The sequence below is a fragment of the Mobula hypostoma genome, chromosome X1 (genome assembly GCF_963921235.1).
Source record: "Mobula hypostoma chromosome X1, sMobHyp1.1, whole genome shotgun sequence".
In the NCBI taxonomy this organism is placed as follows: domain Eukaryota; kingdom Metazoa; phylum Chordata; class Chondrichthyes; order Myliobatiformes; family Myliobatidae; genus Mobula; species Mobula hypostoma.
Window position 1 is genome coordinate 67,316,578 of NC_086128.1, and position 72,089 is coordinate 67,388,666.

General features: G+C 48.4%; 1 protein-coding gene across 1 annotated transcript; it reads right to left on the reverse strand.

Annotated features, from left to right (window-relative positions):
- Positions 1 to 23,631: 23,631 nt before the first annotated feature.
- On the reverse strand, positions 23,632 to 40,541 carry LOC134340231 (keratin, type I cytoskeletal 19-like). Its single transcript, XM_063037225.1, has 8 exons — positions 40,128 to 40,541; positions 38,545 to 38,627; positions 35,616 to 35,772; positions 35,351 to 35,512; positions 32,251 to 32,376; positions 29,071 to 29,285; positions 27,620 to 27,687; positions 23,632 to 23,847 (listed from the first exon to the last, which is right to left on the reverse strand). Exons 1-8 carry the CDS (start codon positions 40,503 to 40,505, stop codon positions 23,753 to 23,755), a joined length of 1,284 nt encoding a protein of 427 aa, XP_062893295.1. The 5' UTR covers positions 40,506 to 40,541; the 3' UTR covers positions 23,632 to 23,752.
- Positions 40,542 to 72,089: the final 31,548 nt, after the last annotated feature.

Genomic DNA, 72,089 nt, shown 5'->3' on the forward strand with positions numbered 1-72,089 from the left:
TATCAACTTGCGCGACAACTTTGAGGGATGTATAGATGTGGACCAGCAGATCCCTCTGTTCCTCCACACTGCTCAGAATCCCACCATTAATCCCGGACTCTGCCTTCTAGTTCGACCTTCCAAAGTGAATCAGCTCACGCTTCCCCGGGCTAAACTCCATCTGCCCCTTCTCAGCCCTGTTCTGCATCCCGTCAATGTCCCCCTTGTCACCTGTGACTTGTGAAAACCTTCCTCGCTCTCCACAACACCAGCAGCCTTCGTGTCGTTACAAACTTCTGAACATATACGATGGATGTCGGGGCTTTGGAGAGGATGCAGAGGAGGTTCACCAGGATGCTGCCTGGGTTAGAGAGCGTGGCCTATCATAATCATGTTCTATGGGCAAACTTGAGTTGTTTTCTCTGGAGTGCCGGATGCCAGGGAGAGATCTGATGGAGATTTGTAAGATTATGAGAGGCCTAGATAGAGTGGACAGAGAGTATCTGTTTCCAAGGTAAAAATATCTAATACCGGAAGGCACTCATTGAAGGTGAGAGGGGCTAGCTTCAAGGGGGTTGTGAGGGGTAAGTGTTTTACTCAGAGAGCTGTGGATGCCTGGAAAATGTTGCCTGGTCTGGTGGTCGAGGCAAATACTGGGAGACCGCTTTGCTGAACACCTACGCTCTGCCCGCCAGAGGAAGCAGGATCTGCCAGTGGCCACACATTTTAATTCCACGTCCCATTCCCATTCTGATATGTCTATCCACGGCCTCCTCTACTGTAAAGATGAAGCCACACTCAGGTTGGAGGAACAACACCTTATATTCCGTCTGGGTAGCCTCCAACCTGATGGCATGAACATCGACTTCTCTAACTTCTGCTAATGCCCCACCTCCCCCTCGTACCCCATCCGTTATTTATTTATATACACACATTCTTTTTCTCTCTCTCCTTTTTCTCCCTCTGTCCATCTCACTATACCCCTCGCCTATCCTTTGGGTTTCCTCCCCTCCCCCTTTTCTTTCTCCCTGGGCCTCCCGTCCTATGATCCTCTCATATCCCTTTTGCCAATCACATGTCCAGCTCTTGGCTCTATCCCTCCCCCTCCTGTCTTCTCCTATCATTTTGGATCTCCCCCTCCCCCTCCAACTTTCAAATCTCTTACTCACTCTTCCTTCAGTTAGTCCTGACGAAGGGTCTCGGCCCGAAACGTCGACTGTACCTCTTCCTAGAGATGCTGCCTGGCCTGCTGCGTTCACCAGCAACTTTGATGTGAGAGGCTTTTAAGAGGAGTTTGGATAGACACATGGATGTGAGGGAGATGGAGGGATATGGACATGGTGTAGGTAGGAAGGATTAGTTTTTTGTTGTTTTTTTAATTAGCTGGTTCAACACAACACCGTGTTCCTGTGCAGCACTCTGTTCTTTGTTCAGCGTTCCTCTCCCTGGTCCAAGTCACTTACAAAACCCACAAGGAGACAGAAATTTCTGCCACGCGGATCATCCGGCAACGCGTGGTTCACGGCGAGTGAAAAGGTGGGGTCCACGCTGTCTGTAGCTGCACGTAAGGTGCGACCTATAACAAAGGCTGACTCCTCTCGCTGCCGGGGCGGCATTTCCTGGCCGAGACGCGGTTTTCTCACGCTGCGGGTGGCCAACCCCAATCCGGTGACAGTGTCGCCACCTCCGAGCAGTGGGAACCTCAGCGACTGAGAATTAAAAAGCAGGAAGGAAAGAAAGATTCCTGGCAGGGTGGTGGGACGGTGGGGCGGCGGGGGGGGGGTGGATTTTGGTGCCCTCAGAGTTACCACACAAATTGATAAGGTGGCTTTCCATAGTCGGATGGACTATTGCGTGTGCTCTTGCAGTTTGGTAGAACGAATAAAGGCGTAGACTATTTTCTACACGGTGAGGGGGTCCAGGGAGGGAATTCAAAGCTCGGAAGTGCAAAGGGGGGCTTCGGAGTCCCTGAAGTTTAACTCGCGGGTCGAGCCAGTGGTGGGGAAGGACAATGCACAAAACGCCGGAGGGACCCAGCAGGGCGGGGGTTTCCCCTTCTTCGGAAAATCGAGCTCGACACGACAGCTCCCGGGTAACGTAGGCTGGGGCAAGGGTGCAGAACGTGGGGGAGAGAGGGGGTCTGGTTGGAAGGCAGAAGCCCGGGCTAGTGGCAGGTGTTTCTGTGGTGTCCACGGTTTGGCAGGAGGCTGCCTGGTTTAGAGGGCATGGGCTATCCCTAGCGGTTGGACAAACTTGTTTTGTTTTTAAATCTCTGGAGCGCCGGAGGCTGATAGAGGTTTATAAGAGAGAGAGAGAGAGAGAGAGAGAGAGAGAGAGAGAGAGAGAGAGAGAGAGAGAGAGTGTGAGTGAGAGAGAGAGAGGGGGAGAGAGAGAGAGAGAGAGAGAGAGTGTGTGTGAGTGAGTGAGTGAGAGAGAGTGTGTGTGTGAGTGAGAGAGAGAGTGTGAGAGAGAGAGAGACAGTGAAAGAGAGTGTGTGAGAGTGAGAGTGTGTGTGTGTGAGAGAGAGTGTGTGTGTGAGTGAGACAGAGAGAGAGAGTGTGAGAGAGAGAGAGAGTGAAAGAGAGAGAGTGTGAGTGAGAGAGTGAGTGAGAGAGAGAGAGTGAGAGAGAGAGATAGTGTGAGAGAGTGTGTGTGTGTGAGTGAGACAGAGAGAGAGAGTGTGAGAGAGAGAGAGAGTGAAAGAGAGTGTGTGTGAGTGAGAGAGAGAGAGTGAAAGAGAGAGAGAGTGTGTGAGAGAGAGAGAGAGAGTGAGTGAGAGAGAGAGAGAGTGTGTGTGTGAGAGAGAGTGTGTGAGTGAGAGAGAGAGAGTGAGAGAGAGAGATAGAGTGAGAGAGAGTGTGTGAGAGTGAGATAGAGTGAGAGAGAGTGTGTGTGAGTGAGAGAGAGAGAGAGAGAGAGAGAATGTGTGTAAGAGAGTGTGTGTGTGTGAGTGAGTGAGAGAGAGAGAGAGACAGAGAGAGAGAGAGAGAGAGAGAGAACAGTTTCCCCAGGGTTGAAATGTCTAATACTAGAGGACGTGCATTGACGGTGAGAGGGGGGTGGATGCCTGGAATGGTGGAAGGGGCAAATACATTAGAGGCTTTTTAAAAAACAAGAGTTTGCATCGGCACATGGATGTGAGGGAGATGGACATGGTGTAGGGAGGAGGGATCAGTGTTTGTGTGTGTGTGTGTGTGTGTGTGTGTGTTTTAGCTGGTTCAGCACAACATTGTACGCCGAGTGGCCGTGTCCCGGTGCCGCGCTCCGCTGTGTTTCTGCGCTGTGGGAGTGCCGCCGCGGGTCGGGATAAAGAGACGGTGACTCAGAGCGGACAAAGAGCCTCTATCAGTCAGCTCTGCCCATCACAGGAATGTGGACCTTTATCAGTAAAATCTCTCCCACCGCACAAACAGGTTCTGGTTTTCATCCGCACCCACCCCCGCCCCCGCTCAAAACCGCGGTGTGTGTCGTTTTTTTTAAATCAGGGGCGCTGGTGCCCCTTCGGAGCCTAGAGTCACGGAATCGTACATTACAGCGCCGAAACAGACCCTTCGGCCCGTCTAGTCCGTGGCGTTTCCTCGGCGGTACCACCGCCCCCCCCCCCCCAGAGCCGGGAGTAACCGAGGCGCGGGTGAACTTCGCGGGAGCCGGGGGCTCGCACGTTTGCAGGAGGGCGATGCGTCGATTTCAGTGAATTTTATCAATGTTCCAGTCCCCATCCCCCAGCCCCACAGGTCGGCCTATGTTCTCCTCCACTGACACGGGGAGGCCGCCCTCAGATTTGAGGGGCAACACCTCACATTCCGTCTGGGGAGCCTCCAGCCTTTTAGCGTGACATCGAGTTCCCCAACGTCTGGTCATTTCTCCCCACAATTCCCCACTCCGGCCTCTTACCTCTTCCCCTCACCTGCCTATCACCTTCCCCTGGTGTCCCTCCTCCTTCCCTTTCTCCCCTGGTCCACTCTCCTCTCCTATCAGATTCCTTCTTCTCCAGCCCTTTGTCTTTTCCATCTAGCACCTCCCCCTGGGTCCCCTCATCCTTCCCTTTCTCCCCTGGTCCACTCTCCTCTCCTATCAGATTCCTTCTTCTCCAGCCCTTTGTCTTTTCCATCTATCACCTCCCCCTGGGTCCCCTCATCCTTCCCTTTCTCCCCTGGTCCACTCTCCTCTCCTATCAGATTCCTTCTTCTCCAGCCCTTTGTCTTTTCCATCTAGCACCTCCCCCTGGGTCCCCTCATCCTTCCCTTTCTCCCCTGGTCCACTCTCCTCTCCTATCAGATTCCTTCTTCTCCAGCCCTTTGTCTTTTCCATCTATCACCTCCCCCTGGGTCCCCTCATCCTTCCCTTTCTCCCCTGGTCCACTCTCCTCTCCTTTCAGATTCCTTCTTCTCCAGCCCTTTTCCACCAATCTCCTCCCAGCTTCTCACTTTCTTCCCCCTGCCCCCGCCATGGTCCCTTCTGGCCCTTCTGGCAATCACCCCCCCCCACCTTGCTATTTACTTCAGGAATTGGGCGTCAATCCCTTCGTTTAATTTCCAATCATTCCCAGGTTCCACCAACTACAAACACCTGCTTTCCACCAGAAACTGCAGTATGAAGACCCTGTGATCACAACAAGGAGCTGCCAGGCGGTGTGAGTAACCTCGTTTCATGGTTCTTAGGACTGTCAGTTCTCAGTCTAGCATCGCTTCTGGATTCTCTCCAAACCCAAGACTATGGGTAAAGACTCTCCTGGATACCGATTCCACGCTCGCTACGGCAATAACGCCTCCCGCCTCTGCCCCCGCGCCCGTGTTCTGCACTTGGGTTCGTCCACCGCCACGCTCGTGTAACAGCCGCCCTCCCTACCCCACTTGGCTTCACCTTTCACCTTCTCGCTTGTCCTCCTTCCCCCCCCCCACTTTCCCCCTCTCTTCCCAGTCCCGAAAAATGGTCTCGGCCCGAAACATAGAACAGCACATCACAGGAACAGACCTCTCAGTCCCCGGTGTTGTAACGATCCAGCTAAAAAGTACATTAAAAAAAACCCAAACACTAGATAGATAGATAAATATACTTTATTGATCCCGAGGGAAATTGGGTTTCGTTACAGCCGCACCAACCAAGAATAGAGCATAAATATAGAAATACGAAAATCACAAAAAATCAAACAACAAAATGCAAACTATGCCAGCTGGAAATAAGTCCAGGACCAGCCTATTGGCTCAGGGTGTCTGACCCTCCACGGGAGGAGCTACAAAGTTCGATGGCCACAGGCAGGAACGACCTCCCGTGACGCCCAGTGTTGCATCTCGGTGGAATATGGCCGGAGTCCAACAGCAAAAAGTTCAATATCCGGTCTACAAACATGTTCACTCCTACCAACAAAATGTCCATATCCCTCCATCTTCCTTACATCCATGTGCCTATCTATACATCTTTGAGAAGCCTCTAATGCACCTGCCTCTCTCACCATACCAGGAGTGTGCTCCAGCTATCCACCACTCTCTGAGTAAAGAACTTACCACTCAAATCCCCCTTGAACCTAACCCCTCTCACCTTCAATGCCCTCCAGTGTTAGACATTTCAACCCTGGGAAACAGCTACTCCCTGTCCACTCTATTCATGCCTCTCATAATCTTGTAAACCTCGATCAGATCTCCCCCCGACCTCCGCCACTGCAGAGAAAACAACCCCAGTTTGTCTCGCCTCTCGTGACAGCACATGCTCTCTAAACCAGGCAGCATCCTGGTGAATCCCTTCTTCCCTCTAAGGCACGAGCGTGCACTCACACGTCTTTTGCTGCAAGCGTACAAGGGAATTTAAACCGCGCACAAAAGGTTGTCACCCTCCACCTCAACGGCATGTTAAGCATGTTTCGTACACAATCACAATTCCTTTTCCAGTTTCTGATGTAGACGGTGTTGACAACGTGGGGTTTGCAGTGATTTGCCTGAAAAGTTTAGAACTGGTTTATTTATACAGTTTTATTGAAGAAATGATTGATTCACCATGTCGAATTTCAAAGAAGTAAAGGATTCGAAGCCTCCTTTAAGTGCTAGTTCACTTAAAGCAGAATGGCCTAATGAAGCAGTAGAAACTGCTACACCGAAAGCTCATGAGGTCAAGAACGCGCAGCTACGAGAAATATTTACGTACAATACAGAAACTGGAGTTACCTGCGTGTATTGTTGCAATGCAAAAGTTGCTGGAGAATTTACAAGTGGGAAGAATTTACTAGTGTGAAGCAGTGGTGTGATATTTGGAAACTTGACTTTTTAAAGCGTCATTTACCAAGCAATCACGTTAGGACAGCGTGCAAAAGCTCTGGTGAGAAAACCCCTCACTACCAGCTACAGGCCTGCTAATGTATGTTTTGTGAGAGTGCAGATGAACGAGAGTGAAAGTGATCAAACCCAGGGGAGATCAAAGTTCTTATTCACGGTGTTTTGCTCGCTGTTAAAATGAATATGAAATTCAGTGCGTACATATTGTTGTCATTGGGCAAAAAAAATTGCACGGTACAAGATTTTAGCACACACTGGTCATCAGAAATTAGAGGGAACATTGTTCTGCACCCTCTCCAAAGCCTCAACATTCTTGCTATAGTGCAGCAACCAGATCTGTGTGCCAAACTCTAGATGCAGCCTAACCAGAGTTCTATAAAGTTACAACATAACACTCTGACTTTTGAACTCAATGTCTCCATTAATAAAAGCAAGTATTCCATAAGCCTTCCTAACCCTTTTTCAACCTGTGTAGCCACTTTCAAAGAGCTATGTACTTGGATCCCAAGATCGCTCTGCTCAGCAATACTGTTTAGGATCCAGCACATTATTCCGCAACTTCCGCCAACTTCAACAGGACCCCACCGCTCAGCACATCTTTTCCGCTCCGCAGGAATCGGTCCCTCCGCGACTCCCTGGTCCACACATCCCTCCCCATGGATCTCCCACCCGGCACTTACACCTGTACCTATACCTCTTCTCTTGCCACCATTCAGGGCCCCAACCAGTCCTTCCAGGTGAGGCAACACTTCACTTGTGAGTCTGTTGGGGTCATCTATTGCATCCGGTGCTCCCGGTGTGGCCTCCTCTACATCGGTGAAACCCCACGCAGACCGGGGGACCGCTTCGTCAAGCACCTCTACTCCGTCCGCCAAAACAGACAGGATCTTCCGGTAGCCACCCACTTCAACTCTGCTTCCCATTCCCATTCAGATATGTCCATACATGGCCTCCTCTACTGCCAGGATGAGGCTAAACTCAGGTTGGAGGAGCAACACCCCATATACCGTCTGGGTAGTCTCCAGCCTCTTGGTATGAACACAGAATTCTCCAACTTCCTGTAATTCCCTCCCCCTCCGTTCCCCTTCCCCAGTTTCACTCTGCCTCCTCCCCCAGCTGCCTATCACCTCCCTCATGGTCCCGCCTCCTTCTACTACCCATTGTGTTTTCCCCTATTCCTTCTTCACCTTTCCTGTCTATCCCCTCCCCCGCCCCTTGATTTTCCCCTTACTGGCTTTTCACCTGGAACCCACCAGCCTTCTCCTTCCCATCCTCCCCCCACCTTCTTTATAGGGCCTCTGCCCCTTCCCTCTACAGTCCTGACGAAGGGTTCCGGCCCAAAACGTCGACTCATCGTTTCCACGGAGGCTGCCCGACCTGCTGAGTTCCTCCAGCGTGTTGTGAGTGTTGCTTTGACCCCAGCATCTGCAGAGTATTTTGTGTTTACTGTTTAGGATCTCGTCCTTAAGAGTGTACTGTTCTCTTGCATTTTCCCTACCAAGGTGCAACGCCTCACATTTATCTGGGTTAAACTCCATCTGCCATTTCTCTGTCCATATCTGCAATTGATTTATCTTGCGCTGTGTTCTTTGCCAGTATTCTACATTATCCATACCTCCACCAATCTTCAGCCGACTGCCAATTTACTAACCCACCCATCTACATTTTCATCCAGATTATTTATGTACATCACAAACGCAGAGTTCCCAGCACAGATCGCTGAAGAACACCAATTGCAGACCTCCAACTCGAGAAATCCCTTCAACCACTATCCTCTGTGTCTGATATGCAAGCCAGTCTGAATCCAAACAGCCAATTCACCGCAGACCCCATGCTTCTGAATCTTCTGGATTAGCCTCCCATGAGGGACTTCGTCAGACACGTTACTAAACTCCATGTAGACAACATCCACTGCTCTGCCCTTGTCAATCTCTCTTGTCATCTTCATCATCATCAGGTGCCACGCCCAGTTTGAGTTTTGACTGCCATGGCCCACACACTGCTGTTTCGGGTCAAGTGGATCAATTCATTGGTGTTCATTTCCAGTTCCCTGGCTGCTGTCTCCATCATTATTTGTCTTTGCCTTCCTCTTGCTTTCTTCCCTTCAATCTTTCCCATAATTACCGTGTATTCTAACTCCTCTTTCCTAATCACATGTCCAATGAAGTTACATTGCCTTTTCATGATCTCACATTATTTCTCTTTTTGTGTTTGCTCTGTTCATGACATCCTCATTAGATATTCGTTTCGTCCATGATATTCTTTGCATCCTCCTCAAAAACCACATATCAGCTGCTTCAATTTATTTCCTCACGTTACGAGATATTGTCCAACATTCTGAGACATATAACATAACTGGATAAACGTAACATTTCAGTACTCTGAGGCGGGTTGTCATGCCGAGTTTAGTGTTGGTCAGTATACTCTTCATTCTCGTAAAGGTGTCTTTTGCCATCCCTATTCTTCTTTTGATGTCCATATCGCACCTGCCATCTGACGTCACCCAGCTTCCTAAGTAGCAAAAGTTCTGTACTTGTTTTATGTCTTCCCCGTTTATTCTCAGCCTGCAGATAGGATTCTCATTCTTTTTGGATATCACCATACATTCTATCTTTTTGCGATTGATAGATAGACCTATTTTTGCACTTCCTTCAACAATTATATCAATTAAGTTTTGTAGTCCTTCCTCCGTACTTGCAATTAACACAGTGTCATCCACATATCTGAAATGATTGATATTTTCACCACTAACTTTGATTCCCAAGATGTCTCTTATTTTTTGTAATATTGTTTCACTGTACATTTTAAACAAATCAGGGGAGGAACACACCCTTGTCTAAAGCCTCTCTTGATTTTTGTAAACTGACTCACTTCTCCATCTATTCTTACAGCAGCAGTTTGTTCCCAGTACAGATTTCTGATTAGGCGGAGGTCTTTCGAATCTAGATCTGGAGATTCCCGTAATATTGTGCTTCACTTTATTAAATGCTTTTGTGTAGTCGATAAAATACAAATCTTTTTGCACTTGAATAGCTCGTTCTGATAGTATCCTTAACATCAATATTGCGTTTCTTGCACCTTTGTCTTTCACAAAACCACATTGTTCTGTAACTATTTTAGCTTGTATCTTACTTTTAGCTTTTTTCAGCAAAATTATTAGAAGTATCTTGGTGATATGACTCATTAAACTTATGGTCCAACGTAAATTATATTCTATTGGTCCAGGTTTCTTAGGAAGAGTGACAAATACTGATACCTTTTCATCTCTTCTGGTATTACTCCAGTCTCATAAATGTCATTGATTAAATCAGTTTTGCAATTCCATAATCTTCAAGGGCGATGATTTGTTCTATTACTATTTCATCAGAACCTGCTGCATTTCCTTTCTTCATCTTATTTATTGCATTACGAACTTCATATTTTAAAATACTCGGACTTTCAATGTTGTCTTCAAACAATTCCTGAATACACTCAGTCCATCTGTTCATAATCTCATCTTTTTCCATGATAATGGTACAGTCCTTTGCTTTCAAACATCCACCTGAAGAATAGAGGAGCTTTTTAACCAGTGATATTCCTGATTTGTTGATGTAACCTTTTTGGATAAGTAATAGGGATTCTTTCTATTTGCTCACATTCCTGGTTTAACCATTCTTCTTTGGCTTTTTGACATAAGCATTCAACTTTTTTATCTAAGGACTTATATTCTATAGGATTTGCTTTCTTCCATCTCCTTTTGATTTCATCTGTCATCCATTTATTCTTTGTGCTTTTTTCTTTTTTAGGAATCACTGACTTTGCTGATTCTACCAAGGCATCCTTTAGAGAGTTAAACTTCATTTCTATATGATTGCTATCATCTTCAACAGATTCTATTTCTAGACTTTCTATTCTTTACTTCAATTGTGAATTTTTGTCTTAAGTTTTCTTCTTTAATTAATTGCGAGTAGTCAAGGGATTGTTCAGCTGTTTGCTTCTTTAGTTTTTTAAGTTTTACTCTCTCGTCACCTTGTCAAAGAAACTCAATCAAGTTAGTAAGACCTGACTTGCCCCGCACAATGCCATGCTGCCTCTCCCTAATTAGCCCATGGGTTTCCAAATGCTCATATTTCCTGTCCCTAAGAATTTTCTCTAGCAATTTCCCTACAACTGACGTGAGACTCACCGGTCTATAGTTCCCAGGATTCTCCCTTGTCCCCTTCTGAAACTGAGGTACAACATCAGCCTCTCACCGGTCACCCGTGGCTAGAGAGGACAGAAAGATACCGGTCAAAGCCCTAGCAATCTCGCCTCCTGCCTCCCTCAATAACCTGGGGTAAAATTCTATCAGGTCCCGGGGACTTATCCACATTAATACTCACTTGGAGGAAGAACACGTCCTTCTCCCTGAACTCCAAATGCCCTAACATATTTATACACTCAGCACCGATCTCCTGATCCTCCATTCCTTTACCCTCGTAACTACTGAAGCAAAGTACTCATTAAGTACCTGTCTGCATCCAAGCAAATGTTCCCCCCCCCCCCTTTAACCTTGAGTGGTCCCACCCTCTCCCTTGTTACCACCTTTGCTATTGATGTTTGTATCAGGCAGCAACTTGGGAGAGTTAACCTTTTTTTTTCCTGGCACGTCCACATCAGACATGCAAAGACAGGTATCAAGTTTAGGAGAATTCACACCACCCGCACGATCCTTTACATCGGCAGCAGAGCAGAAGAAACTGCCAGCTGTGTTTAGATCACAGCAGCGCACATCTTGCGCAACCTCTCATGACCCGAGATGCATCCTGTACAATCAGGAGAGATCTCCAACGCCTCCGCTTTCCAAAGAGGCTGAAGACTTTCCACATCCTCAGTCCCGTCATTCTACAGATGGCCAGTAGGGGGCGTCCTGATGAGCTGAATCACTGCCCGGTTCAGAAACTGTGGAAGACAGGAATTCTCCACAACGGGGAGTCAAAACTGCCCAAGGTATCACCGGCACCAGACTACCCACCCCCAAGGACATAGATACAGAAAGGTACCGGGAAAAGGCCAGTAACATCATGAAGGATCCCACCCACCCTGCTCACGGACTGTTTGCCCCACTCCCATAGGGGAGGAGGTTACGTAACATCCACGCCAGGACCACCAGATTCAAAAACCGTGACTTTCCCCAAGCAGTGAGGCTGACCAACACCCCCACCCACTGACCCACCCCCTCCACACCCCCAATCACCCACTGACCCACCCGTCCACACCCCCAATCACCCACTGACCCACCCCTCTACACACCCAACTATCCACTGACCCACCCCTCCACACCCCCAATCACCCACTGACCCACCCTCCACGCCCACAATCACCCACTGACCCACCCCTCCAGACACTCAACTACCCACTGACCCACCCCTCCACACCCCCAATCACCCATTGACCCACCTCTGCACACCCCCAATCACCCACTGACCCACCCCTCCACACCCCCAATCACCCACCGATCCACCCCTCCACACCCCCAATCACCCACTGACCCACCCCTCCACACACACCACCCAGACCCACCCCTCCACACCCCCAATCACCCACTGACCCACCCCTCCACACCCCCAATCACCCACTGACCCACCCCTCCACACACCCAACTACCCACTGACCCACCCCTCCACACCCCCAATCACCCACTGACCCACCCCTCCACACACCCAACTACCCACTGACCCACCCCTCCACACACACCCAACCACCACTGCTTTATCCTCACACATCAAAGTTGCTGGTGAACGCAGCAGGCCAGGCAGCATCTCTAGGAAGAGGTACAGTCGACGTTTCAGGCCGGGACCCTTCGTCAGGACTAACTGAAGGAAGAGCTAGTAAGAGATTTGAAAGTGGGAGGGGGAAGGGAAGATCCAAAATGATAGGAGAAGACAGGAGGGGGAGGGATAGAGTCAAGAGCTGGACAGGTGATTGGCAAAAGGGATATGAGAGGATCATGGGACAGGAGGCCCAGGGAGAAGGAAAAGGGGGAGGGTGGAAAGCCCAGAGGATGGGCAAGGGGTATAGTCAGAGGGACAGGGGGTGAAAAAGGAGAGAGAAAAAAAGAATGTGTGTATATAAATAAATAAATAACGGATGGGGTACGGGGGGGGGGGGGGGCGGGGTCGGGCATTAGCGGAAGTTTGAGAAGTCAACGTTCATGCCATCAGGTTGGAGGCAAATTTACCAGCAAATTTTATGTGTGCTGCTTGAAATTGCAGCATCTGCAGATTTCCTTGTGACTACTTTATCATGTCCTGTCAGAGTCACCTTATGTACATCCACTCTATCTAGGCCTTTCACCACCTGATGGGTTTCCATTTATACATTCTTCTGAATTCTAATGTATACAGGCCCAGAGCCATCAAACGCTCTTCATATGACAAGCTGTTCAATCCAGGAATTACTTTCGTGAACTTCCTTTGAACCCTCGCAAGTTTCAACACATCCTATCTCAGATAAAGGGCCCAGACCTGCTCACAATACTCCAGGTGAGGTCTCTCCATTGCTAATGAATCCCCAGCATTACATCATTCCTTTTATATTCTAGTCTTCTTGAAGTGAATGCTAACATTATATTTGCCTTCCTCACCACTGGCCCAACCTGTAAATTAACATTGCTTTGTGGATCCAGAACTGGCTTGCCCACAGAAAGCAAAGAGTGGTTGTAGACGTGTCATATTCTGCATGGAGATCGGTCGCCAGTGATGTGCCTCAGGGATCTGTTCTGGAACACCTATTCTTTGTGATTTTTATAAATGATCTGGATGAGGAAGTGGAGGGATGGGTTAGTAAGTTTGCTGATGACACAAAAGTTGGGAGTGTTGTGGATAGTGTGGAGGGCTGTCAGAGGTTACAACGGGACATTCATAGGACGCAAAACTGGGCTGAGAAGTGGCAGGTAGACCTTAACCCAGATAAGTGTGAGGTGGTTCATTTTAGTAGGTATAATATGATGACAGAATATAGTATTAATGGTAAGACTCTTGGCAGTGTGGAGGAACAGAGGGATCTTGGGGTCTGAGTCCATAGGACACTCAAAGCTGCTGTGTAGGTTGACTCTGTGGTTAAGAAAGCATACAGTGCATTGGCCTTCATCGATCGTGGGATTGAGTTTAAGAGCCGGGAGGTAATGTTGCAACTATATAGGACCCTGGTCAGACCCCACTTGGAGTACTGTGCTCAGTTCTGGTCGCCTCACTACAGGAAGGATATGGAAACCATAGAAAGGGTGCAGAGGAGATTTACAAGAATGTTGCTTGGATTAGAGAGCATGCCTTATGAGAATAGGTTGAGTGAACTTGGCTTTTTCTGCTTGGGGTGACGGAGGATAAGAGCTGACCTGATAGAGGTGTATAAGATGATGAGAGGCATTGATCATGTCGATAGACAGAGGTTTTATTTTTTTTCAGGGCTGAAATGGCTAGCACGAGAGGGCACAATTTTGAGGTGCTTGGAAGTAGGTACAGAGGAGATGTCAGGGGTAAGTTGTTTTTTTTTTACGCAGAGAGTGGTGAGTGCGTGGAATGGGCTGCTGGCAGTGGTGGTGGAGGCGGAAACGACAGGGTCTTTTAAGAGACTCCTGGATGGCTACATGAAGCTTAGGAAAATAGAGGGCTATGGGTAAAGCTTAGGTAGTTTTAAGGTTGGGACATGTACGGGATAGCTTTGTGGGCCGAAGGGCCTGTATTGTGCTGTAGGTTTTCTATGTTTGTATGTCAGAGAATTCGGAACAAAGACTCTCAAGTCCCTTTGCATGACAGTTTTTATATTTTCTCTGCATTTAGAAAATAGTCTACCCTTTCATTTCTTCTACCAAATTGCATGACCATACACTTCCTGACATTGTATTCCACTTATTTGCCCATTCTTCCAATATCTAAGTCCTTCTGTAGCCTCTCTACATCCTCAAAATTACCTGCCCCTTCACCCAACTTCATAGTGTCTGCAAGCTTTGCAACAAAGTTACCAATTCCACCATCCAAATCATTGACATATAACGTAAAAAGAATTCGTCCCACCACAGATCCCTGTGGAAAGCCACAACTCAACAACAGGCAACCAGAAAAGACTTCCTTCATTCCCACCCTTTGCCTCCAGCTAATCAGCCAATGCTTTATCCGTTCTAAAATCTTTTCTGTAATACCACGGGCTTGTAGTTTGTTAAGTAGTCTCACGTGTGGCATCTTGTCTGAAAATCCAATTACACAACATTAGCTGATTCTCCTTTGTCTAACCTGCTAGTTGTTTCTTCAAAGAATTCCAACAGGTTTGTCAGGTATGGTTTTCCCTTGAGGAAACCATGCTGACTATGACTTATTTAATCATGTGCTACCAAGTACCCTGAGACCTCATCCTTAATAATCGACTCCAACACCTTCCCAGCCACTGAGGTCAGGCTAACTTTCCTATAATTTACTTTCTTCTTCCTCTCTCCCTTCCAGAAGAGTGGAGTGATATTTGCAGTTTTCCAGTCTTCCAGAACCGTTCCAGAATCTAACGTCTTCACGATCTCTTCAACAACCTCTTTCAGAACCCTGGGGTGTACACCATCTGGTCCAAGTGAGTTATCTACATTCAGAACTTACAGTTTCCAAGAATCTTCTCCCTAGTAATGGTAACTTCAGACACTTCATGTCCCCTGACACCTGGAATTTCCATCATATTGGTAGCGTTTTCCACAGTGAAGGTTGATGAAAATTACTTATTCAGTTCATCCGCCCATTTCCTTGCCCCCATTACCATCTCTCCAGCATCATTTTCCAGCGGTCCAGTATCCACTCTTGCCTCGCTTCTACACTTCATGTATCTGAGAAAACTTTTGGAATCCTCTTTAATATTATTGGCTGGCTTACTTTCGTATTCCATCTTTTCCTTCTGAATTACTTTTTAGTTGCCTTCTGATGGTTTTTAAACAGCTTGCCAATCCTCTAACTTCCCACTAATCTTTGGTCTAATATATGCTCTCTCTGGCTTTTATGTTGGCTTTGACTTCTCTTGTTAGCCACAGTTGTGTCATCTTTCCTTTGGATACTTCTTCCTCTTTGGGATGTATATGTCCTGTGTCTTCTGAGTTGCTTCCAGAAATTCCAGCCATTGCTGCTCTGTCATCATCCCTGCCAGTGTTCTTTCTCAATCAATTTTGGCCAGCTCCTCCCTTTCGCTTCAATAATCCCATTTACTCCACTGTAATACTGATACGTCTGACTTTAGGTTCTTCTTTTCAAACTTCGAGGTGCCACTACTACTATTACTACGTCGACTCAGGCCTAGGGGGCCGGCGTCGGGCACGATGACGGACTCTCCACTTCTCCCTTTCCCTCATCAATGTGTTCAGTTCATCTGCATTAGCTGTGCTGCTCGCTTCTAGTGGCGTGGCCAAGTGGTTAAGGCGTTGGTCTAGTGATCTGAAGGTCGCTAGTTCGAGCCTCAGCTGAGGCAACGTGTTGTGTCCTTGAGCAAGGCACTTAACCACACATTACCCTGTGACGACACTGGTGCCAAGCTGTATGGGTCCTGATGCCCTTCCCTTGGACAACATCGGTGGCGTGGAGAGGGGAGACTTGCAGCATTGGCAACTGCTGGTCTTCCATACAACCTTGCCCAGACCTGCGTCCTGGAAACCTTCCAAGATGCAAATCCATGGTCTCACTAGACTAATGGGTGCCTATATATGTCTTCTAGGAGCGTGTTGACCATAGTCTTGGGAGGGCGCCCAGGGTTCATCCTCCCGTGCTTGGGCTCCCATATGATGACTAGGCTGGCAGGTAGCTCGGGGTGGCGTAGACAGTGCCCCGCTAGTTGCAGTCTTCTCGCCTCGATTTTAGTGGAGATCATCGGTAGGTTGTTATAGAGCTCGATGTTCGTCATGTGCTGTTGCCAACTCACATCGAGAGGCATCCGGAGCATTCATGAATAGCAACCATCCAGAGACTTTCGCATCGTCTCCTAAGAATTTTGCTGACAAGAGCTAAAAGTAAGATACAAGCTGAAATAGGTAACGAACATTGTGGTTTTGTGAAAGACAAAGGTTCAAGAAACGCAATATTGATGTTAAGGATACTATCAGAACGGGCTATTCAAGTGCAAAAAGATTTGTTTGTTTTTGTTTTATCGACTACACAAAAGCATTTGATAAAGTGAAACACAACAAGTTTTTTGAAATATTACACAAATCTCTAGATCTAGATTCGAAAGACCTCCGCCTAATCAGAAATCTGTACTGGGAACAAACTGCCGCTGTAAGAATAGATGGAGAAGTGAGTCAGTTTACAAAAATCAAGACAGACGTTAGACAAGGGTGTGTTTTCTCCCCTGATTTGTTTAATATGTACAGTGAAACAATATTACAAAAGATAAGAGACATCTTGGGAATCAAAGTTGGCGGTGAAAACATCAATAATTTCAGATATGCGGATGACACTGTGTTAATTGCAAGTACAGACAAAGAACTACAAAACTTAATTGATATAATTGTTGAAGAAAGTGCAAAAATGGGTCTATCTATCAATCGCAAAAAGACAGAATGTATGGTGATATCCAAAAAGAAGGAGAATCCTATCTGCAGGCTGAGAATAAACAGGGAAGACATAAAACAAGTACAGAACTTTTGCTACTTAGGAAGCTGGGTGACATCAGATGGCAGGAGCGACATGGACATCAAAAGAAGAACAGGGATGACAAAAGACACCTTTATGAGAATGAAGAGTTGTCATAATAGGGGCGCTGGTGGCGGACCCAAATGCAAGACACAGACACTGAAGAGCTAGGAACAGGACTTGACTGGAGAGCTGGGATAAGAACACAGACTTGGGCTTAGGACATTGGCTAGGCAAGCGGGACCAGGACAAGGAACTGGGAACTAGGAGCCTGGGCTTGCCCTCCGACCTGGAGACTGTTCAAAGACCCAAAACCTTGGTCTTGACTCAGGCTCGGACCCTGGAACTAGGCGAAGACATGACGTGGTCACAGGACTGGACATGGCTTGGGTACTTCAAGACTTGAGTTCTTCGAGACTTGGGTTCCTCAAAGCTAAGACATGATGAGGCTTCAGTTCAGACTCCGAGCCAGTGACTGGACAAGGACCCAGAACTCAGGCTTGGACTCCGGCTCGGACTCAGGAACCAGGTGAAGACATGATGTGGTCTTGGGAGACAGGAACCTCAGAAACTTGGATGAGGACTGGACACTCGAAGCCTTGGTCTCGGTCACAGGAATACGGAGCCTTGGACTTGAGAGACAGGAACATGGAACACAGAGCCGGGCCCTCTCCTTGGGAACAGGACGTAGGGCCGGGACTCATACACAGAATGCTGAACACGATGAGACGGTTCTCAACACAAGATAGCGGCAAACGGCCGGACCTGCGTAGCGAAGGCGTGGACACAGAGACAGTTTCAACTCAACGATAGTTCCTTATCTTGACACAGCAAGGCTCCAGTCTCGCTCCGGTGGTAGAACTTGACAAGGCTGCAGGGTAAGGCTCCAGACACAGGTTGCAGGGCAAGGCTCCAGAAGGAAGGGGAAGGGAAGGGAACAGTCCAGCCTGAGGGTAACAGTAAAGACGGCCCTGCTTACCCAACAGAGGCAAGGACAGGAAGGGACAGATCCAACCTCAGGGTTACAGCAAAGACTGCCTAACTTACCCCACAGAGGCGAGGACAGGATACTGACGAGACAAACCAGCAACCACACTCAAACCCAGGGCCACTTATATTCCCAGCCCCAAGAGGAGCATCAGGTGCCTATGATTAAGCCCAACTGAAACATGGGACAGCTGGAAGACCCGGAGTCCGGAGTCCAGAGTCCATGGACCGGACCATGAACCAGAACACGGACTTAACGGACCGGGCCATGACAAGAGTATACTGACCAACACTAAACTGGGCATGACAACCCGCCTCAGAGTACTAAAAAATGTTACGTTTATCCAGTTATGTTATATGGATCAGAATGTTGGACAATATCTAGTAACACGAGGAAACCAATTGTAGCAGCAGAGATGTGGTTTTTGAGGAGGATGCAAAGAATATCGTGGACGAAAGGAATATCTAACGAGGATGTCATGAACAGAGCAAACACAAAAAGAGAGAGAATGTATGAGATCATGAAAAGACAACGTAACTTCATTGGACATGTGATTAGGAAAGAGGAGTCAGAATGCACGGTAATTATGGGAAATATTGAAGGGAAGAAAGCAAGAGGAAGGCAAAGACAAATGATGATGGAGATAGCAGCCAGGGAACTGGAAATGAATACCAATGAATTGATCCACTTGACCCGAAACAGGAGTGTGGGGGCCATGGCAGTCAAAGCTCAAACTGGGTCCGGCACCTGATGATGATGAAGATGATGATGATGAAGATATACGTTGGCAATTTGCGGAACGGAGAGTGAAATGCGTCGTGGGCGTCAGCGACAGACATATTCCAAGGATTGTGCCCGCGAGGGGGCACGGCATAAGTCTTTTGCATCTGGCTCTCCATTTCGCGAGACTGCCAGCCGGCGGTGGGAGCAGGAAGCTGGGGCAGCCCGCAAGTGTCGCTATACTTCAGGCGCTAACTTTGCATCCCACACCCCTCCCCTCCCTCCCACCTCCCCCAACTCACTAACCTGAACCGGTACGTCTTCGGGATGTGGGGTACATCCCGGAGCACTGGGAGGGAACTCGCGCGGTCACGGGGAGAACGTCCAAACCCCTTACAGAACGAAACACCCCGACCCGCGTTGACTGGAGAGAGGAACATAGAAACATAGAAACATAGAAAATAGGTGCAGGAGTAGGCCATTAGGCCCTTCGAGCCTGCACCGCCATTTATTATGATCATGGCTGATCATCCAACTCAGAACCCAGCCTTCCCTCCATACCCCCTGACCCCTGTAGCCACAAGGGCCATATCTAACTTCCTTTTAAACATAGCTAATGAACTGGCCTCAACAGTTTGCTGTGGCAGAGAATTCCACAGATTCACCACTCTCTGTGTGAAGAAGTTTTTCCTAACCTCGGTCCTAAAAGGCTTCCCCTCTATCCTCAAACTGCGACCCCTCGTTCTAGACCTCCCCAACATCGGGAACAATCTTCCTGCATCTAGCCTGTCCAATCCCTTTAGGATCTTATACGTTTCAATCAGATCCCCCCTCAATCTTCTAAATTCCAACGAGTACAAGCCCAGTTCATCCAGTCTTTCTTCATATGAAAGACCTGCCATCCCAGGAATCAATCTGGTGAACCTTCTTTGTACTCCCTCTATGGCAAAGATGTCTTTCCTCAGATTAGGGGACCAAAACTGCACACAATACTCCAGGTGTGGTCTCACCAAGGCCTTGTACAACTGCAGTAGTACCTCCCTGCTCCTGTACTCGAATCCTCTCGCTATAAATGCCAGCATACGAACGCTACCAGGCCGCCCGTAACTCCAAAGGCTGGAGCGTCAGGCTGTGCTCGGGCAGAACTCCGGATGCACTCCCGGTGCTGGGTTCTAATTACCCCCCGACAGGAAGTTTTCGGAAGGCCCCCCTCCAAGTTTGTGACCCTTCACCTGCGGAACATTGACCCGAAATCTGGGAATGCCCATCGGTAATTCCCTGAAAGTGGCGTCACGGGTCGATAAAAGAGACGTCTTCGCGGAGACCTACGGCCCTTCACTTCGTCCAGGCTGCTGTCCCCACACCCTTCAAATCAGCCGCCGACATCCCTTGTCCCAGAGCACGCGAAACTCTCGGAACCAAACAACTGGCGCCCGGTAGCAAACGCCAGTCACCATGAAGGGCTTTGAACGGGCAGGTAATGGCCAAAAAACTCCTTTCCTGCCGCCCCGTAAAATCATAAGACATAGACAATAGACAATAGACAATAGGTGCAGGAGTAGGCCATTTGGACCTTCGAGCCAGCACCGCCATTCACTGTGATCATGGCTGATCATCCACAATCAGTATCCAGTTCCTGCCTTATCCCCATAACCTTTGATTCCGCTATCTTTAAGAGTTCTATCCATCTCTTTTTTTGAAAACATCCAGAGACTTGGCCTCCACTGCCTTCTGGGGCAGAGCATTCCATATATCCACCACTCTCTGGGTGAAAAAGTTTTTCCTCAACTCCGTTCTAAATGGCCTACCCCTTATTCTTAAACTGTGGCCTCTGGTTCTGGACTCACCCATCAGCGGGAACATGCTTCCTGCCTCCAGCATGTCCAATCCCTTAATAATCTTATATGTTTCAATAAGATCCCCTCTCATCGGAGCAGAATTAGGCCATTTGGCCCATTGAGTCCACTGCTAACTCATGGCTGATCCTTCCCCCCCTCCTAGCCCCTCTCCCCGACCCTCTCCCCTAACCTTTGATACTGTGTCCAATCAAGAATCTATCAACCTCTGCCTTAAATACACCCAACGACAGCCTCCGCAGTGGTAACAAATTCCATAAATTCACCACCCTCCGGCGAAAGAGATTTACCGCACTGGACACTCACCAGTATGCCCACTGACAGGCCCGGCCTGCGGCAGCTGCCGCACCCCCGGCCCTGACACCCCTGGGAAACGAGGGGCCCTGATGGCAGAGCGCTGCGACTGGGTTTCCGTTCGCCACTCAAAGCCGTTGTCCCTCAGACCCTCGGTGAACCAGCTCCTGCCCCTGGGTCTGTACGCAGCCCTGTGCGACTGGGCGTCGGACTTCCTGACCGACTGACCTCAAGGTTAGTCAGGATGTTCGACCGCCCCTCCCCCTCCATCACCCTCAACACGGGTGCCCCCATCCCCCCCCCCGCCCCCCGCCGCCCCCAGGACTGTGCACTGAGCCCATCAAGGGCCATGGCCAGGAAAACGAGCTCTTTCTAAATGTCAGCAAGGCAAAGGAGATGGTTATCGGCTTCAGGAGAACTCGCACCATCCACCCACCCCCACATACACTTCCACGCCTCTACTTTCTGAGGAGTGGCTAAAGAGAGCAGGACTGAACACGAAGGCCTTCACGTCTCTCTGCAAGTGTGCAGTGGCGCGCAACCCAGCTGCATCCCTGCCCGATGTGTTCGGAAACGCACCGCGGCGGGCAGGAATTATCCACGGCGGGGAGTCAAAACGACCCAGCCCATCACCGGCTCCAACCCCCCCCCCCACGGCACTTATCCTGTCACTTATCCTTGTAAGCGGAACATGTGCTACACATACCCTTACACCTTCCTCCCTCACCAACATTCAGGGCCCCGGACAGTCCTTCCAGGTGAGGCGACACTTCACCTGTGAGTCGGCTGGGGTGATATACTGCGTCCGGTGCTCCCGAAGTGTCCTTCTATATATGGGTGAGACCTGACGCAGACTGGGAGACCGTTAACTGAACACCTACGCTCTGTCCGCCAGAGAAAGCAGGATCTCCCAGTGGCCACACATTTTAATTCCACGTCCCATCCCCATTCTGATATGTCTATCCATGGCCTCCTCTACGGTAAAGATGAAGCCACACTCAGGTTGGAGGAACAACACCTTATATTCCGTCTGGGTAGCCTCCAACCTGATGGCATGAACATTGACTTCTCTAACTTCCGCTAATGCCCCACCTCCCCCTCGTACCCCATCCGTTATTTATTTATATACACACATTCTTTCTCTCTCTCTCCTTTTTCTCCCTCTGTCCCTCTGACTATACCCTTTGCCCATCCTCTGAGTTTTCCCCCCATCCCTCTTTTCCTTCTCCCTGGGCCTCCTGTTCCATGATCCTCTCATATCCCTTTTGCCAATCACCTGTCCGGCTCTTGGCTCTATCCCTCCCCCTCCAGTCTTCTCCTATCATTTCGGATCTCCCCCTCCCCCTCCCACTTTCAAATCTCTTACTAGCTCTTCCTTCAGTTAGTCCTGACGAAGGGTGTCGGCCCGAAACGTCGACTGTACCTCTTCCTGGAGATGCTGCCTGGCCTGCTGCGTTCACCAGCAACTTTGATGTGCGTTGATTGACGGCCCAGCGCATTACCGGCTCCAGCTCCCTACCGACCCCCCCCCCCCCACCCCGAACAATCACGGACATATGTACGGAATCATACGGTAACATCACCAAGGATCCCACCCACCCTGCTCACGGGCTGTCGGTCCCACTCCCTTCAGGGAGGAGGCTATGTAGCATCCACGACAGGACCACGATACTCGAAAACAGTGACTCTCCCCAAGCAGTGAGGCTGATCAACACCTCCACGCACTGACCCACCAGTTCACACCCCCAACCACCCACTGACCAACCTCTCCACACCCCGAATCACCCATTGACCCACCCCTCCACAGCCCCAATCACCCACTGACCCACCACTCCATATCCCCAATCACCTACTGACCCACCCCTCCACAGCCCTATCATCCACTGACCCACCCCTCCACACCCCCAATCACCCACTGACCCACCCCTCCACACCCCCAACCACCCACTGACCCACCAGTCCACACCCCCAACCACTCACTGACCAACCTCTCCACACCCCGAATCACCCACTGACCCACCCCTCCACAGCCCCAATCACCCACTGACCCACCACTCCATATTCCCAATCACCTACTGACTCACCCCTCCACACACCCAATCACCCACTGACCCACCCTGCCACACCCCCAACCACCCACTGACCCACCAGTCTACACCCCCAACCACCCACTGACCAACACCTCCACACCCCCAATCACCCACTGACCCACCCGTCCACACCCTCAATCACCCACTGACGCACCCCTCCACGCCCCCAATCACCCACTGACCACCCCTCCACACCCCCATTACCCACTGACCCACCCCTTCACACGCCCAATCACCCACTGACCCACCCCTCTACACCCCCAATCAGCCACTGACCCACCCCTCCACACCCCCGATCACCCACTGACCCACCCCTCCACACCCCCAATCACCCACTGACCCACCCCTCCACACCCCCAATCACCCACTGACCCACCCCTCCACACCCCCAATCACCCACTGACCCACCCCTCCACACACCCAATCACCCACTGACCCACCCCTCCACACTCTCAATCACCCACTGACCCACCCCTCCACACCCCCAATCACCCACTGACCCACCCCTCCACACCCCCAATCACCCACTGACCCACCCATCCACACCCACAATCACCCCCTGACCCACCCCTCCGCACCCCCAATCAACCACTGACCCACCCCTCCACACCCCCAATCACCCACCGACCCACAAACCGAAGAGTGCAGGAGGGTTGTGGTCCCGGAGCAATTCGATGTGATTAATAGTCCATCAGGGACTAGATGGGCTGAAGGGCCTGTTGCTGTGCTCTATCACTCTGTAACCTCACAAGGTCTCAGCTGAGAGACGGGGTCAGGGTCCGTTTGGAAAGTTTTGGAGCACAAAACAGACTCCTCAATATGGCTGGTTGTCAAAGCCTTTATTCGCGTCTCAAAGATACAGAAAGCAGAAAAATCACTTGATATCTGTGTTAAGCCATGCACTGAAGTCTCCCCCTTGCTGTTTTCCAAGGCCCCCCCGCCATCTTGATTAATTTATCGGCTCCATACGAGTAGACACCACTTTCCCGTTCACAACCTCCTCCACCACGGTGAACGTCGTGGTCTGAGTGGAAACAACGGGCTCTGAAATGAAAACCAGTCAGTCAGGGATCTCACAGGACGTTCGCCTGATACAATCACCAATCAGCAGTCACAAGACCATCAGACATAGGAGCAGATTTGGGCCATTCAGCCCATCGTGTCTGCACAGCCATCCCATCATGGCTGATTTACTATCCCTCTCAACCCCGTTCTCCTCCCTTCTCCCTGTAACGCCCCGACTACCGAAGGATCTATCAGCCTCCAGTTTCCTGAAACACTGCACGGTGAATCTGTGGGATTCGTTGCCACAGACGGCTGTGGACGTCAAGTTATCAGGGTGTACTTAAAGCAGAAATAATGCGCCTAATTCTGTTTGACGTACCAAACGATCTTAAATGTACCAAATGACTTAGCCTCTGTAGTTGTCTGTGGCAATGAATTTCACAGACTCACCACCCACTGGGTGAACAAATTACTCCTCTTCCCTGTTCTGAAGATACATCCTTGTATTCTGAGGCTGTGCCCTCTGGTCCTAGACTCCCCCCACTGTAGGAAACTTCCTCTCCACATCCACTCTGTCTGTGCCCTCTGGACCTAGACTCCCCCACTATAGGAAACATCCTCTCCACATCCACTCTGTGTGTGTCCTCCGGTCCTAGACTCCCCCACTATAGGAAACATCCTCTCCACATCCACTCTATCTGTGTCCTCTGGTCCTAGACTCCCCCCACTATAGGAAACATCCTCTCCACATCCACTCTATCTGTGTCCTCTGGTCCTAGACTCCCCCACTATAGGAAACATCCTCTCCACATCCACTCTATCTGTGTCCTCTGGTCCTAGACTCCCCCACTATAGGAAACATCCTCTCCACATCCACTCTATCTGTGTCCTCTGGTCCTAGACTCTCCCACTATAGAAAACACACTCTCCACATCCACTCTATCTGTGTCCTCTGGCCCTAGACTCCCCCACTATAGGAAACATCCTCTCCACATCCACTCTATCCGTGTCCTCTGGTCCTGGACTCCCCCACTATAGGAGATATCCTCTCCACATCCACTCTATCTGTGTCCTCTGGTCCTAGACTCCCCCACTATAGGGAATATTCTCTACACATCCACTCTTTTTGCCTCTGACAACCAAGTCCATCTCCCGGTCTTCACGTGTGGTTAAGCCAGTAAGCCGGCGGAACCGTGTCTACTGACAGGAGAAGGGGCAAAGGTGGGTTACAAGCGCCTTAAAACCAGTCGCTCCGGGCAGATGGGGCTCGTCAGCCGCGGTTTGCAGCTCATCTAGGAGAAGGAAAACTCTGATTTCAAACCTTCTGCTGCCTTGCGGCTGCACCCACTCACGGGGAAGGCTTCGTGAGTAAACCGCGAGGGAAAAATCCGGAGCTGGAGTTCCTACGTTGAGTTCAACGCTGACTGACAACTCCTGGTGCCAAACTGTATCCATCTCTGCCGTTCCCTTGTTGGAGAGGAGCAGTCTGTTACATGGGCAACAGCTTGCTCTCCATATTGTACTGCGTTGACAGCAGGAATACAGCGTTTAGGGTCACGGAGAGCCTTAGACTAGACTCCATCCTCAGCCACGCACACAAAATTCTGGAGGGAGACAGCAAGTCCCGATGGAGGGCTTCAGCCCAGAATCAGGTTTAATATCTCTGTTTAATATGTTGTGAAATTTGTTGTTTTGCAACAGTAGGTTAAAGTAGTACATAATAAATTATCAACACAATATGAAATATATCAATAAAGTTACACTCAATTCGCGAAAAAGGGAGAAATATAGTGAGGTAGTGTACGTGGGTTCATTGTCTATTCTGAAATCAGAGGGAGGTCGAAACGTTGCTTTTTCCCTCCATAGATGCTGCCCGACCTGCTGAGTTCCTCCAGCACTTTGCGCGCTTCCCTCTGGATTTCCGGCATCTGCGGAATCCCCTGTGCTTTCATTCCACCTGCCATGTTCTTGCCCATTCGTCTCACCTCCCTGAAGACTTTCCGCCTTCTCCTCGTGGTCCATACATACGGGCGGCTGGCTTTGCAACACCAGCAGCGTTGTAAAGCCTGGGCGGGAGTCACGTATTGTTCTGGAGCCCTCCCTCCCTCCACAAAGAGCGGGATTTCCCATTGGCCAGCTATTTCAATCCCAGACCCCACTCTCATTCTGACACGTCGGCCCACGGCTTCCTATTCTGCCACGGAACTCTCCACAGGGGAACAATTGAGCGCATCCTGACTGGCTGCATCACTGCCTGGTATGGGAACTGTACTTCCCTCAATCGCAGGACTCTGCAGAGAGTGGTGCAGACAGCCGAGCGCATCTGTAGTTGTGAACTTCCCACTACTCAGGACATTTACAGAGACAGGTGTGTAAAAAGGGCCCGAAGGATCATTGGGGAGCTGAGTCACCCCCAACCACAAACTGTTCCAGCTGCTACCATCCCGAAAACGGTACCCCCAGGACGAAGAGGCTCCGGGACAGCTTCTTCCACCAGACCATCAGACTGATTAATTCCCGCTGACACAACTGTATTTCTATGTTATATTGACTATCCTGTTGTGCATGACATTTATTATAAATTACTATCAATTGCACATTTAGAAGGAGACGTAACGTAAAGATTTCTACTCATATTTGAAGGATGTAAGTGATAAAGTAAATTCAATTCGCAATGAACACACATCAAAGTTGCTCGTGAACGCAGCAGGCCAGGCAGCATCTCTAGGAAGAGGTACAATCAACGTTTCGGGCCGACACCCTTCGTCAGGACTAACTGAAAGAAGAGTGAGTAAGAGATTTGAAAATGGGAGGGGGAGGGGGAGATACGAAGTGATAGGAGAAGACAGGATGGGGAGGGATGGAGACAGGAGCTGGACAGTTGATTGGCAAAGGGGATATGAGAGGATCATGGGACAGGAGGCCCAGGGAGAAAGAACAGGCGCGGGAAACCCAGAGGATGGGCAAGGGGTATAGTCAGAGGGACAGAGGGAGAAAAAGGAGAGAGAGAGAGAGCAAGAACGTGTGTATATAAATAAATAACGGATGGGGCAAGAGGGGGAGGTGGGGCATTAGCGGAAGTTAGAGAAGTCAATGTTCATGCCATCAGGTTGGAGGCTACCCAGACGGAATATAAAGTGTTGTTCCTCCAACCTGAGAGTGGCTTCATCTTGACAGTAGAGGAGGCCGTGGATAGACATGTCAGAATGGGAATGGGATGTGGAATTAAAATGTGTGGCCACTGGGAGATCCTGCTTTCTCTGGCGGACATCAATTCTCCCATCAATTCACAATGAGGTCACACACGGGTTGGAGGAGCAACACTTCATATTCCATCTGGGTAGCCTCCAACCTGATGGCGTGAACGTCAATTAGGTTCTGGTAATATGCCAACCCCCCACTCCCCGGCCCCCAACCTGGCTCCATTTCACCACCTCTCTTCTCCTCACCTGCCTATCATCTCGCTCTGGTCCCCATCCTCCAACTCTTTCTCCCACGGTCCACTCTTCCCGCCTATCAGATGCCTTCTTCTTCAACTCTTCGCCTCTTCAACCAATCACCTCCCAGCTTCTTACTACGTCCCTCCCCTACCCAGCTGAAATCACCCACTGGCTTGCCTTCCATACCAACCAACAACTTCTTATTCTGGCATCTTGCACCTTCCTTTCCAGGTCTCAGCCCGAAACATCGACAGTTTGTTCCTCTCCACGGATGCTGCCTGACCTGCTGAGTTCCTCCAGCATTTTGAGGGCACGACCAAACTTTCTCAGCCCGACTGCGTCGTGCAGACACGATAAGACGGCCTACTCACCTCTTTCCTCCTTGACCACCGTCTTCTGTATAGTTGATGTGGTTGACACTTGGCCAGAAGAATGACTCCTGAAAAACAAAGGGGCAGATTGTGACCTTGCACTACGGGAAGGGCGGGGAGTGGGAGTAGGTCAAGACTTCCAATTAAATATTACCTGCCACAGAAACTTAGCACACATCTCACATCACATCATAGGCAAAGCCCACCCCACCATCGAGCAGATCAACAAGGAAGAAAGAAGCATCCGTCATCAGGGACCCCCACCATCCAGACCCACGCTCTCTTCCCACTGCTACCATCAGGCAGGAGGTACAGGAGCCTCAGGTCCCACACCACCAGGTTCAGGAAAAGTTATTACCTCCTCAACCATCAGGCAGGAGGTACGGGAGCCTCAGGACCCACACCATCAGGTTCAGGAACAGTTATTACCCCTTAACTATCAGGAAGGAGGTACAGGAGCCTCAGGACCCACACCACCAGGTTCAGGAACAGTTATTATCCCGCAACCATCAGAAAGGAGGTACAGGAGCCTCAGGTCCCACACCACCAGGTTCAGGAACAGTTATTATCCCGCAACCATCAGGAAGGAGGTACAGGAGCCTCAGGACCAATACCACCAGGTTCAGGAACAATTATTACCCCCTCAGCCAGCGGGAAGGAGGTACAGGAGCCTCAGGACCCACATCACCAGGTTCAGGGACAGTTATCACCCCTCAACCATCAGGAAGGAGGTACAGGAGCCTCAGGACCCACACCACCAGGTTCAGGGACAGTTATCACCCCTCGACCATCAGGAAGGAGGTACAGGAGCCTCAGGACCCACACCACCAGGTTCAGGGACAGTTATTACCCCTCAACCATCAGGAAGGAGGTACAGGAGCCTCAGGTCCCACACCACCAGGTTCAGGGACGATTATTACCCCTCAACCACCAGGCTTCACTCACCCCAACTCTGAACTACAACTCTTCCACAACCTACAGGACTCTGCATTAATTTACCTTTTCTAAACATTTGCACAATTTGCCCTCTTTTGTACATTCTTTAATCAGTCTTTGTTACGTATAGTTCTTCATCTACTCGATTGTATTATTTTACTTCCCTGTCAACAGCTGAGTCTCTTTCCAGGGCAGAAATGGTAACATGAGGGGCCACACGTTTTAGGGGAGGAAAGTATGGGAGGGTTGTCAGAGGTAGGATTTCTTTTTGACAGAGAGTGGTAGGCATTTGGAATGCCCTACAGGGGCGGTGGGAGAGGCATAAGCATTTCAGGAACTGAGGAATTTCTAAGATAGGGACAGGGATAACGGGAAAATGTAGGAGGGAAGGGTTGGATTGATCTTACAGAAGGTTAGAAGCTTGGCACAACATTGTGGGCCGAAGGGTCTGTCCTGTTCTATGTTCTAGGACTGGATTGTATTCAGGTTCGAGTCTGGTCTGGCGAGTTGCTTACCCGTAGCCACCCAGCAGCCTGCGATAGGTCTCAATTTCCACCTCCAGTCTGCTCTTTATGTTCAGAAGCTGCTGGTACTCCTGGCTCATGGACAGGATCTTGGCGCGGAGATCGCCCAACTCCCCTTCCAGTCCGTTGATGGTCATCTGCAGATTGGCCCTCTCTCCGGAGAAGCGCATGTCAACCTCGTTCAGGTTCCCCTCCAGCGAGGCGATCTGGGGGCAAGAGGTGGACGGTGAGAGGGGGATTTCCAGTGACCGGACTGCGCCCACCCCAACTCCCGTCCTTCTACAGACGCGCGGTAGAGAGCATCCGAACATGCTGCATCACCGCTGGGTACGGGAACTGCCCGGCAGCTCACAGGAAGACTCTACAATGGGTAGTCAAAATTACCCAACTCTACACCGGCACCAGCCTACCCACCATCCGTATACAGAAAGGTGCTGGAAGCGGGGCCGGGAACATCATGAAGGATCCTACCAACCCTGCTCACGGACTGTGTGTCCCACTCCTGTCACGGTGGAAGCTGTGTAGCATCCACGCCAGGACCTCCAGACTCAAAAACAGTGACTTTCCCCCAAGTAGTAATGGGTGATTAACACCCCCACCCACTAACCCACCACTCCACACCTCCAACTTTGTCATTTTGTGTCAGAGTCACCCTCCATAAGACATAGGAGCAGAATTAGGCCATTTGGCCCATCGAGCCTGCACCGCCATTTCACCATGGCTGACTCATTTCCCTCTCAGCCCCCATCTCCTGCCAATCTCCCCCTGTGCCCCGACCAGTCAAGAATCTGTCAACCTCTGCCTTACATAGGCCCTTAAATGACTCGGCCTCTGCAGCTGAACTCCACAGCTTCACCCCTCTCTGACGAAAGAAATTCCTCCTCATCCAGATGGACGTCTTTTTATCCTGAGGCTGTGTCCTCTGGTCTTAGACTGACCCAACACAGGAGGCATCCTTTCCGCATCCACTCTATCAAGGCCTTTCACTATTCATATAACTATACAACATATAACAATTACTGCACGAAAACAGGCCATTTCAGCCCTTCTCGTCCGTGCCGAACTCTTACTCTCACCTAGTCCCACCGACCGATCCATAACCCTCCTTTCCTTTCCTGTCCATATATCTATCCAATTTAACTTTAAATAACAACATCGAACCTACCTCAACCACTTCTGCTGGAAGCTCGTTCCACACAGCTACCACTCTCTGATTTTAAAGAAGTTCCCCCTCATGTTACCCCTAAACTTTTGCCCCCTAACTCTCAACTCATGTCCTCTTGTTTGAATCTCCCCCACACTCAATGGAAAAAAGCCTATCCACGTCAACCCTTATCGATCCTCCTCATAATTTTAAATACCTCTATTAAGTCCCCCCTCAACCTTCTACACTCCAAAGAATAAAGACCCAACTTGTTCAACCTTTCTCTGTAACTTAGGTGCTGAAACCCAGGTAATGTTCTAGTAAATCTTCTCTGTGCTCTCTCTATTTTGTTGACTAATTTCCTGTAATTCGATAGGTTTCAAAGAGATCCACCGCATCCCATTCTTCTACATTCCAGTCATTGTAGGACCAGAGCCATCAAATGTTCCTCACACACGCCTTCCAATCCCAGAATAGTTTTCAACAACCTCCTTTGAACCTCCAATGTCAGCAAACCCAAGGTGCCCAAATACTCCCAGATCGACCCATGCCTTAGAAAGTTTCAACATTATATCCTTGGATTATTCCAGGTCCTCTTGAAATCACCACCACCTTCCTCACCACCAACTCAACCCTCAAATTAATCTTCGGGAAATCCTACAGGGAGACTCCCAAGTCCCTTTGCACCTCAGACTTCTGAATTTGTTTCCCATTTAAGGCATCCGTTAGTCTTGCGAGACTGTGGATCTGCACCTGGAAAGTTTTCACTCTCCAGGGCGCAGGCCTGGGCAAGGTTGTATGGAAGACCGGCAGTTGCCCATGCTGCAAGTCTCCCCTCTCCACGACACCGATGTTGTCCAAGGGAAGGGCATTAGGACCCATACAGCTTGGCACCGGTGTCGTCGCAGAGCACTGTGTGGTTAAGTGCCTTGCTCAAGGACACAACACGTCCCCTCGACTGGGGCTCGACAACCTTTAGGTCACGAGTCCAATGCCTTAACCACTTGGCCAGGAGCCCAGACGTTCCCCATTAGGAAATAATCTACCCTTTTATTTCTTCTGCCAATGTGCCTGAACATACACTTCCCGACACTTGTATTCCTGTGCCTAGTGTCACTTTATGGACGTACACTCGATGAGTAGAAGCTATCTTATGTATTTATATTTACTGTGTTTTTGTTATTGTGTCCCCTATCTCACTGTGTTTTTTTTTGGGCTGCATCAGTTCCCGAGTAACAATTATTTAATTCTCTTTACACCCGTGCCCTGGAAATGACATTGAACAATCTCCAATCTTGAAGGAGCGAGAGGAAGATTCCTGTCAGTGGTTCCCGGGACTGAATCAAAACGATCTACATCTCGTAGTTTTCTCCAGAAGCACCATGGTAATTGTCTGTTCATTATCTCCCAGGATCTCCATTCGGCGCGACCCGCGTCGGCTTAGCGCCACAACGTTAGACAGAATCGCACTCAGCGGCTGCCCACGCCGGGTGAGCGCTCTTCAGTGAGATCCCTTCGCGTCAGGACGCTTCTACTCCCCGCTCTCGTTCCAACCCGCTACCCTGTCCCAGACTGTTTAGTGTCGCTCACCGCACACCAAGCGTACAGGAGGGAGGAATAATTGTTACTCCGGATCGGAGGCGGCACGAAATCGCATACATTTCGATAAAGAACAGTTGATCGTCTAAAAACACAATACTTATATTTCATAATGCAGCTTATCCGCACAGAGCGAGGTGTGGGCAGAGCATACCGGGAATGGGCTCAGCACACAGCACTGGGGAGTGGGCACCCGTGTTGAGGGTGATGGGGAGGGAGGGGCGTTTGTGCATCCTGACTATTGTTGGTTAGAAAGTCCAACAGCCCAGTGGTGCATTCAGACCCGGGGAGAGGGGGTGGGGAAGCGGATTGCTCACTGGGTACGTGGGGCAACAGTATTAGTCTCTGGGAATAATCAATCAACCAATCAATAGCTGGGTGGCGGCCTGGCCTCCCCCACCACCAACCCAGCCCGGCGGGTTACTCACAATGCTGTGTATTGTGCTCAGCTCGGTCTCCAGCCCCTGACAGCTGTGCCTCAGTTCAGTCAGTCTGGATTTCTCCCCATCGAGGGCACTCGTGTTGACGGTGATCTCCTGTTGCACAGCCGCAAACTGAAACAGTTCAAAGTTCAAAGTAGATTTTATTGTCAAACCAGACGTACCACACAACTCCGCCGTTAACGGTCCCAAACTCGGCTGCGAAAGGGGGAGGGTCAGGCACAGGGCTAGAAACCCCCATACCACCCCCCATCCCGGGACCTACAGTAGCTCCAACGACCTCACCCCGGGGAGAGGAAGGAAAAAATGGGATATACACCTGGGGACAACTTGAAAGACTGGGCCACAACATAGGACTCTGGTGAGCGGCTGTCGGCCGCCGATTCTGCAGTAGGGGTGATCGGCCCTCTGTGAGCCTATAGGTTGTGGGAGCATTTGAATGATGGGGTAAGTTAAGTCGTCCCCTCTGGTTCATGGTTCATCGTTGAGGGGCGATAACTGGTCCTGAACCTGGTGGTGTGGGACCTGAGCTCCTGTACCTCCTTACTGATGGTTGAGGGGTATCAACTGGTCCTGAAACTGGTGGTGTGGGTCCTGAGGCTCCTGTACCTCCTCCCTGATGGTTGAGGGGTATTAACTGGTCCTGAAACTGGTGGTGTGGGTCCTGACGCTCCTGCACCTCCTTCTTGATAGTTGAGGGCTAATAACTGTTCCTGAACCTGGCGGTGTGGATCCTGAGGCTCCTGTACCTTCTAGCTGATGGCTGAGGGGGTAATAACTGCTCCTGAACCTGGTGGTGTGGGACCTGAGGCTCCCGTACCTCCTTCCTGATGGCAACAGTGAGAAGAGAGCATGGCCTTGCTGTCAAGAATGACTTTTTTATTAAGACTGGTGATAAAGTTTAACAAGGAAGGTCTGCGTGAAACCCATTGGACATTGGAAGTTGAGAGAGCGTGATTGTCGAGAGGATGTATCCTGTGCTGGGCATTGGCAGCCAAACCATTGCACAGGGGCTAGACAGGGAGGGAAGCTGGTTCTTGGAAAGTAGGTTCAATCAGTGTAACCTCTCTACAGCGAGGGTACACCTACTCATATTAAACCATATAACAAATACAACACGGAAACAGGCCATTTCGACCCTTCTAGTCCGTGCAGAACTCTTACCCTCTCCTATTCCCACCGACCTGCACTAAGCCCATAACCCTCCATTCCTTTCCTGTCCATATATCTATCCAATTTAACTTTAAACAACAACATCTAACCTGCCTTAACCACTTCTGCTGGAAGCTCGTTCCACACAGCTACCACTCTCTGAGTAAAGAAGTTCCCCCTCTTGTTACCCCTAAACTTTTGCCCTTTAATTCTCAACTCATGTCCTCTTGTTTGAATCTCCCCCACTCTCAATGGAAAAAGCTTATCTACGTCAACTCTATCTATCCCCCTCATAATTTTAAACACCTTTATCAAGTCCCCCCTTAACCTTCTACGCTCCAAAGAATAAAGACCTAACTTGTTCAACCTTTCTCTGTAACTTAGGAGATGAAACCCAGGGAACATTTTAGTAAACCTCCTCTTGTACTCTCTCAATTTTATTGACATCCTTCTTATAATTCGGTGACCAGAACTATACACGATACTCCAGATTTGGCCTTACCAATGCCTTACACAAATTCAACATTACATCCCAACTCCTATTCTCAATGCTCTGATTATTAAAGGCTAGCAAACCAAAAGATTTCTTCACCACCCTATCCACATGAGATTCCATCTTCAGGAAACTATGCACCATTATTTCTAGATCCCTCTGTTCTAAAGCATTCTTTAATACCCTACCATTTACCTTGTATGTCCTATTTTGATGAGTCCTACCAAAATGTAGCACCTCACATTTTTCAGCATTAAACTCCATCTGCCATCTTCCAGCCCACTCTTCTAACTGTCCTAAATCTCTCTGCAAGTTTTGAATACCTACCTCATCATCCACAGCACCACCTGTCTTAGTATCTTACCCCTTGATATCGGCATTAGACAGGCCAGAAAGTCTTCGTTTGAGTTCAGTGCTTTTAGTCCCTTTAGAACAGAGAGGAGGGGGAATTTTTTTAGCCAGGGGCTGGTGAGTTAGATCATAGGAGGGATGGGTTAGATTGATATTGGTGCAGGTGAAAAGGTCAGCACAACTTCATGGGCTGAGTGCCCTGTATTCTGCTGTAATGTTCGATGTTCTGTAGGAAAAGCTATAGTTGCCTGCTCGCTGGTGGGCAAGATTATGGATAAATTGATCGTTTGGGAACCTGTGGGATGGTGAGGGAGGAAATGTTTCTTGAATTGGGGTGGTGGGACAGAGTCTAAAGTTTGGAGACAGGACGTTCCAGAGAATCGTCACCGAGTCTTCCTTTCAAACAGCACAGAAAGAAGCTGTTCAGCCCAGTGGCTCCAGAGGGGCAAAGTTAAACAGGAAGCACATGGATGTGCAGGATCTGATTTCTTTTCTCCCTTGACAACTGATCGTGTGTCAAATGTTAACTTTAAATCTACAGAAGATGGCACTGAGGGATTGAGTGAGGATCGGCTGTGAAGGGATAGAACCAGCATGATGGTCTGAATGTCCTCCTCCTTTCCGTGTGGGGCTTAAACCTGGAATTCTGAGGGTGACAGGTGCGAGGGCTAGTGTGATGGTGCAGAGATCGGGGTGGGATGACACCGTAACGGCTGACAAGGTGCTAATACATCATGTGGGGTGGGGTGGGGGGAGCTTCAGACCAGGGAGTTGAATTCCAGCGGTGTCTCTGAGGCAGCTGCTCATTCTGCCCAAGATCTCTGACTTCTCCAGTTTCCTCCGGTATTCCAAAGACAGGGCGGTACACAAGGGCTCAGGGTAAATTGTCCTCTGACTAGATTCGGGTTGAGAGGATAATTGGATGGGCCATTATGAATTGGGAGAGAAGATGCAACGGGCCGAATGGCCTGAATATGCCCCTATACCCTGCGGTCACCTGGACGTGTGAACAGGTAGGTGGATGGGCCGCGGGGCTCGAAGGGACAGGGAGGGCCTGTTCGGCGCGGAATCTGGGAATAAGATCCCTGTTACCTGCTGCTTGTACCAATCGTCGGCGTCTGCCTTGTTCTGGGCGGCCATGGCTTCATACTTGGCCCGAATTTCTCCCAGAACCTTGAGCAAGTCCACGGAGTCTGCAGCTCTGACATCGACAGAAACGTTGCCAGTCATCTGGGACTTCAGGCTCCTGAGCTCCTGCAGGAAGGAAGAATACGCAGGGATTTCACTCTCTGATTCTCGGCAGTGACACGGAACAGAAACGACTCACAATGTTTGGGCAGTTACGCCCATTGCTTACATCTTCATGGTTTTTCCTGATGTAAATGAGCTCCTCTTTCAGGTTCTCAATCTCGGTCTCCAGCTGGCTCTTCTCGAGGGTGAGGTTATCCAACATCATGCGCAGACCATTGATATCGTTCTCAACGGACATCCTGATGGACAACTCAGTTTCAAACCTATCGAGATGGGAAAAGAGCAGGAGATTCTGGTCATCGGTGGCCAGGGCTGAAGTCATTAAGTATTTCCTGCACCGAACTGTACAAGGTATTTGGGCCTGTACTCACTGGAATTCAGTAGAATGAGGGGTGACCTCATTGAAGCTCATCTATTGGTGAAAGGTCGAGATTAGATATGGAAAGGATGTTTCCCATAGTGGGGGAAGTCTAGGACCAGAGGACACAGATAGAGTGGATATGGAGAGGATGTTTCCTATAGTGGGGGAAGTCTAGGACCAGAGGACACAGATAGAGTGGATGTGGAGAGAATGTTTCCTATATTGGGGGGAGTCTAGGACCAGAGGGCACAGATAGAGTGGATGTGGAGAGGATGTTTCCTATAGTGGGGGAGTCTAGGACCAGAGGACACAGATAGAGTGGATGTGGAGGGGATGTTTCCAATGGTGGGGGAGTTTAGGACTAGAGGACACAGATAGAGTCGATGTAGAGAGGATGTTTCCTATAGTGGGGGAGTGTAGGATCAGAGGCCACAGATCGAGTGGATGTGGAGAGGATGTTTCCTATAGTCGGGGAGTCTAGGACCAGAGGACACAGATAGAGTGGATTTGGAGAGAATATTTCCTGTAGTGGGGGAGTCTAGGACCAGAGGGCACAGATAGAGTGGATGTGGAGGGGATGTTTCCTATGGTAGGGGAGTTTAGGACTACAGGACACAGATAGAGTGGATGTGGAGAGGATGTTTCCTATATTGCGTGAGTCTAGGATCAGAGGACACAGATAGAGTGGATGTGGAGAGGATGTTTCCTACAGTGGGGGTGTCTAGGACCAGAGGACACAGATAGAGTGGATGTGGAGAGGATGTTTCCTACAGTGGGGGTGTCTAGGACTAGAGGGCACGGGCTTAGAATAGAGGAGCATCCTTTTAGACAGGAGATGAGGAGGAATTTCTTTATCCAGAGAGTGGTGAGTCTGTGGAATTCATTGCCACGGGCAGCTATGATGGCCAAGTCTGTATGGATATTTTAAGCAGAAGTTGGTAGATTCGTGACTGGTCAGGGCACGAAGGGGTACGGCGGAAAAGGCAAGAGATTGGGGACCAAGATAAAAAATGGATCAGCCGCAATGAAATGGCGGAGCTGACTCGATGGACCAAATGGCCTGATTCTTTTCCTACAGCTTACGGTCTTATACAAGACACCAAAGCGCAAAGTGAAGTTATCATCAAAGTACGTGGATGTCACAAGTTTCATTTTCCGGCGGGTATTCGCAGTGAGTACCAAGAAACAGAAGAGAATCGATAAAAGACCCTCCTCGCGGAGATGAACAATCACCCAATGCAGAAGGCTGGGTGAGACCAGAACAAGAGGTCATGGGTTCAGGAGGTGAAAGGTGAAATATATTGGGGTGGGGGTGGGGAGAGGAAACTTCTTCACTCAGTGAGTGTGGAAGAAGCAGCTGGCAGCAGCGGTGGTCGTGGGTTTGATTGCAACGTTTAAGAGAAGCTTGGACAAGTGCGTGGATGGGAGGGGTGTGGTGGTCTCCAGTCCGGGTCCAGATTGGTATAGACTAGATGGGCCGAAGGGCGTGTTTCCCTGCTGCAGTGCTCTACGATTCTATCTCAAATTAAAATCATTTTAGTCCCCCTCCCGCTCTCCTTACTATCTGGTTCTCCATCCCTGCACTTGGACGAAGCGCAAACATTTGCCCCAGAGGGGTTGATGGCGAAGCATTAAAAAATATGGGATCCATTGGGGGACAGCGCTAGAAATCAAGTCGGAGGTTTGAGAGGAGATTCGCCGACAAGTCCTGTTAACTCATTGCACGCCGAACTCGAATTCGAATTCGCTGCATACCGTGACAGAGAAGACAGACAGCTGTTAGAATCTGGAGTGAAAAAAAAAAACACAAGATGCTGGTCGGGCAGCATCTGTGGAGGAAGATTTATGTTGCCAATAGTCTATGTCATTTCCAACAACACGAGACACTCTGAAGATGTAAATCCAGAGCAAACCACACACACAGAATGCTGGACGAACTCAAAACGTTGGGAGGCATCTGTGGAGAGGAATAAAGAGTTTTGGTTTCTCTCCATAGATGCTGACTGACTTGCTGAGTTCCTCCAGGAGAGACAGAGACAGCGTGTGTCAGTCTGCCTGTGGGCGTATGTGTGTGCTCTTCTCTATTATTTTCCATCACTTTATGAACTCAATCCATTCTCTGACAGTTAGGTCTCTGTACAGCCGATTGGAAATGTGGGTGCGGGGGGGGGCGGGGGGGGGGGAAAACCAGGAGACATTTAAAGGTTTCACACACGGAGATGTGGTGAACTAGAGTTCACTCGTCAAGAAACATGTGGCATGTATTGCTTTAACGCATTTCCCATGAGGGGACAAAGGATACTTCTAATTGTTAGATTGAGATCTCTGACAGTGTTTCACATGCAAAGTTTGTTCGGATACCAGTGTCACTGTATTGTATTTGACTTTCTGAAAAGCATGAGACTTTTTATAATATTATTCCAGTTTTTGTAGGGGGGGGGAGAATACGGTGGGTCTACTTCCCGTTTCTTTGCCTCATACTCCAGCCCAGTAGGCGGCGGTAATGGACCTTATGCTGGTCCGCCAGTCGCCATTAAACCTCCCGAGAAGAAGACGACGACCTGGAGGAATCATTTGGTCCACTGTACGCCCTTCAGCGGAAGGGAGAGGGGCTGGAGGAGGCGGACGCGGTCAATTGGACCCCAATACTCGCATCGGCCGGCTCGGTACTAACTTGGCTTTGAAGTCTTCCGCCGCCAGTTTGGAGTTGTCCACTTGAAGCATCATTTCGGAGTTGGCGAGGATCAAGTCCTTGATCTGTGGGAGACAGGAGGTGAAAATGGACTGGGTGGAGGTAGGGCGGCGTGGGGAAACACAGGCACACTGTCCCGCCCGCGTCTGGTTTGCAAGGTTATACCCTGACCCTCAATTCCTACCTCCTCTCCTCCACCCTACCCTTCCCTCCACCCTCTCCACACCCAGCATTCCCTCCATCAAAGTTTGTTCTGTTTTGTTTTACAGGTGAGAGGACCAACGTTTGCTCTGAGCAGAATTTTTTTTTTACACGGTCTGAAAATTTTATATTAACATTTTATGAAATAAAATTCTGGCTGCAATGAATGTACGGTCAGCTGGTTTATCTTAAACATCCCACCCCGCCCTTTCCCGCTTCATTTACCGCTCTTCACCATTCCCCCCTCTCCCTTCATCTTTGCTGCCCCCAGCATCTCTCTTCCCCCTCCACCCAGCACCAACTGCCTCCCCCACCTCAATTCCCCTTCCTCGCTAGTGGGATCAGGTGGCGCCACGCCCGTACAGCACCAGCGATCGGGGTTCGAATCCCCACCGCTGACGGCCAGGAATTTGCACTTTCTCCCCACCCGCCGTGGGCCGTGGCGGGCTTCCCTCCAGGCCCCCCTGCCCCAGCCCCCTAGCGCATCTTGGACGGTGTTAGTCGATGCCGCAAATGACGCGCTTCGCAGTACGCTCCGTTGTCAGTGAGACAGGCAAATCTCACCGTTAATCGCCGCGCTACACTTTCCCCATTCTCCACCAGCCTGCAAAGGGGTCGCAACCGACTTTTAACACCGTAAACCAGCGAGTTGTTTTGTTCTGTCTGCCCACCCCCCCCCCACCGCTGTGAAACGGAGACTTTTCTTTCCCCCTTATAAGGGAGAGAGAGAGAGAGAGCCTGTGGTATGTCGAATTACCGGGTGAACGGGTAGTCTTTGGGGTACTGCAAGTCTGTGTCTTTATTGACGCTTTGCTGCACGCTCGAGTGCTCGGTTGGGGGAGGGGGTGCCGATGCTTTTTTTTTGCTGGTGGGGGACGGAACGGAGTGTCGCTACCTTCCTGCTGCTTGCGCGTGGGTGGCGGCGGGGGTGGGGGGTGGGATCTGGGGGAGGGGGCTTTGGAGTTCTAACATTTAACTGTCATCCACTCTTCGAGGCACTCCTCTGTTTTCGTGGATGCTTGCGAAGAAAAGGAATTTCAGGATGGCATTAAATGTACCTACTGAAACCTTCCCCCGGAGGTACAGCCCTCAGAATTGAGGTATGTCCAATATAGAACAGGCGAAGAGGAATTCATTCGGCCGGAGGGCGGCGGATTGGTGGGATTCATCGCCGCCGACGGCAGTGGAGGCCCGAGTCAATGGGAGCATTGAAAGCAGGGTCTTGAGAAGGCAGGTGAACGGGGGCTGAGAGGGATAATAAATCAGACATGATGGAATGGCAGAACAGACTCGACGGGCCGAATGGCCCGATTCTGCTCCCGTGTCTCATGGCGAGAAGCCGCCGTCTGCCCGGGCTCTCTTACCTGGTCGCGGAGGCTCGTGATGGTGGCCCAGTACTCGCTGTAGTCGCGGGTGGTGGGACCCGCCTGTTCGTAGTACTCCCGGATCTGAAGCTCCAGTTCGGCGTTGGACTTCTCCAGCCAGCGCACCTTCCCCAGGTACGCCGCCAGCCGGTCGTTCAGATCCTGCATGGTCTGCTTCTCGTTGGCGACGATGGAGGCGGAGGAGGCGCCCACGCCGGTGGAGGCGAACCCCAGGCCATAGCCGCCGGACAGACCAACCGAGGAGATGCTGGTCTGACCGAAGCCGTACATACTGCCTCCCCGCCGGCCTGAGTTGGCCCGGGACAAGCTACGGGACCCCCAGCTCTGACTACTGCTGCTTCTGAAGCTGGACTGCATCTTGTTTTCTCAGCCGACACGAAGCCAATGGAGTGCGGGGAACCTCCTCCCCGCCTCTTTATATCCTCACTCCCAGCCGGGCCGCCTCCCGGGGAGGCGGGGGGGGGGGCGGGGGGAGCGCTGGGCGTGGAGCGGGACCGCCACCTGGGGCTCCTTGGAGGGTTTCAAGTTACGGGGGACACACCCAGAATCCGAAACCCACTACCCCAGCCCCTCCCACGGCCGCGGAGCAGATCTGATCCATTCTGGAGAAGAGAGAGAAAAAGTTTCTCCAAGTTTATTTGTTCAAGTGCAAGAGTTTAATTGTCGTTCAACCACACTCCCGAAATCAGCCAAGCCCACAGCGTTCCTCCGGGACCCGGGGAGCAAAACACGTTACCGACCCGTACACAGCATAAAGTTAACGACGGCGGGAAAGCACACGGTTATAACATACAATGATATATTTAAAAATAATGACTGGTGTGGGGTTTGGTTCAACATTAATCGATCCCTGTAGCAATGCCGGTGAAGGTGCCAGTAACAGCGGGGAAACCCGCCCTCGTTCTCAGTCCCTGCGAGTCAGTCGGGTGTGTTGGATTTCAAAGAGAGATTTCAGACAGCGAGCTGAGGGTCAGCGGGATTACAACGGTGGGAGTGTCGGGGTAGTGAGGGAGGGAGAGAGACCACTGTGTAAGGGTCTTCAGCTGCTGGGGTGAGAGGGCCGAGTTGAGTGAGGAAGACCCCCTCCCAAGTATTGTCGTAGCCCTTTTCTCACGGTTACCATCAGGGAGGAGGTACAGGAGCCTGAAGACACACACTCAACGATTCAGGAACAGCTTCTTCCCCTCTGCCATCAGGGAGGAGGTACAGGAGCCTGAAGACACACACTCAACGATTCAGGAACAGCCTCTTCCCCTCTGCCGTCCGTTTCCTAAATGAACTTTGAACTTTGGACACAACCTCACTTTCTAAATATATACTATTTCTGATTTTCTTTTATTCAATATACGTTTACTTATTTATTCACTATTATTAATAATATTATTTTATTCGTCTATATTATGCATTGCATTGCTGCTAAGTTAACAAATTTCGCGACACATGCCGGCGATAATAAACCTGATTCTGAATGGCAAAGGGGCTCTTGGCTTTAAATAATCCCCGTCATTCAACACCACTTTCAACAGTGAGCTCCCAGCGGTGAGGGAGCTGGTTCTGCAGCGTGCTTTGGAGAGGGGGTTGGGGTGGGGGAACGAAGGGGGAAGGGCATGGCGAGACACTGAAGGTGTCGCGGTCACGCACCGCAGAGCCCAGTTGGTGCCGGCAACTCGGGCCGCTGGACCCGGACTGTCGAGGTCGGGAGTGGGGAATTGTCCCGGCGCAACGGCTCCCCCTACCCCCCCCCCACACTTTTAAAAACTCCCCCGCACAGGTTCCACTCTGTCATTGGATTCTTCAGAAAGCCAACAGAACACCACTTAACGCGTTCAGTATGAATGTAAGACGGAGAAGGCTTTTCAGGGTCTATTCTTGTCCTGGTGAGGGGTCTCGGTCCGAAACGTCGACTGTGTATTCCTCTCCATAGATTCTGCCCGACCTGCTGAGTTCCTCCAGCATTGTGTGTGTGTGTGTGTGTGTGTGTGTGTGTGCTGGTTATTCTTGTAAAGTTTCAAATGATGTATGAAGTGTACTTCAATTAAAAATAGTTGTGGGATGTAACAACGACGGGAGGTCAGGGAGAGGGGCGGGCAAGGAACCAGCGCTTAAAGGGCGAAAGACTTTTCCCGGCAGAGACCCAGTGTGGGTGTGGGGGAGGGAGAGGGTGTGGGACGCGCAGCTTCCGTCCCGTTGATAGTGGATGTACGGTCAGTTGCTAATTTTAAAACGGGTCATCGACACATTTTGTTGAGAGGAGGCGGGAGGAGATGTCTCGGCCAGTTCGGTTCCTTCAGGTTGTCAGAGCCGGGGGTGGGAGTGGGGGCAAGCTCCCATTATCGATTAAATGCTCCCAATGGCGTGCGTCTCAAATACCTTCTGACAACCAAGTCCAGCTCCCAGCCTTCACGTGTGGTTTAGCTACTAAGCCCGGCAGAGCTGTGTCTACTGACAGCAGAAGGGGCAAAGGTGGGTTACAGGTGCCTTGAAACCAATCGCTTCGGGCAGATGTGCTGGTCTGTGGTGGTTGGCAGTTCGCCTAGCGTTAACAAGACTCTGATTTCAAACCTTGCGGCTGGAGCCACCCATGGGGAAGGCTTCGGGAGTGCCCGACGTGGAGTTCAACGCTGACGGGCAACTCCTGCGGGGTCGCGGGTGCTAAACTGTATCGGCCTCTCGCGTTCCTTTTGTTCATCAGCTGCGCGGAGACGCGGAGCCCACCGCACTTGGCAACAGCTCGCTCCCCATATCGAACTGCCCCGGCTTGTGTATCTAGACGGCTGGGACGCAAGATTCATGGTCGACCCCGTCCAAATGAGGGTCTCTTCGGAGTTCGGGTCCCTCTGCCGCCCGGGGCTGCGGCTGATGGTAGTGACCTCCCTCCCCCACTCCGGCAGGAGGACAGACGGGTGGTTCTCCCACCTCCCCCCCCCCGACACGCCCTTCGGCCGCTGGCACAGCGCCCATGTGAGCTCCGAGCAATTGAGAGATGATCGCGGTTGGCTTTGCCCCTTCCTCAGGGTTTACCAGCTTGAGCTGAGAGAAAAATAATAATAATTTTAAAAAAGAAATGGTAGAAGAGATTGAAAATCAAAATTGAAACAATAAAAGGAGAAATATGCCGCTTGATAGAGTCTAAAAAGGATAAACCGAACAAGAAAGTTAAGAGAAAAAGGAAAAGAAATATAATGTCCAATCAACCCAACAAAAGCGCGGTAGAGTTTATAGATGAACTAAAATAAAATAAAAATTTTGGTGCATACAAAGCCAGACTAAATAGATACGTGGAAATGCGCCAGTAGAAGAACTCAGAAATATCAGTCCAGAAACAATTTTTTTAAAGTTTCATGCAGGAGACTAAATTCGACGCACCAAAATCCCTGGAACAGAATTGCCGCCCAACACAGAGATAATGAACTCTTATTTTGTCTGGTATCTGGTCAAACTGGTTGCGGCAGAACCAAGGAGCAAAGTTGGATAAGGGAGGGGAAAGAAAGAGCACGCGCACACACACACACACACACACACACACACACTCACACACACACACACACTCCTGCACGCACACAGACACAGTCACACACTCACACACACACTCACACATATTCGCACAAACTCAAATTCACACACACACTCACACAGACACACACACTCACACACACTCATATGCACACTCACACACGTCCACACACATACTCACACACAGAGACGCACATTCACTCTCACACTCACACGCACATTCACACACACTCTCACATTCACGCACACACTCACACACATACACACAGAGACACACACATTCACATGCACACTCACATTCACACATACACACAGGTACACACACGTTCACACAGACACTCACGCACACACACGGACACACACACACACACACACACACATACTCACATTCACACACAGACTCACACACACAGACACACATTCACAATCACACACACACACACTCACACAGACACAGGCACACATTCACACACACACACACATTCACATTCACACATACACACACAGACACGCACACATTCACACGCACTCACATGCACACTCACACACACATCCACACACATACTCACACACAGAGACACACATTCACACTCACACACACATTCACACACACAGACACGCACACTCACATTCACATACACATTCACACACATACACGTACACATTCACACACACACATTCACACACACCCTCACACAGACGCACAACCGTTTGCACTCACATATTCACACACGGACTCACATTCACACACAGAGACACATCACACACTGACACTCACAGACACATACATACTCACGCACACACACAGACACACACACACGTCCTCACACATACTCACACACAGAGACACACATTCACACTCATACTCACACACAAATTCACACACACTCTCACATTCACACACACACTCACACACACAGAAACGCACACACATTCACACACATACTCACTCACACACACACATTCACACACACGCTCACACACTCACTCACACACATTCACACGCACACTCACATTCACACACACAGGCATACACAAGTTCACACACAGACTCACGCACACACACAGGCAGTCACACACACCCTCAGATTCACACACACTCACACACACAGACACACACACATTCACACACACATATTCACACACACACATTCACACGCACACTCACATTCACACATACACACCGGCACACACAAGTTCACACACACACTCACGCACACACACAGACAGTCACTCACACACACATATTCACACACACTCACTCACATTCACACATACACACACACTGACACACACGGACACACAAACTCTCACACACACTCACATTCACACACACACACACAGACACACACACACATTCACAAACACTCACATTCACACATACACACACATTCACACACTCACATTCACACATACACACTCACACACAGAGACTCACACATTCGCACACCTTCACACACATTCACACACACTCACACAGACACAGGCACACATTCACACACACACTCACACACGCTCACGCAGACACAGATGCACGCTCACACACTCACATTCACACACACACAGACACACAAACACACAGACTCCCACATTTACACACATACTCACACACATAGACACGCACACATTCACACACACTCATATGCACACTCACACACGTCCACACACATACTCACACACAGAGACGCACATTCACACTCACACTCACACGCACATTCACACACACTCTCACATTCACGCACACACTCACACACATACACACAGAGACACACACATTCACATGCACACTCACATTCACACATACACACAGGTACACACACGTTCACACAGACACTCACGCACACACACGGACACACACACACACACATACTCACATTCACACACAGACTCACACACACAGACACACATTCACAATCACACACACACACTCACACAGACACAGGCACACATTCACACACACACACACATTCACATTCACACATACACACACAGACACGCACACATTCACACACACTCACATGCACACTCACACACACATCCACACACATACTCACACACAGAGACACACATTCACACTCACACACACATTCACACACACAGACACGCACACTCACATTCACATACACATTCACACACACACGTACACATTCACACACACACATTCACACTCACCCTCACACAGACGCACAACCGTTTGCACTCACATATTCACACACGGACTCACATTCACACACAGAGACACATCACACACTGACACTCACAGACACATACATACTCACGCACACACACAGACACACACACACGTCCTCACACATACTCACACACAGAGACACACATTCACACTCATACTCACACACAAATTCACACACACTCTCACATTCACACACACACTCACACACACAGAAACGCACACACATTCACACACATACTCACTCACACACACATATTCACACACACACTCACACACTCACTCACACACATTCACACGCACACGCACATTCACACACACAGGCATACACAAGTTCACACACAGACTCACGCACACACACAGTCACACACACCCTCAGATTCACACACACTCACACACATAGACACACACACATTCACACACACATATTCACACACACACTCTCACACACACACATTCACACGCACACTCACATTCACACATACACACCGGCACACACAAGTTCACACACACACTCGCACACACACACAGACAGTCACTCACACACACATATTCACACACACTCACTCACATTCACACATACACACACACTGACACACACGGACACACAAACTCTCACACACACTCACATTCACATACACACACACAGACACACACACACATTCACAAACACTTACATTCACACATACACACACATTCACACACTCACATTCACACATAAACACTCACACACAGAGACTCACACATTCGCACATCTTCACACACATTCACACACACTCACACAGACACAGGCACACATTCACACACACACTCACATACGCTCACACAGACACAGATGCACGCTCACACACTCACATTCACACACACACAGACATACAAACACACAGACTCTCACATTTACACACATACTCACACACATAGACACGCACACACACATTCAGACACGCACATATACACACACACACTGACACACACACATTCGCACACACAAATTCACATAGACACTCACAAACTCACACACACACACACATTCACACTCACACCCACATTCACACTTACACACAGGCACACACAAGTTCACACACACACACTCAGATTCACACACTCTCACACACATTCACACACATATTCACACACACACTCACATTCCCACATACACACACACATTCACACACACTCACACTCACACACTCACACACACTCTCACATTCACACACACACACAAACACACACAGACACACTCACACACAGAGACTCACACATTCACACACACTCAGATTCACACACACACATTGACACACACGCTCACACAGACACACACACTCACACACACACGCTCACACAAACACACATTCAGACACATACTCATATTCACACACAGACTCATACACACAGACACACATTCTCAATCACACACACACACTCACACAGACACAGGCACACATTCACACACACACTCACATTCCCACATACACACACATTCACACACACTCACATTCGCACACTCACACACACTCTCACATTCACACACACACTCTCACATTCACGCACACACTCACACACATACACACAGAGACACACACATTCACACGCACACTCACATTCACATATACACACAGGTACACACAGACAGACACTCACGCACACACACGAACACACACACGCACTCACACACATACTCATATTCACACACAGACTCACACACACAGACACACATTCACAATCACACACACACACTCACACAGACACAGGCACACATTCACACACACACACACACACACATTCACATTCACACATACACACACAGACACGCACACATTCACACACACTCACATGCACACTCACACACACATCCACACACATACTCACACACAGAGACACACATTCACACTCACACACACATTCATACACACAGACACGCATACTCACATTCACATACACATTCACACACGCACTCACACACATAGAAACGCACACACATTCACACACACGCTCACACAGACACACACACTCACACACACACGCTCACACAAACACATTCACACACATACTCATATTCACATACAGACTCAAACACACAGACACACATTCACAATCACACACACACTCACACAGACACAGGCACACATTCACACACACACACACACACTCACATTCCCACATACACACACATTCACACTCACTCACACTCTCACATTCACGCACACACTCACACACATACACACAGAGACACACACATTCACCCGCACACTCACATTCACACATACACACAGGTACACACACGTTCACACAGTCACTCACGCACACACACGGACACACACACACTCACACACATACTCATATTCACACACAGACTCACACACACAGACACACATTCACAATCACACACACACACACTCACACAGATACAGGCACACATTCAAACACACATTCACATTCACACATACACACACAGACACGCACACATTCACACACACTCACATGCACACTCACACACACATCCACACACATACTCACACACAGAGACACACATTCACACTCACACACACATTCACACACACAGACACGCACACTCACATTCACATACACATTCACACACGTACACATTCACACACACCCTCACACACAGACGCACAACCGTTCGCACTCACATATTCACACACGCACACTCACATTCACACACACAGGCACACACAAGTTCACACACAGACTCACGCACACACACCCTCAGATTCACACACACTCACACACATTCACACACACATATTCACACACACACATTCTCACATACACACACACTGCAACACACACAGACACACAAACTCACACACATGCTCACATTAACACACGCACAGACACACAGACATTCGGACACACTCGCATTCACACATACACACACACTCACACACACACATTCACACACAAAGTCACACAGACACACACACTCACACACACGCTCACACAGACACAGATTCACACTCACACACTCACATTCACACACACACATTCACACACAAAGTCACACAGACACACACACTCACACACACACGCTCACACAGACACAGATTCACACTCACACACTCACATTCACACAGAGAGACACACAGACACACACTCTCAGATTCACACACACATTCACACACATAGACACACACACATTCACACGCACACTCACATTCACACATACACACCGGCACACACAAGTTCACACACACACAGTCACTCACACACACATATTCACACACACTCACTCACATTCACACATACACACACACTGACACACACGGACACACAAACTCTCACACACACTCACATTCACACACACACACAGACACACACACACACATTCACAAACACTCACATTCACACATACACACACATTCACACACACTCACGTTCACACATACACACTCACACACAGAGACTCACACATTCGCACACCTTCACACACATTCACGCACACTCACACAGACACAGGCACACATTCACACACACACTCACACACACTCACACAGACACAGGCACACATTCACACACACACACACACTCACATTCCCACATACACACACATTCACACTCACACACACTCTCACATTCACACACACACTCTCACATTCACGCACACACTCACACACATACACACAGAGACACACACATTCACCCGCACACTCACATTCACACATACACACAGGTACACACACGTTCACACAGTCACTCACGCACACACGGACACACACACACTCACACACATACTCATCTTCACACACAAGCTCACACACACAGACACACATTCACAATCACACACATACACACACTCACACAGACACAGGCACACATTCACACACACACACACATTCACATTCACACATACACACACAGACACGCACACATTCACACACACTCACATGCACACTCACACACACATCCACACACATACTCACACACAGAGACACACATTCACACTCACACACACATTCACACACACAGACACGCACACTCACATTCACATACACATTCACACACGTACACATTCACACACACATTCACACACACCCTCACACACAGAAGCACAACCGTTCGCACTCACATATTCGCACACGGACTCACATTCACACACAGAGACACATCACACACTGACACTCACAGACACATACATACTCACGCACACACACACGTCCTCACACATACTCACACACAGAGACACACATTCACACTCATACTCACACACAAATTCACATTCACACACTCACACACATAGAAACGCACACACATTCACACACACACTCACTCACACACACATATTCACACACACGCTCACACACTCACACACATTCACACGCACACTCACATTCACAAACAGAGTCACACACAAGTTCACACACAGACTCACGCACACACACAGACAGTCACACACACCCTCAGATTCACACACACTCATACACATTCACACACACATATTCACACACACACATTCTCACATACACACACTGCAACACACACTGCAACACACACAGACACACAAACTCACACACACGCTCACATTAACACACGCACAGACACACAAACATTCGGACACACTCGCATTCACACATACACACACACTCACACACACAGTCACACACACTCACATTCACACACACACATTCACACACAAAGTCACACAGACACACACACTCACACACACACACACACAGATTCATACTCACACTCACATTCACACACACACATTCACAGACAAAGTCACACAGACACACACTCTCAGATTCACACACATAGACACACACACATTCACACACACATTCACACGCACACTCACATTCACACATACACACCGGCACACACAAGTTCACACACACACTCACGCACACACACAGACAGTCACTCACACACACATATTCACACACACTCACTCACATTCACACATACACACACACTGACACACACGGACACATAAACTCTCACACACACTCACATTCACGCACACACACATTCACAAACACTCACATTCACACATACACACACATTCACACACACTCACGTTCACACATACACACTCACACACAGAGACTCACACATTCGCACACCTTCACACACATTCACGCACACTCACACAGACACAGGCACACATTCACACACACACTCACACACGCTCACACAGACACAGATGCACGCTCACACACTCACATTCACACACACAGACACAAAAACACACAGACTCTCACATTTACACACATACTCACACACATAGACACGCACACACACATTCACACACGCACATATTCACACACACAGACACACACACATTCGCACACACATATTCACACAGACACTCAAAAACTCTCACACACACATTCACACTCACACCCACATTCACACATTCACACATTCACACACATATTCACACACACACTCACGTTCCCACATACACACACATTCACACACACTCACATCACACACTCACACACACTCTCACATTCACACACACACTCAAACACACACAGACACACTCACACACACACTCACACACACACTCACACACAGAGACTCACACATTCACACACACACATTCACACACACGCTCACACAGACACACACACTCACACAGACACACACACTCACACACACACACGCTCACACAAACACACATTCACACACATACTCATATTCACACACAGACTCATACACACAGACACACATTCTCAATCACACACACACACTCACACAGACACAGGCATACATTCACACACACACACACACTCACATTCCCACATACACACACACATTCACACACTCTCACATTCACACACTCACACACACTCTCACATTCACACACACACTCTCACATTCACGCACACACTCACACACATACACACAGAGACACACACATTCACACGCACACTCACATTCACACATACACACAGGTACACACGCGTTCACACAGACAGACACTCACGCACACACACGGACACACACACACACACTCACACACATACTCATATTCACACACAGACTCACACACACAGACACACATTCACAATCACACACACACACTCACACAGACACAGGCACACATTCACACACGCACACACACACACATTCACATTCACACATACACACACAGACACGCACACATTCACACACACTCACATGCACACTCACACACACATCCACACACATACTCACACAGAGAGACACATATTCACACTGACACACACATTCACACACACAGACACGCACACTCACATTCACATACACATTCACACACGTACACATTCACACACACCCTCACACACAGACGCACAACCGTTCGCACTCACATATTCACACACAGAGACACATCACAGACACATACATACTCACGCACACACACAGACACACACACACGTCCTCACACATACTCACACACAGAGACACACATTCACACTCATACTCACACACAAATTCACACACACTCTCACATTCACACACACACTCACACACATAGAAACGCACACACATTCACACACACGCTCACACACACACACACACTCACACACACACGCTCACACAAACACACATTCACACACATACTCATATTCACATACAGACTCACACACACAGACACACATTCACAATCACACACACACACTCACACAGACACAAGCACATATTCACACACACACACACACACACACACACACACTCACATTCCCACATACACACACATTCACACTCACACACACTCTCACATTCACACACACACTCTCACATTCACGCACACACTCACACACATACACACAGAGACACACACATTCACCCGCACACTCACATTCACACATACACACAGGTACACACACGTTCACACAGTCACTCACGCACACACGGACACACACACACTCACACACATACTCATATTCACACACAGACTCACACACACAAACACACATTCACAATCACACACATACACACACTCACACAGACACAGGCACACATTCACACACACACACACATTCACATTCACACATACAGACACAGACACGCACACATTCACACACACTCACATGCACACTCACACACACATCCACACACATACTCACACACAGAGACACACATTCACACTCACACACACATTCACACACACAGACACGCACACTCACATTCACATACACATTCACACACGTACACATTCACACACACCCTCACACACAGACGCACAACCGTTCGCACTCACATATTCACCAAACGGACTCACATTCACACACAGAGACACATCACACGCTGACACTCACAGACACATACATACTCACGCACACACACAGACACACACACACGTCCTCACACATACTCACACACAGAGACACACATTCACACTCAGACTCACACACAAATTCACACACACTCTCAAACATTCACACACTCACACACATAGAAACGCACACACATTCACACACACACTCACTCACACACACAAATTCACACACACGCTCACACACTCACACACATTCACACGCACACTCACATTCACACACACAGGCACACACATGTTCACACACAGACTCACGCACACACACAGACAGTCACACACACCCTCAGATTCACACACACTCACACACATTCACACACACATATTCACACACACACATTCTCACATAAACATACACACTGCAACACACACAGACACACAAACTCACACACACGCTCACATTAACACACGCACAGACACACAGACTTTCGGACACACTCGCATTCACACATACACACACTCTCACACACACACATTCACACACAAAGTCACACAGACAAACACACTCACACACACGCTCACAAAGACACAGATTCACACTCACACACTCACATTCACACACACACATTCACACACACCCTCACACACAGACGCACAACCGTTCGCACTCACATATTCACACACAGAGACACATCACACACTGACACTCACAGACACATACATACTCACGCACACACACAGACACACACACACACATTCACAAACACTCACATTCACACATACACACACATTCACACACACTCACGTTCACACATACACACTCACACACAGAGACTCACACATTCGCACACCTTCACACACATTCACGCACACTCACACAGACACAGGCACACATTCACACACACACTCACACACACTCACACAGACACAGGCACACATTCACACACACACACACACTCACATTCCCACATACACACACATTCACACTCACACACACTCTCACATTCACACACACACTCTCACATTCACGCACACACTCACACACATACACACAGAGACACACACATTCACCCGCACACTCACATTCACACATACACACAGGTACACACACGTTCACACAGTCACTCACGCACACACGGACACACACACACTCACACACATACTCATATTCACACACAGACTCACACACACAGACACACATTCACAATCACACACATACACACACTCACACAGACACAGGCACACATTCACACACACACACACATTCACATTCACACATACAGACACAGACACGCACACATTCACACACACTCACATGCACACTCACACACACATCCACACACATACTCACACACAGAGACACACATTCACACTCACACACACATTCACACACACAGACACGCACACTCACATTCACATACACATTCACACACGTACACATTCACACACACCCTCACACACAGACGCACAACCGTTCGCACTCACATATTCACCAAACGGACTCACATTCACACACAGAGACACATCACACGCTGACACTCACAGACACATACATACTCACGCACACACACAGACACACACACACGTCCTCACACATACTCACACACAGAGACACACATTCACACTCAGACTCACACACAAATTCACACACACTCTCACATTCACACACTCACACACATAGAAACGCACACACATTCACACACACACTCACTCACACACACAAATTCACACACACGCTCACACACTCACACACATTCACACGCACACTCACATTCACACACACAGGCACACACATGTTCACACACAGACTCACGCACACACACAGACAGTCACACACACCCTCAGATTCACACACACTCACACACATTCACACACACATATTCACACACACACATTCTCACATAAACATACACACTGCAACACACACAGACACACAAACTCACACACACGCTCACATTAACACACGCACAGACACACAGACTTTCGGACACACTCGCATTCACACATACACACACTCTCACACACACACATTCACACACAAAGTCACACAGACACACACACTCACACACACGCTCACACAGACACAGATTCACACTCACACACTCACATTCACACACACACATTCACACACAAAGTCAGACAGACATACACACTCACACACACACGCTCACACAGACACAGATTCACACTCACACACTCACATTCACACACACACATTCACACACAAAGTCACACAGACACACACACTCACACACACACGCTCACACAGACACAGATTCACACTCACACACTCACATTCACACACAGAGACACACAGACATACACTCTCAGATTCACACACACATTCACACACATAGACACACACACATTCACACACACACATTCACACGCACACTCACATTCACACATACACACCGGCACACACAAGTTCACACACACACTCACGCACACACACGGACAGTCACTCACACACACATATTCACACACACTCACTCACATTCACACATACACACACACTGACACACACGGACACACAAACTCTCACACACACTCACATTCACATACACACACACAGACACACACACACATTCACAAACACTTACATTCACACATACACACACATTCACACACACTCACGTTCACACATACACACTCACACACAGAGACTCACACATTCGCACACCTTCACACACATTCACGCACACACACACAGACACAGGCACACATTCACACACACACTCACACACGCTCACACAGACACAGATGCACGCTCGCACACTCACATTCACACACACAGACACAAAGACACACAGACTCTCACATTTACACACATACTCACACACATAGACACGCACACACACATTCACACACGCACATATTCACACACACAGACACACACACATTCGCACACACATATTCACACAGACACTCACAAACTCACACACACACATTCACACTCACACCCACATTCACACATACACACATTCACACACATATTCACACACACACTCACGTTCCCACATACACACACATTCACACACTCTCACACTCACACACTCACACACACTCTCACATTCACACACACACTCAAACACACACAGACACACTCACACACACACTCACACACACTCACACACAGAGACTCACACATTCACACACACTCAGATTCACACACACACATTCACACACACGCTCACACAGAAACACACACTCACACACACACACGCTCACACAAACACAGATTCACACACATACTCATATTCACACACAGACTCATACACACAGACACACATTCTCAATCACACACACACACTCACACAGACACAGGCACACATTCACACACACACACTCACACAGGCACAGGCACACATTCACACACACACACTCACATTCCCACATACACACACATTCACACACACTCACATTCACACACTCACACACACTCTCACATTCACACACACACTCTCACATTCACGCACACACTCACACACATACACACAGAGACACACACATTCACACGCACACTCACATTCACACATACACACAGGTACACACACGTTCACACAGACAGACACTCACGCACACACACGGACACACACACACACTCACACACATACTCATATTCACACACAGACTCACACACACAGACACACATTCACAATCACACACACACACTCACACAGACACAGGCACACATTCACACACACACACACACACACACATTCACATTCACACATACACACACAGACACGCACACATTCACACACACTCACATGCACACTCACACACACATCCACACACATACTCACACACAGAGACACACATTCACACTCACACACACATTCACACACACAGACACGCACACTCACATTCACATACACATTCACACACGTACACATTCACACACACACATTCACACACACCCTCACACACAGACGCACAACCGTTCGCACTCACATATTCACACACAGAGACACATCACACACTGACACTCACAGACACATACATACTCACGCACACACACAGACACACACACACGTCCTCACACATACTCACACACAGAGACACACATTCACACTCATACTCACACACAAATTCACACACACTCTCACATTCACACACACACTCACACACATAGAAACGCACACACATTCACACACACGCTCACACAGACACACACACACACACACATACACGCTCACACAAACACACATTCACACACATACTCATATTCACATACAGACTCACACACACAGACACACATTCACAATCACACACACACACTCACACAGACTCAGGCACACATTCACACACACACACACACACTCACATTCCCACATACACACACATTCACACTCACACACACTCTCACATTCACACACACACTCTCACATTCACGCACACACTCACACACATACACACAGAGACACACACATTCACCCGCACACTCACATTCACACATACACACAGGTACACACACGTTCACACAGTCACTCACGCACACACGGACACACACACACTCACACACATACTCATCTTCACACACAAGCTCACATACACAGACACACATTCACAATCACACACATACACACACTCACACAGACACGCACACATTCGCACACACTCACATGCACACTCACACACACATCCACACACATACTCACACACAGAGACACACATTCACACTCACACACACATTCACACACAGACACGCACACTCACATTCACACACACACATTCACACACAAAGTCACACAGACACACACACTCACACACACACACTCACACACACACAGATTCATACTCACACTCACATTCACACACACACATTCACAGACAAAGTCACACAGACACACACTCTCAGATTCACACACATAGACACACTCACATTCACACACACATTCACACGCACACTCACATTCACACATACACACCGGCACACACAAGTTCACACACATACTCACGCACACACACAGACAGTCACTCACACACACATATTCACACACACTCACTCACATTCACACATACACACACACTGACACACACGGACACATAAACTCTCACACACACTCACATTCACACACACACACATTCACAAACACTCACATTAACACATACACACACATTCACACACACTCACGTTCACACATACACACTCACACACAGAGACTCACACATTCGCACACCTTCACACACATTCACGCACACTCACACAGACACAGGCACACATTCACACACACACTCACACACGCTCACACAGACACAGATGCACGCTCACACACTCACATTCACACACACAGACACAAAAACACACAGACTCTCACATTTACACACATACTCACACACATAGACACGCACACATTCACACACACTCATATGCACACTCACACACACACTCACACACACTCACACACAGAGACTCACACATTCACACACGCTCAGATTCACACACACACATTCACACACACGCTCACACAGAAACACACACTCACACACACACACGCTCACACAAACACAGATTCACACACATACTCATATTCACACACAGACTCATACACACAGACACACATTCTCAATCACACACACACACTCACACAGACACAGGCACACATTCACACACACACACTCACACAGGCACAGGCACACATTCACACACACACACTCACATTCCCACATACACACACATTCACACACACTCACATTCACACACTCACACACACTCTCACATTCACACACACACTCTCACATTCACGCACACACTCACACACATACACACAGAGACACACACATTCACACGCACACTCACATTCACACATACACACAGGTACACACACGTTCACACAGACAGACACTCACGCACACACACGGACACACACACACACTCACACACATACTCATATTCACACACAGACTCACACACACAGACACACATTCACAATCACACACACACACTCACACAGACACAGGCACACATTCACACACACACTCACACACGCTCACACAGACACAGATGCACGCTCACACACTCACATTCACACACACAGACACAAAAACACACAGACTCTCACATTTACACACATACTCACACACATAGACACGCACACATTCACACACACTCATATGCACACTCACACACACACTCACACACACTCACACACAGAGACTCACACATTCACACACACTCAGATTCACACACACACATTCACACACACGCTCACACAGAAACACACACTCACACACACACACGCTCACACAAACACAGATTCACACACATACTCATATTCACACACAGACTCATACACACAGACACACATTCTCAATCACACACACACACTCACACAGACACAGGCACACATTCACACACACACACTCACACAGGCACAGGCACACATTCACACACACACACTCACATTCCCACATACACACACATTCACACACACTCACATTCACACACTCACACACACTCTCACATTCACACACACACTCTCACATTCACGCACACACTCACACACATACACACAGAGACACACACATTCACACGCACACTCACATTCACACATACACACAGGTACACACACGTTCACACAGACAGACACTCACGCACACACACGGACACACACACACACTCACACACATACTCATATTCACACACAGACTCACACACACAGACACACATTCACAATCACACACACACACTCACACAGACACAGGCACACATTCACACACACACACACACACACACATTCACATTCACACATACACACACAGACACGCACACATTCACACACACTCACATGCACACTCACACACACATCCACACACATACTCACACACAGAGACACACATTCACACTCACACACACATTCACACACACAGACACGCACACTCACATTCACATACACATTCACACACGTACACATTCACACACACACATTCACACACACCCTCACACACAGACGCACAACCGTTCGCACTCACATATTCACACACAGAGACACATCACACACTGACACTCACAGACACATACATACTCACGCACACACACAGACACACACACACGTCCTCACACATACTCACACACAGAGACACACATTCACACTCATACTCACACACAAATTCACACACACTCTCACATTCACACACACACTCACACACATAGAAACGCACACACATTCACACACACGCTCACACAGACACACACACACACACACATACACGCTCACACAAACACACATTCACACACATACTCATATTCACATACAGACTCACACACACAGACACACATTCACAATCACACACACACACTCACACAGACTCAGGCACACATTCACACACACACACACACACTCACAATCCCACATACACACACATTCACACTCACACACACTCTCACATTCACACACACACTCTCACATTCACGCACACACTCACACACATACACACAGAGACACACACATTCACCCGCACACTCACATTCACACATACACACAGGTACACACACGTTCACACAGTCACTCACGCACACACGGACACACACACACTCACACACATACTCATCTTCACACACAAGCTCACATACACAGACACACATTCACAATCACACACATACACACACTCACACAGACACGCACACATTCGCACACACTCACATGCACACTCACACACACATCCACACACATACTCACACACAGAGACACACATTCACACTCACACTCACATTCACACACACACATTCACACACAAAGTCACACAGACACACACACTCACACACACACACACTCACACACACAGATTCATACTCACACTCACATTCACACACACACATTCACAGACAAAGTCACACAGACACACACTCTCAGATTCACACACATAGACACACTCACATTCACACACACATTCACACGCACACTCACATTCACACATACACACCGGCACACACAAGTTCACACACATACTCACGCACACACACAGACAGTCACTCACACACACATATTCACACACACTCACTCACATTCACACATACACACACACTGACACACACGGACACATAAACTCTCACACACACTCACATTCACACACACACACATTCACAAACACTCACATTAACACATACACACACATTCACACACACTCACGTTCACACATACACACTCACACACAGAGACTCACACATTCGCACACCTTCACACACATTCACGCACACTCACACAGACACAGGCACACATTCACACACACACTCACACACGCTCACACAGACACAGATGCACGCTCACACACTCACATTCACACACACAGACACAAAAACACACAGACTCTCACATTTACACACATACTCACACACATAGACACTCACACATTCACACACACTCATATGCACACTCACACACACACTCACACACACTCACACACAGAGACTCACACATTCACACACACTCAGATTCACACACACACATTCACACACACGCTCACACAGAAACACACACTCACACACACACACGCTCACACAAACACAGATTCACACACATACTCATATTCACACACAGACTCATACACACAGACACACATTCTCAATCACACACACACACTCACACAGACACAGGCACACATTCACACACACACACTCACACAGGCACAGGCACACATTCACACACACACACTCACATTCCCACATACACACACATTCACACACACTCACATTCACACACTCACACACACTCTCACATTCACACACACACTCTCACATTCACGCACACACTCACACACATACACACAGAGACACACACATTCACACGCACACTCACATTCACACATACACACAGGTACACACACGTTCACACAGACAGACACTCACGCACACACACGGACACACACACACACTCACACACATACTCATATTCACACACAGACTCACACACACAGACACACATTCACAATCACACACACACACTCACACAGACACAGGCACACATTCACACACACACACACACACACACACACATTCACATTCACACATACACACACAGACACGCACACATTCACACACACTCACATGCACACTCACACACACATCCACACACATACTCACACACAGAGACACGTATTCACACTGACACACACATTCACACACACAGACACGCACACTCACATTCACATACACATTCACACACGTACACATTCACACACACACATTCACACACACCCTCACACACAGACGCACAACCGTTCGCACTCACATATTCACACACAGAGACACATCACACACTGACACTCACAGACACATACATACTCACGCACACACACAGACACACACACACGTCCTCACACATACTCACACACAGAGACACACATTCACACTCATACTCACACACAAATTCACACACACTCTCACATTCACACACACACTCACACACATAGAAACGCACACACATTCACACACACGCTCACACAGACACACACACACACACATACACGCTCACACAAACACACATTCACACACATACTCATATTCACATACAGACTCACACACACAGACACACATTCACAATCACACACACACACTCACACAGACTCAGGCACACATTCACACACACACACACACACTCACATTCCCACATACACACACATTCACACTCACACACACTCTCACATTCACACACACACTCTCACATTCACGCACACACTCACACACATACACACAGAGACACACACATTCACCCGCACACTCACATTCACACATACACACAGGTACACACACGTTCACACAGTCACTCACGCACACACGGACACACACACACTCACACACATACTCATCTTCACACACAAGCTCACATACACAGACACACATTCACAATCACACACATACACACACTCACACAGACACGCACACATTCGCACACACTCACATGCACACTCACACACACATCCACACACATACTCACACACAGAGACACACATTCACACTCACACACACATTCACACACAGACACGCACACTCACATTCACACACACACATTCACACACAAAGTCACACAGACACACACACTCACACACACACACACTCACACACACACAGATTCATACTCACACTCACATTCACACACACACATTCACAGACAAAGTCACACAGACACACACTCTCAGATTCACACACATAGACACACTCACATTCACACACACATTCACACGCACACTCACATTCACACATACACACCGGCACACACAAGTTCACACACACACTCACGCACACACACAGACAGTCACTCACACACACATATTCACACACACTCACTCACATTCACACATACACACACACTGACACACACGGACACATAAACTCTCACACACACTCACATTCACACACACACACATTCACAAACACTCACATTAACACATACACACACATTCACACACACTCACGTTCACACATACACACTCACACACAGAGACTCACACATTCGCACACCTTCACACACATTCACGCACACTCACACAGACACAGGCACACATTCACACACACACTCACACACGCTCACACAGACACAGATGCACGCTCACACACTCACATTCACACACACAGACACAAAAACACACAGACTCTCACATTTACACACATACTCACACACATAGACACGCACACATTCACACACACTCATATGCACACTCACACAGACACAGGCACACATTCACACACACACACACACACTCACATTCCCACATACACACACATTCACACTCACTCACACTCTCACATTCACGCACACACTCACACACATACACACAGAGACACACACATTCACCCGCACACTCACATTCACACATACACACAGGTACACACACGTTCACACAGTCACTCACGCACACACGGACACACACACACTCACACACATACTCATCTTCACACACAAGCTCACATACACAGACACACATTCACAATCACACACATACACACACTCACACAGACACGCACACATTCACACACACTCACATGCACACTCACACACACATCCACACACATACTCACACACAGAGACACACATTCACACTCACACACACATTCACACACAGACACGCACACTCACATTCACACACGTACACATTCACACACACATTCACACACACCCTCACACACAGAAGCACAACCGTTCGCACTCACATATTCACACACGGACTCACATTCACACACAGAGACACATCACACACTGACACTCACAGACACATACATACTCACGCACACACACACGTCCTCACACATACTCACACACAGAGACACACATTCACACTCATACTCACACACAAATTGACATTCACACACTCACACACATAGAAACGCACACACATTCACACACACACTCACTCACACACACATATTCACACACACGCTCACACACTCACACACATTCACACGCACACTCACATTCACAAACAGAGTCACACACAAGTTCACACACAGACTCACGCACACACACAGACAGTCACACACACCCTCAGATTCACACACACTCACACACATTCACACACACATATTCACACACACACACTTTCTCACATACACACACTGCAACACACACAGACACACAAACTCACACACACGCTCACATTAACACACGCACAGACACACAAACATTCGGACACACTCGCATTCACACATACACACACATTCACACACACAGTCACACACACACACATTCACACACAAAGTCACACAGACACACACACTCACACACACACGCTCACACAGACACAGATTCACACTCACACTCACATTCACACACACACATTCACAGACAAAGTCACACAGACACACACTCTCAGATTCACACACATAGACACACACACATTCACACACACATTCACACGCACACTCACATTCACACATACACACCGGCACACACAAGTTCACACACACACTCACGCACACACACAGACAGTCACTCACACACACATATTCACACACACTCACTCACATTCACACATACACACACACTGACACACACGGAAACACAAACTCTCACACACACTCACATTCACACACACACACATTCACAAACACTCACATTCACACATACACACACATTCACACACACTCACGTTCACACATACACACTCACACACAGAGACTCACACATTCGCACACCTTCACACACATTCACAAACACTCACATTCACACACACACACATTCACACACACACTCACACACGCTCACACAGACACAGATGCACGCTCACACACTCACATTCACACACACAGACACAAAAACACACAGACTCTCACATTTACACACATACTCACACACATATTCACACACACACACATTCACACACGCACATATTCACACACACACAGACACACACATTCGCACACACATATTCACACAGACACTCACAAACTCACACACACACATTCACACTCACACCCACATTCACACATACACACAGGCACACACATGTTCACACACACAGATTTTCACACACACGCACTCAGATCCACACACACACTCACACAGACGCTCACATTCACACGCACACACACACTCAGACATACACACATATATTCACACACACACTCACATTCCCACATACACACACATTCACACACACTCACACTCACACACCCACACACACTCTCACATTCACACACACACACACACTCAAACACACACAGACACACTCACACACACACTCACACACAGAGACTCACACATTCACACACACACACACTCAAACACACACAGACACACTCACACACACACTCACACACAGAGACTCACACATTCACACACACTCAGATTCACACACACACATTCACACACACGCTCACACAGACACACACACATACTCATATTCACACACAGACTCACACACACAGACACACATTCACAATCATACCCACACTCACATTCACACACACTCACACAGACACAGGCAGACATTCACACACACACACATTCACATTCACACACACACTCACACAGACGCTCACATTCACACGCACACACACACTCACACATTCGCACATATATTCACACACACACTCACATTCACACATACACAAACACCCACACACACAGACAGATACACACACCCACACAGTCAAACACACAGACACACAGTCACACTCACACACACATTCACACAAACTCATTCACACATACACACACATTCACACACAATCACATTCACACACTCACACACATTCACACACAAAGAGACACGCAGACATACACACACTCACATTCACACACACACTCACACACACATTCACACCTACATTCACACGCACACTCACATTCACACATACACACAAGCACACACAGGTTCACACACACACACACACACACAGATTCACATATACTTACACGCATAGGGACACATTCACACTCACACACATTGACACACAATCACACACACACTCTCGGACACACAGACACACGCATTCACACGCACACTCACATTCAGGCATACACACAGTCACACACACGTTCACACACGCACTGACGCACATACACAGGCAGTCACACACTCACTCACTCATATTCACACACACTCACACACATAGACACACATTCACACACATTCACACACAATCACACACACTCACATTCACACACACACTCACACATATTCACACACACACTCACATTAACACATACACACACTCTCACACGCACAGACGGATATACACACTCACACACTCAAACACACAGACACACAGTCACAGTCACACACACGCACATTTACATTCACTCACGTTGGCACACACTTACTCATACACAGTCACATACATACAGACACACACACACACATTCACGCACACACTCGCATTCACACACACACACTCATTTACACACACGCGCGCGCACACACAAACACGCGCTCACACACGCGCACGCGCTCACACAGATACAGACACTCATTCACACTCAGACACACAATCACATACACACAGACACACAGACACACACACACTCACATTCACACACACATTCACACGCACAGACACACACATTCACACACGCACTCACAAACACAGACACACACACATTCACACACACACTCACATTAACACATACACACTCACATTCACACACACTGACACAGACACAGGCACGCATTCACGCACACACTCACATTGCCATACACTAACATTCACACACTCGCACACACATTCACACACGCGCTAACATTAACACATGCACACACATTCACGCACACTCACATTCGCACGCACACACTCACACACACTCATATTCACACACACAATCACACACAGACACACACATATTCACACACGCACTCACATTCACACACAGATGGACACACACACACTCACACACACAGACAAACGCACATATACTCACACACACACATTCCATCACACACAGTCACACACACAGACACACACACATTCACACGCACACTAATATTCACACATACACACAGGCACACACACGTTTACAGACACACTCACGCACACACGCAGTTACAGACACAATCATATTCACACACACACACACGGTCACACAGATACACACATTCACACAGAATGACACACACTAACATTCACACACACACACAGATTCAGACACACACTGACATTCACACATACACGCACTCACACACACAAATTCACACACAGACACACACACATACACACACATTCACACGCACACTCACATACACACTCACATTCACACACACTCACACAGACACAGGCACACATTCACACTTATACTCACATTCACGCATACACACACAGACACGCACACTCACACACACTCACGCACACTCACACATTCACACACACGCACACACATTCGCACACACACTCACATTCGCACACTCAGTCACACACACAGACACACACACATTCACACACACATATTCACTCACGCCCTCACATACACACACAGATGGACACACACACACACGCAGACAAACACACATACTCACACACACACTCAGACAGACACTCATTCACACTCACACACACACATTCACACACATTCTCTCACACACACAGACACACACATTTACACGCACACTCACATTCACACATACACACAGGGACACACACTCACGCACACACACTCATGTTCACACACACTCACACACAGACACACATTTACACTCACACACACATTCACAAACAATCACAAACACTCACATTCACACACACACAGACACACACAAGTTCACACACATACAGACAGACACACACTCACACATACAAAACACACATATTCACACACACACACATTCACAAACAATCACAAACACTCACATTCACACACACACACAGACACACACAAGTTCACACACATACAGACAGACACACACTCACACATACAAAACACACATATTCACACACACACACACACTCAGACAGACACTCATTCACACTCACACACACACATTTAAACACACACTCTCACACACACAGACACACATTCACACACACACACATTCACACACAATCACACACACTCACATTCACACTCACTCACTCACACAGGTTCACACACACACTCCCATTCACACATACACACACAAATTCACACACACACACAGACAGGCACTCACTCACACACACAAAAACACACATATTCACACACACACACACACTCACACTCACATTCACACACACTCACACACAGAGGTTCACACATTCACACATACTAAGACACACACATTCACACAGACACACACACTCAGATTCTCACGGACACTCACACACAGAGACTTACACATTCACACACACACGCTCACACAGACACAGACACACTAACATTCACACATACACATACTCACTCACATTCACACACACACACACACACACACACACACACACACACGCATGCGCGCGCGCACACATACACACACACACACTTGAAGAAAGGCAGACACCTGAAGTCACAATGAATCTGTTGATAGAGGTTATAACACAGTACCCACAACTGGAAAAGTACCGGCAGTGATAATATTTTGTATAAAAATTGACTTCCCTTCATCCCTACCTATTAATACATATCAACATATTTCTTAAAAATCCTGAAAAGATGCTCAGATTTTTGACAGAAGGTAAAATGTATCTCTTCCCTAAGGGAGAAATCACAAACGGCCCAACAAAATATCGTCCTATTATATTTTTACAAAGTATATATAAAATTGTAACATCATGTATCTCATAATCAATCACCACTCACTTAGATAACCACAATATACTGACAGAAGATCAGAAAGGATACCGTGAAGGTATAAAGAACAACTGGTAATAGATTATGTAATTCTAAATCAAGCCTGTCGAAAAAGCAGCAATCTTTCGTTTAACTATGTTGACTATCAAAAAGTATTTGCTTCTGTCCCATACTCATGATTGTAGAAGATCTTAATATCAATAAACTACACCCGATACTCGTGAAATTCCTGCAATATCTGATGGAAGATTAGCGTACTGTAAGCACCCTTTCTATCAACAACCACCGTTATCAAAATAAGCCAAGGCATTTTCCAGGGCGACTCTCTAAGCCCACGATGTCTCTATCTCGCTTTAAACCGGCTCTCTAATTTACCGAATCAGATGAGAACTGGGTATCAGGTCAGAGACGAGGAAATGAGCTACGGATACCTTAACACACCTTGCATACGTGGAAGATTTGAAATTGTGCCATCCTTCATCAGTGAAGCTAAAGTAGTTAATTCAAATAGTCGAACTATTTTCGAAAGATATCAACTTGAACTTTGGACTGGATAAACACAGAGCATTAAATATAAAGGAAAGGTGCAATAGAGTTAATAGAGTACAAAACAGAGCAGCAAGATATACAACCGAGGGATGAGTATAAAATATAGAAGTATCTGGGATTTCAACAAGCAAAGATCATACTGCGATAAAGAGAAAACTTGACAGAATTTACTTCAAGGCTGAAGAAAATCTACCAAACAGAGCTCAGTAGTAAAATAATAACAAAGGCAATAAACACTTTCGCTGTGCCCATATTACCGTATTCTTTTGGCATAATATCTTGGTCCGAAACCAACCTGGAAAATTTACACGGAAAAATAAGAACTGAAATGACAAATTTCAGAAAATTCTATCTCACTCGATTAACACTACCGTTGTCAGAAGAAGGAAGAGGAATAACAGATGTTAAAACTTTATGCAACAGTCAAGGTACAACTTCTGAGGATATGTTTTCATCAAAGAAAACAGGATTCAGCACTCTATGCAAGCATAGGCAATTCCGATAAGAAGTACACACCATTAAACTTAAATGAGAGCACAATCCAGGAAAATGAAGAAATGATCACTACTGGAGAAAAAGTTAACCAATGGAAGAGCGTGGCCCTTCATGGAAGACATCCCCACGATCTGAGCAGACTAGATGGTGACATGAAACGTCGAACGCCTGGCTCAGAATCGGAGGCCTCTGCCGAGAAACAGAGGGGTTCCTTGTGGCAATACAGGACCAGGAGGTAAATGATCAAAAATACATAATAAAAGATCAACAAGATCAAGATGATGAATGTAGAAAATGCCAAGAGAAACCAGGAACAACCCAACACATTACAGGATCCTGTAGCAGTTTATCTCAATCTGATTACTTACACAGGTACTATCGAGTGACAGACATCAATCACCAAAATCCTGCTTTCAAATACAAACTCATAAAAGACACCAAACCTTACTATAAGTACAAGTTTTAGGGTCGGAATCCTATAATGCAGCGGTCCCCACCCACTGGACCACAAAGCATGTGCTACCGGGCCGCAAGGAAATGATGAGTCAGCTGCACCTTTCCCCATTCCCTGTCACGCACTGTTGAACTTGAACATAGGGTTGCCAACTGTCCCGTATTTGCCGGGACATCCCGTATATTGGGCTAAATTGGTTTGTCCCATACGGGACCGCCCTTGTCCCGTATTTCCCCCGCTAAGGTAGAGCGTTCCTATGAAACCTTTCGTGCCGAAATGGCGTAAAGTGAATAAGCAATTACCATTAATGTATATGGGAAAATTTTTTTCAGCCTTCCCAGACTCAAAAAGTAACCTACCAAGTCATTCCAAATAACACATAAAGCCAAAAATGACACTAACATATGTTAAAAGCAGGAATGATAGGAAAAAATATACAGCCTATATAAAGCAGAAATAATGTAGGTACAGTGTAGTCGGGAAGATGAAGGCAAAAGCGATTTGTGGGAAAAAAAATCGGCACATATGCGCACACAGGTGCCCGTGCAAGTCTTCACGGTCATAGAAACATAGAAAATAGGTGCAGGAGTAGGCCATTCGGCCCTTCGAGCCTGCACCGCCATTTATTATGATCATGGCTGATCATCCAACTCAGAACCCAGCCTTCCCTCCATACCCCCTGACCCCTGTAGCCACAAGGGCCATATCTAACTTCCTTTTAAACATAGCTAATGAACTGGCCTCAACAGTTTGCTGTGGCAGAGAATTCCACAGATTCACCACTCTCTGTGTGAAGAAGTTTTTCCTAACCTCGGTCCTAAAAGGCTTCCCCTCTATCCTCAAACTGTGACCCCTCGTTCTAGACCTCCCCAACATCGGGAACAATCTTCCTGCATCTAGCCTGTCCAATCCCTTTAGGATCTTATACGTTTCAATCAGATCCCCCCTCAATCTTCTAAATTCCAACGAGTACAAGCCCAGTTCATCCAGTCTTTCTTCATATGAAAGACCTGCCATCCCAGGAATCAATCTGGTGAACCTTCTTTGTACTCCCTCTATGGCAAAGATGTCTTTCCTCAGATTAGGGGACCAAAACTGCACACAATACTCCAGGTGTGGTCTCACCAAGGCCTTGTACAACTGCAGTAGTACATCCCTGCTCCTGTACTCGAATCCTCTCGCTATAAATGCCAGCATACCGTTCGCCTTTTTCACCGCCTGCTGTACCTGCATGCCCACTTTCAATGACTGGTGTATAATGACACCCAGGTCTCGTTGCACCTCCCCTTTTCCTAATCGGCCACCATTCAGATAATAATCTGTTTTC

Coding starts and splice junctions, on each gene's coding strand:
- LOC134340231 (XM_063037225.1), bottom strand. CDS start 40,505: ATGCAGTCCAGCTTCAGAAGCAGCAGTAGTCAGAGCTGGGGGTCCCGT. Junction 38,628..40,127: donor TCACGAGCCTCCGCGACCAG/GTAAGAGAGCCC, acceptor TGTCTCCCACAG/ATCAAGGACTTGATCCTCGC. Junction 27,688..29,070: donor AGGCTGCTGGGTGGCTACGG/GTAAGCAACTCG, acceptor TTTGTTTTTCAG/GAGTCATTCTTCTGGCCAAG.